We start from the raw sequence: 72,089 nt of genomic DNA, 5'->3' as shown, positions 1-72,089 counted from the left end.
GAAGAGACATCAAGGAGCACTATCCTAAATTGCACTACAATCATAAATACTATATACACTTTAATTATATCATTCACTATATTAAAAATACTGTATACTCCCCCTACATCACCTATAATTACTATACACATAATTCTATGTGATATATAGTACATATTACTATGATTTTTGCACCCAAGAATCAGCTCACTGGGCACAACAACCACAATAGATTTCAACCATATAACAAGTGCATAAATAAACCTTCAAATAACACAACTCACCCAGAACCCCCTGGCATTCACATAATGTTTGCGGACAGTAAGAGGTGACTCAGTGGCACCTCCATATCTCTTTTTCACCTATAAAAACTTCTCCATATGACCTTCATTCACCTCCGCAACCCTTCCCATGCCCTCTTTCAGCTATCAAGCAACCCAAAATGTGGTTTCCATACTGTTAATTCTCAGCGCTGTCCACAGACCACCTCGGTGTCCGCTGAATGGCGGCACCCGCACCCACTATTTTTTCACCTGCAAAAACAGCTCCACATCATCTTTATTCCACCTTCCATCTCCCTCCAGCCCCTACTTCGACCACCAAATAACCCCAAATGCAAATGACTTTGAGACTTTTTCCCCACCACTCTATCCGCGGGCACTGGTGGCTGTCCACGATCCAAGATGGTGACCCACGTCACGCTTTTCACCATCCAATCAGAGGGAGAGTCCTATGTCCGCGGACATCACAGCAGACCCTGATTGGTCCAGGGGGTGTCCACGGATCGAATAGGGAAGTGAGTCCATGTACCAGATCCAGATATCACTATTCTTTTGTTTATCTATGTTTTGGATGTTTTAAAAAAAAAAATCTTCTGGACGGATTTACATATAATTTACAAAGGCACACTTTCGGGACCTTGCTGCCACCCATGACGCAAATATGGTGGAAATCCATCCAGCGGTTTGGGCTGTAGGCATGATCAATTCTCTTTTCCATTGTGTCTATAAGGATTTCTACACATTTTGGGATCCCTATAACCCCCCCTCCTTGATGAAACCGCACCAAACTTTGTCCTAGTTGGCAAAGTTATAAGCCACCCAATAAGTGCTCTTTCTATGAGTTGAGCAACTTTACCATAACTACAGGGCAGATACCGCAGAACCTCCAATAGGTGTACGGCCATCCATGCCCAGTGGCTATACATGGGTTGGTTTGAGGGGGCCCTTGGGCATGGCGAAAAGGCGTTCTCCAAAAAAATTGGCCATTAGATACGGCTGCAGGTCATAGCCAGTGGCACATAAACCTGTAATGATGTTGATGGATCATGGGGCCTTTCCATAAGCAAGCCAACTGGCTGCTCTACATAGCTTGGTTGAGACTGGGGCTAGGCCAAGGACTATGCCTAGGGCAAAGTTACCACTGGCCACTTTGGTTGGCTTGTTGAGGAACAAGGCATGGCTGAAAACCATGCTGTGTGGAAGGTGGGCACAGGCCATGTTCCCAGATCATGGCCAGTGAGACTCAGACAATGGTTGTGAAGTGGCCACTAGGCTAGCTCAATTTGTTGGTTTGGTAAGGTATGAGGAATGGCGGAAAGTAATTCACTCCACAAAGGGGCCAGAGACCCACAGACCTGTAATCGGATTCAAGTGACTGCATGGGAAGAAATAGCCCTGGATATTACCCCTAGATTGGCTATGTGTGAGGCCTGGATGAAGGCCATACTGTAGTCAAAGTGGCCTCTGAACATGGCCATTTGCCATGGCTTCAGGTCCTATGACAAGGAAGAGGAACAAGGAGTGATGTGCAGTCTAGTTGTCACAAACCTAGTCAATTGTGCTGGAACTTTAAATCCCCAGATCACCTGCAGCAAGGGGCACGAAGAAGGCGAGAGAAGGAAGGCTGCAGAGTGCACAGAGTGGAAAGCGAGACTGGTGGCAGAGGAAATCCCACAAAGAGCCATGGGGAGATTGGGATACATCTGCCAGAAATAGATTGGTGGCACTCATAACAAGAGAAGAGGAACTCTAGGGGAGAGAAAGCAAATAGTGTGCTTTGGGGCTGTTAGAGGAGACACAGTCCTGCAGATCAGCGCAGGTCTTGGCAGTGAAGGGCACTAGGACCATTGCAGGGACCTAATGAGACTCTGCCCAGAAAGTGACGCTAGCCCCTCATAAGCACATCACAGCAGATGCACAGTGATCCAGTGAGTCAGCCTAGAAGTGCTGGGGGCCCTGGGATGTGCAAACACATTAAAGAGTGTTTGAAAGAATTTTCAAATACTAACCAAATAGACACGAAAAGAGAAGTTGAACATGGTACAATTCTCCTGACATGAGATGTCAGCTGGGGGAAAACTAGAACCAGTGTTGCCTAAGCTAAAAGACATTACCGAAAGTACAACGCTGGCAAATATGGTACCATTGTCCTGACATGAGAGGTCAGTTGGGGGAAACTTGGAACCAGCATTACCATAAACCAAGAGAGATTGAGAGAGAAACAAAGAGGCAAGAGTTGCTCAATTCTCCTGACATGAGTGGTATTTTTGGGGGAAACTTGGAACAAACATTGCCAAGAGCCGAGAGAGATTGAGAGAAAGGTTGACAGACAACGCTTCAACAAAACCTCATGTATGGGATGTCAGTATGGGGGAAATTGGCACAAGTAATAACTGAAGTCAACAAAATTGTGCTTGTGAAGAAGTACAATTGTGTGATACATAAGAGAAATGTGAATGTTGCAGAGAGACCTGATAAGAGTATCAGTTAGTGAACCTTTTTTGTAAAGAGATGCCTAGCAGCCAGGTACACCAGGGGATCTATGCGAGCCAAAAGGGGAATGTTCCTGGCAGAAGAATAAACCAGGATATCAAGAGTTTTCAGTCGACAAGTTTCATGGCAGAAGAGTGTAACGGGAAACTTACTTTGAGCGGATGTATTAAAGAGAGACTTGCTCATATTGCATTGCTGTTTCAATTGAACATTTTGTCAACCAAAAACTTTGAAAAGACTTGCCTTTTGCCATACCTGAATCACTATTGATATGATATGATATGATATGATATGGCATTTGTAACGCGCCTATACACAAGTGTTTCAAGGCGCGACGAGGCAGGGAGGGGGGAACAAGGGGAAGACAGACAACGATCCTACTAGGCCAGGTGTCATTCAGACCGCGCAAGTGCAGGGGTAGGGGGAAGGGAAAAAGTGCAAGGGGAAGGGGAATGGGGGGGGGGAGTGCAATACAAATAAGTAGAATAGAAATAAAATAATAAATAAATAGGGCCAGCTGGTGGCAAGTGCAAGGTAAGTGCAGACAAGTGCTGGGGGGGCTGTAGTGATACAGAGACAGTCCCGCAGTGCAGGGGTTGACAGAGAGGCAGTGCAAGTGAAGAGTGACTGGGCCCAGGACCGAGGTCGGTGAGAGTGGCCCAGTTGCAGAATCAGTGCAGTTTTGGTGAAGAATTTAGCAGGGGAGAGGGAGAGAGAAAGCAGAAGTGAAGAGGAAGGTTTTGAGGTGCTTCCGGAACCGGAGATGGTTCTCCTCAAGTTTCAGGGAGGCAGGAAGGCTGTTCCAGAGGGAGGCCCCTGCCGCGGAGAGATATCTACCCCCAGCTCGTTGCTTCGAGAAGCGGCTGACCCTGAGGGAGTTGGAGACGGATGAGCGTAGGGCTCGGGAAGGAAGATATTTAGGAAGAGAGAGTTGAAGGTATTTAGGCCCCAGAAGGCCTTGTGGACAATGCAGAGGGTTTTGAACTTAATCCTCGCAGCCACTGGGAGCCAGTGTAGAGATTTCAGTCCTGGAGAGATACGGTCCCTGGGCTTGAGGCCAAGGACAAGTCTTGCAGTTCTGTTCTGGATGAGTTGCAGAGAGCGGAGAGTGGAGGCAGGCAGATTAAGATAGAGGCTGTTACAGTAGTCCAGCTTCGAGAGAACCAGGGCTCGGGAGACAGTGAGCTTCTGGGGGAAGGAGAGGAAGGGAAGAATACCTCTGAGGAGGTGCAGCTGGTAATGTGACTTCTTAGAGACGTCAGATATATGAGGAGAGAAGGAGAGTGTGGAGTTGAAGATGACCCCGAGGTTTTTTGCCTTGCAGGTAGGAGAAGGAAGAGGGCCAAGAGAGGCCGGCCAGAGAGCTGCAGGGAAGGAGGGAGTGGGTGTGCCGATGAGTAGGATCTCAGTCTTACTAGCATTAAGGCAGAGGTCATTGGCAGCACACCATTCCTGGATAGCAGACAGACAGTCAGAGATGAGGGAGGGAGAGGAGGAGGCCGAGGGTAGCCTGAAAATGAGCTGGGTATCGTCCGCATAGCACTGAAAGTTGGGGCAGAGGACGGCGATGCGGTGGGCAAGGAGTGCCAGATACTGGTTGAACAGCCAGGGAGAGAGATTGGAGAGAATACATTTGTTTGAACATCCTGAAAAGTAGGACATACTTTCCTTTGCCATATTACAACTAGTCTTGTGGAAAAGAAATGTTTCCTAGCAATTCTGAAAGACTGGGAGAGATTTCCTCTTTGCTATTTTCAACCCAGGGTTGTGGGGGGAACATGTGTTTTGCCATTCTGAGGAAATTATTAGGTAAAAGAGACAGAGACATTTGTGTTTCCTTCAAGAGATTGGTCTTTACACAGAACATTGTGAACAATTTTCCTGAAACAATCCAGCTGAAGGGAACAAACCCCAGGACACAAGAAATATTTTGGATGAAGTTAAATATTTGGGTTGTTGCACATTGTTGTTGAGTTGAAACATTTACCTTGTACTTTTTGCATGTATATGTTAGTGTGAGGGCAAGATTTAGTTTGGACACAAGGTCAGCCTGCTTTAGTTTCAGTTTTATAGGAAGGGACATTTGTGTTATGCTAGGGAAAGTTAGGCCTTTATCAAACACCTTTCTGTTAATAAAATGGCTAATGTTGAGAATATTTTAATTTTGGGCTTTCCTCTCTTTTCTGATCCCTCACAAAAGGCTGACCATGGAAGTTTTCAGAAGGCTGATTATTGAGTGAAAATAAACTTTATTTATTTATTCAATGTGATATAGTTTACAAAGAAACTTTACACATAATAAATCCCAAATCATAAGACAAACAATACATTTCCATAAATACATACTAACACACAGTTATATAAATATCAGATCATATAGTGTCTGGAAAGCAAACTCAAAACAAATAAAATCATACTATCCAACTGACCACAGGCAATCAATCAGATCATCAACCAATTAATCCAACTTAAGCAGAGAATCACTAACATACTTGCGTTTTTTGGTCACTTCATCAGCAATGATAAGGAGCCAACAATTATTAACTGCAGTTTCAATTACTACCTAGTTGCTTAAGCCACATTTGATACCCACATATTTGAGGGCGTCTTATTCCACTAACTACAACTCGTCTGGTAGAACATATACTATAAATAGAAAAGTTGTGTTCTTATCTTATATATCAGAGTTACAGTTCCAGATGGTTATGTACATATGTTCAAATGTTTCTCAATAGCAGACCAGACATTAAATAATGACATAGGAAGACTGAGATTTCTTGTGTTAATGCATTTTAGCCAAAAGGGAAGTTCACTTATTGATTCCAAATGATATACAATTCTACCATAGTAGGTAATATAGACCTTCCTCATGTTGGGGCATTCTGTGAGTACATGTTTGGCAGTCTCATTTATCATTTTATTCCTACATATGCATCAGAAGCGTTCTGTTCTCATCAGCTGCCTTTCACTACCAACAACCACCAAAACAGGAAGATGATCAATTCTAAGTAGCACTAGGAATCTCCTCAGCTTAGGTGAATGGCAAAGGTTCAAATATGGCCGAGGGTGCTTAAATGTATATATTATATGTGATATAAATTGGTATCTTTTGAGACTGTCAAGGTGTACATAGTTTTCATGCCAATCCCATTGGTCAACTGTTCAGCCAATGATAGCTTCATGAGAAACCCAGTCAAATATTTTACCTTCTGAGTGAGGACCAGAAAACTCCTGGTTGCGTGTGACAGCAAACTGTGCTCACTACATGTTTCAACACTTTGGAAGCATGTGCACCCATGTTTCAAGGTCCAAAATAGCACTTAGCTAAGAGCCAACTGTTATACAATTTAAACATCAATGAAACCCTGACCAATACCTAAAGGAAGCTATTAATAACTCTGAGTTTCAAATGCAGCATCATGAGAGAACAAGCCAATCAGGGCACATAAAATGAGACTCACAATAGTTTGACTGATCCTGGTCTCTCTGGGGAAACCACTCATTGGCCCAGCCCTATAAAAGAAAGCTGTACATGCCAGTCAAGGGAAAAGGCAGGAAGGAAGCAGACAGGGTTTAATTTACTTACTGTATTCACAGGAAGCAGACTACCTGGGAAGAAGTAGGATGTTTGCTAGTTGCTATGCAACTGTTCCTCTGGCATAGGTATGCCAGAGGTAAACCCGGCAGCCTGAAGACAAGGTGTTTCCTTAAATAATCTGAGAAAAATAGCCACTGGCAGGAAGGTGGCTATACCAGATATCGGAAAAGTATCATAAATGAGATTGGTGTGAGATACCCTTTTCTTTCTATATTGTTGTTTCAAGCAAAGCCAAGGTCTTAGAGAGACCTCAGAGAATTTGAGAAAATCTACGATTATGGAGGGATTTGAGAGATGTTTGAGAGAATGCAAGGTTGTGAAGAGAACTAACAATATTTTCAGAGATTTCATGGTGGCGGAGACATCTGAGAAAAGACTGATTGTGTGAAAGAGTTTGGAAAGACCTCTGGGAGTTTTAAGTCAATCTAATGTAATGGTGAGGCCTTACTGAAGTCTAAGTGAATCCAATATCCTAGAAAGGCCTGAAAGAAGTTTGAGGGAACCCGAGGTTATGGAGTCACCTAAGAAGGTTAATGTGTTAAAAGACCAAGAGGCTGTGTTTTTTTGGTCCAGTGATCCTGCAGAAGTCAGAACCACGAGTTACTGCAGGGGGCTGCCTCCCTCTGAAAACATTTGACATGTACTTGTTTATAGAATAGGGAGAGTCTTTGGAAGGCTAGGCGATGAACAATTTTGATTGGATAAACTTAGAAAATAATTTTGTTGCAGCGTAGAGTTCTCTTGGAGGCTAAAGGTCCTATGAAGGATAGATTTGAATTTAACGTTGACCGCTACATTTTTTACTTTGGTTGTTCGAATAGGGCATCTCTGGAGGGAGATAGACTTTTATGAATAGTTTTAAGACTCCATGATGTGATTATCCTAAAGGCCAGGGAGCATCTACAAAAGCTCTCCTTAAGTTAGCCCATAGGTGACACCTGTTGGATTCTAATAAAACATTGCTGAAAAAAAGTTGTGTTGTATGTTATGTCAAGCATTTGAATAGCCCACTTATTGCCCCTTACAAGGCCTTAAGCCAAGTTACAAAAAAAAGATGGCATCATAGCAACAATCCAATAATGACACAGTGGGCAGGCAGATATTAACTCCGGTATATCCCAGACCGAATCTTCCTCTTCTGAGATAGGCATGAATTTGTCTAGCGAGTAAACTTGGGCATTGAAATACCCCCACCTGCTGGTTATATCTCTCTTCTACCTGGGAAAACCACATCTCTAGTTTAGCCCAGTGAGAACAAACACTATGGACCTCATTATGAGGATGGAGGTAACCATGCTGTTTTTGCGGCATAGCTACCCCCATAACGGGTACCGGGTCCGGGTTCCCTGAATGGGGAAATACCGGGCCGTCCGACCTTGCAGGGCCCGGTATTTCCCCATTCAAGGAACCCGGACTCAGTACATCCCCATTCTCATTTCAGCCCCCATAGGGCTCAATGAGAATGGGGATGATGCTAACAACGGGCCTATTAATTATGGGCCCGTTGTTAGCTTCCTGGGCTGCTCGTGGGGCCCCCTAAGGACGCCTGGTACACCAGGCGTCCTTAGCGGGTCCCGCGAGCAGACCTCGTAATGGGGCGGTAAGGGGTTAACCGCTTTGGCACCTTTACCGGTGCCGTTAACCCCTTACCGCATTCCTCGTAATGAGGCCCTATGTGTCAATGGTCTAACATGGATGGCAGGAAATAGTTACCGTACATGGCAACACAACAGAATCTGAATATCCAAAACATTGGGCATTAAGAACAATACAACTCCAAGTACAAAAACTCCACTTGGACACCCTCTCTCACATTTCCTTGCAGGGATAATAAAGCATTCAAACCCAGATTTAAAGATTTAATTGAAAAAACATATCTGCTGGAATAATAGGATGTCAAGCTTTTCTGTGAATGTTTGCCAATCGTATTCATTCAATCTACCTTTGAGCTCCACTATATTCCTGGAGAGGAGTGAACGATATGTGAAATGAGCAGTAATACATGATTACAACCTGTCATTAGGACTATGACATGAGAAGGGCTTACATTGTCACTTCATGATTTCAATATGGTGATGCAAAGGGAGCCAGCGGCCTAGGACACCATGATAGATGGTGGGTTAGAGTCATTAGTCAGCAATGAGTTAGAAACATGTGAGATAATTGGATTTGAAGACCTAACAATTGGGGATAAGGGGATACTAGATACTGCCAGAATGTTGCTACATATTCAGTAGAGGCAACCTTTAGCATCCAATGGACGGTTTTATTTAGTGAGGCATCACCAAACTCTGTATGGCTTCTTGCAAGTGTTCGTACCCGAGAGAGGTAATTTTCTGTGTCCCGTCTGTTATTACTTTGAAGAACAGTGGAGAGATCAGGTAAAATTAGCGTGGTGCAGAAGTCAATGTAGCTCAAATTGTCTTTACAGTGAGATACCCAACAGTTACCCTTCATGGGTTTGCGTCAAACTGATGATGAAGTTCTAGATGTAGGGTGACGTGCTGTTTGCAGTGCTCTCAGATTCAAGAATGGACCATGCACCACTTTTGGACTATTAGTGACATGGATGTCAAAGAGGCAGCAGTTAGAGCTTTCGCGATCAAGCAAATTTGCCATGATGTTGTTGTCTTGTTTGGAAGTCGAATATCCACGTATATTTTCATCTCGTCAGTTTGTTTGGGCTTGTATGCTACTAAAAATGGTGAGCCCTATGGGGAGGCTCCACTATCCTTTCAATGATGTCTGCTATTTCCAGTGTGTGGAGCTCTCCTAACTTTCTCAAATGAAATCATATTTTCCTGTGGCATAGGGCTTTCAGCTGCATTGATGGACCAGTGTGTAGTTGGACTCCCTGCCTTTAAGTCACCACATGCCCTGAAATAGGCAGTTAGTGCATCTTTTGTGACCGTGTATTTTCATTTTCTAATTTCTTTTATTGGGGTTTTGTAAGGCGCTTATACATCAATAAATAGTATTTCAAAGCACCCACAGGGCACAGGGAGAAGAAGGTAACAAGGGATCAGCAAGAAAATTGAACACAACAACAATGATGAGAAAAACATTAATAACAGGGGTCATACTAGGCCTTGTGAACATTTGGGTTGTGCACGTGCAGAGAGAGAGAGAGAAGGGAGAGTGGAAGACGGGGTAAGTGCTAGAGGTTCCAAAGGGGGTGAAGTGGCAGAGAGCAAATTGCAATGGCAACAGGTAAATGCCAGAGAGCTAGCTGCAAAGGCCACAGCTAAGTGACCACTAGGTGGTAGTGGGATCACCAGCTCATAAGTAAGTGTAGGCCTGTGGGACAACACAGGCCAAGTGGTACCCGAAGGCAAGTGCAGGGGGAGTGCGGATGCTGTGGGAGATCGTACAGAAGGCCAGGACCCAGAAGGACACATAACGGCCAGGCCACCAATCACAGCGACTGTGGGGATTAATACAGAAGCGAGAAAGGGAAAGAGGAGGAGAAGAGGAACGTCTTCAGGAGCTTGGGGAACTTGAGATCTGGCTCAAGACGGAGAAAAAGGGGGAGGCTGTTCCAAAGGAGGGAGCCAGCCGAGGCAAGGGAACGGCCATCCGCTCTCTGCTTAGAGAAGGGCTTGACAAGCTGAGAGATGGAGCCGAGGTCTCGGACAGATCTGGAGGGAGACTATTGTTGAGAGCAAGTTGTAGATAACATGGTCCCCAGCTCCAGACTGCCTTATGTATGAAGCACAGGGATACAAATTCGATCATGGCTGCAACTGGGAGCTAGTGGAGGGATTTTAGGGCTGGAGAGATAAGGCCCCTGGGCTTAAGGCCAAGGATAATTCTCGCAGCCCTATTCTGGATTAGCTGGAGGGGGCACAAAGAAGAAGGTAGGTTAAGGAAGAGGCTGTTATGATAGTCCAACCTGGAGAGAACCTAGAGGTTTGTAGACATTGAACTTCTGGGAAAAGTGAGAAAGGGAAGATGCCTCTGAGGAGGTAGATTTGGAAAGGGGCCTTCTTGGCAAGTTCCAGGATGTGAGGAATGAAAGAAAGAGAGTTTGAGTCGAAGGAGAGGGCAGAGAGCCCATCAAGGGTCACCAGAGTGAAGGGAGAAAAGAGGGACTGATAGGAAGAATCTCAGCCTTGCTGGCATTGAGACAGTTGGAGGACAGCAAGACTCGATAGCAGGCAGGCAATCAGGAATGACAGAGGAAGTCAGAAGCGATGCAGAGGGAATTCTGAAGAAAAATTGGTTGCCATCTACATAACACTGAAAGTGTCGGGCAAAAGTGGAGATAATGTGAGCAAGAGGAGCAAGATAGATGTTAAAGAACCAAGGCGAAAGGATAGAGCAGAGTGGGCTGAGGAGAAAGAATCCAGGATAACCTGGGATGGACGGTCAGTGAGGCAGGAGGTCAATTAGTCCAGTGCCCGCTCAAAGACACCAAGTGTATCATGGAGCAGTTTTATGAGGTTGGAGTGGTTAACCGTGTCAAAAGCAGAAGAGAGATTAAGCAAAATGAGAATAGCAGGTGAGTTGGATTCAAGAGATGTGAGCAAGTCTTCACAGGTGTTCAAGAGAGCAGTTTCCGTGCCTCTTGCGAGAACACTGAGGTATTCTCCCAAGTAGACCTCGAAAATCCCTTATTCAGGTGACCAGGGAAGGGCTGACACTCTCAGATTGCAACCCTGGGGGCGGACTAGCGAGGGAGAATAACTTAGGTCGGGGGCCCAGGGTTGTGCTTGGGGGAAAACCCCAGGTAAGAGGCAGTATTCTATCAGGGAAGAGGACAAAGTGGATGAAGTCCTTGAGGCCTTATAGGGTGTTCCAACTCAAACCTCCTTTCCACCCAAATAGTCTGCCTTACCCGAATCCAGAAACCCCTCTGCATCTGGTGAATCCAATAGGAACTCAAAGCCTTCTGCACTAGGAAACTACATCTCCCAGAATCCCTGTCTTCCTGTTGTTTATCCGAATATTCCCAGTCATTCTTCTACAAGTTCCTCTGATTATTATTTCCTGAATTTCCAGTCTGTTTTGACAAAACACTACCGTTCCCACAATGCCCACTATTCATTTCACAAACCTTAGAAATCTCACCTTTCCGAGTTGACCAACTACCCATCCTTTTCCTACCCAAATACTTTCTCACACCATGACAGACAACAGACTAAGACCAACGCCGTTCACATGACATGTGCCAACACAAGGGTCAGGCATAGTCAGGCAATTGACAGGAACCACACACACCTGATGGCCCTTTAACTTCCACAAAGGGATAAAAGGCAGAGCATGAGAGCACATTATGAACAAGGCCATCTGCACGAGGAGGCAGCTATTCCAGTATGGGAGTTCAAATGGAGAAGGAAGACGGTGAGACCCGAAAGGATGACAAGAAGGGATGTGCCTCTGCCCTTTTCAACCCAGACCCACAAACCTCTGTGAAAGGAATTATAAGACAGGGAATGACAGCTGGTGTGTGATATAAGATGTCAATGGTGCACAAGTCTCTCCCGCACTGATAACCAAGGCAGGGAGACATGCCTGCTACCGTGGTATCATCCTTGACTCCAGAGACAAGAAACACCAATGAGTTCAACACTGCTGGTGTGTCAGAGGGAGCTGATAGTAAGCCGGACTGTATTGAGCTGAAGGTTGCAATTGGCAACATTTTATGAACGCAAGGAACTTGTGAACAAAGAACTTGTGTGTGTTTGAACTTTTGGGAACGCCCATTGAAGGGCCAGCGGCAGAGTGGTCAGGTGCCGCGCTAGTGCTCATTTGAAAGACTCTGGCTGGTCCCCTTTGTTGAGGCTACCAGTACCAGAATGCCTCAGAGGAGGCCAGCGTGCGGTGTTAAGGTGGTCATACAAGGGTCAAGCAAAACCCCTTGTACACTCGAAAGTCTTTGACACATAGAAAAAAGTGAAGTGAATTGTATTAAGGGCTTTAAGGGAAGCATGGCTGGGAACTCAACGGAAGACCTGACTGTGCCCTGAGATCCAGACTTAGGTAAAGGGAAGAACCTAAGGGGTCTAAAGGAACTGTCTTGTGAACTGTGGCAAATGTGAACCTGATGGAGGGATGCCAGGAGAAAGCTAGGGGAAGGGAACCGCACTTTCTGATGAGATTGTGAACATTGTGTTAGAATGGCTATATCAACCCGATGGAGGGGTGCCTGTGAATTGGGGTGAAGTATAATACACCCGAGAACATTGCATTGGCAAGAGTGAACCCGACCCAGGGATGTCCACAGTGAATGGTTGTTTAAAAAGACATTGAGACTCTTGAATGTTACCTTGTGAATGAAGGATCGAAGCCCGGCAGAGGGGGATCTTAAAATGAAGGGTAGTTGCCCAACAAAGAAGATTGTTTGATGAAACTTTTTGTTTGTTGTTTTGTCATTTCAGTTCCTCTGACGCAAGACACTTTATGTGAAAGAGACTTGGCCACATAAGGCCCAGATATTTTGGAAATGAACTATAAACTTGTGCTGGAGAAGCCCAGGAGTGTTCTGTGCTCAGGAGTCCCACCTTTCCCCATGCTAAAAATGTTGGAAAGGGAGACCACAGCTATACCATACTGATTTATCATTTTGTGAACACTTCTTTCTTTCCGGTGAACATTACTCCGCACTCTTTTGTAACTTAGCAGTAAGGATTTGAAATATTTCTTTTTTTTAGTATCTGCCCTTTTTATTTGACAAGACGCCACTAGGACTGCCTTATTATTATTTGATGGTTGCAGCTTGCTCCCATCTTAGATTTAGGTTTAGATTAGGCGTTTTTCTAACCCATTTATACAGTTTAATAAACACCCTTGAACTGTGATCACTTTTGTCTGTCTTTACTATTGCCACCATAGGTTCCTTACACGCTGGATGCCCGGAATCCAGATTGATGGTCGTACAGGCAACCAGCAAGCTCAGTATGTTGGGTAAGTTGGGGAAGACGAACTTCTCCAGACGTTTCCCAAGGAAGGGAGTGAGAGATGGCGCTGTAATTAGCTGGCATGAGGGGTCGGCGGAAGGCTTTATCAGGAGGGGCTGCAAAAAGGAGTGCTTGTGGTAAGCAGGGAAGGTCCCAGTGGCAAGAAAGTGTTTACAGAAGTCACAAGTCTAGTGGCCAGGGAGCGATATTGTCCTAATAGTTCTGGAAGAAAATGGGAGAGCTGTTTGGAAAAGATCTTCATAGAGTGGACACTCTAGTGACTTTGTCCAAAGTGGCAAGAAAGAAGGAGGAAAGCGTGGATGGGAGAGCAGGAGGGGCCAAGGATGGCAGGGGTTGGGGCTAGGGGCGAGGAAGGAAGAGAGTAAACTCAGGATGTTCGGAGTTTTAGCAGTGAAGTGGGAGGCCAGTGCAGTGCAGAGGGTATGCGGAGGAAAAGGTGAGGCAGAGACTGCAGGTAGGTTGGCAAGTTCCTTGCAAATTTTGAAGAGTTCAGCTATGTTGTTGGAAGCTCCAGAGCAACGGGCCTGGGTGTGTGTCCTCTTTTTGGAGGTAATGGAGGGACAATATTGCCTTTGGAGAAGGCAACAGGCCTGTTTATCAGAGGATGAGCTTGAGGTCTGCGACTTCCATTCAGCAGCACTGCACTTGCTTTTCAGGGCTACTAGATCAGAGTTGTACTAAGTGTTACATTTGGTTACAGGTTTCATATGTATCCTAATGACAGGGGAAAAAATAATGAGAGTGTTAGTGATAGCAAGATCTAGATTGGTGAGAGCAAAGCCAATAGCTGAGTCAGTAGTTGGAGAAGGGGGGGGGTGAAGGTGAAAGAAAATCCAGCAACTGTATGCAAACGAGGCCATCAGAGCTGGGGGAGGTTCGGTCAGAGGGCTGAGAGGTCCCGAGTCGGAGGAAAGGAGGGTGCGGTCAGACCAGGAGAGTGGGGTGGAGAGCGTGGTAGAGACCAAGAGATCAGTATGGATGAAGGTATTGAGGGTGTTCCCAGTGGAGTGGGTAGGTCCAGATGGCAGAATAGCGAGGGTGATAGAGGTGCAGAGGTCACAGAAGAGATTGGAGGCTGTGATTGAAGAATCTAGGTGGATGTTGAAGTCACCCAGAAGGAGCATTTTAGAGGTGGAAGTCCGGACAGAGGAGGAGAAATTGGCCCATTCTGAAATGTCATCCCTTGGTTAGTGTGTCTTAAATATCTGGTGAACCATTCCTCCAGCAAAAAAGAGTAGCATGGGCCACTTGGCCTCATCGTTATTGTTGCGGGCAGCGACAAAAAATGTTTCAGGGCATTCCAACCATATGTCCCAGCAGGGGCCCAGGGTTACTGGGGCACCCATAACATAAAATTCTGGGACAGGGTCGCCAGTGAATACTCTTGGGATGTGTCCACTTGGGGTTGCCGCTGGGCCAACTGATGGACGATGTCCATTGTGTGGGCGTTTCTGGATGATGAGGATACTGCAAGATCTTCCTCAAACATGTGTGGTAACAGTGTGTGGTCTTCTCTACTGCCCTTTGAATATGGTAGGGACTTCAGGCCGTACAAACACCCATCCGGGGGCTACAAGAAATCACTCCCCAAGATGCAATGTATCTATATCTGGTGTGAAAGTGCTCTTGCGGTTAGTGTGCCATTATTTATGTAATGAAAAATGTCCTTATATTCTTTCACCATTGGGAGGTAGGGGAATGTATTTATAATTTGGTTATTTATGTATTTGTTTGTTTATCAATTGAACTCCTTGCTGGGACGGCAAGGAGGACATGAAGCTCCCGTCCTGCCTCGTGACCTGTAGCTATAATGAGCGCTTCAGGTGGGGGCTGTATCAAGGAGCCCAAACGCACCTAAATTCAGTGAGGCTGGATCGATCCTGTTGTCGTGCCACCTCTGCGATGTACCAAGCTTGGGAAGGTGAGAATGTCCTCCACCTGCACCCATTGGCAGTTTGCTGCACACAGGGCAAGCAGGAGGCTGTATGACCGTCAGCAGAGAAGGTGCTGAGCACGAGAAGGCCTGAAGACCCTCCATCCAATCCACGTGGCTAGTTGTTGTGTGGCTCCAAGCGTGTAAGGAGCACCTCAGACCGGCTAGGAATAGGAGTCCCACAAGGGTACATCGGTACAGAAATACGTCCCAAGGGTGCAACGTTCCCATTTGCTCAACCCTGGTCATAGGGTGCCACCCATCAGAGGGGTGTCCTACAACATAACACTTTCCATTTCGTTATGTTTAAAAGAAAAAGACAACAAGCTGTGGGTGAGAATGTCTGAGACTCAAGCTGCACTCTTTGTCTCACTCCACCTCTCACCACCTGCTTGACAGTAGCCTCAGTGTTCAGCATCCACAAACTATGAACAAGCAGAAGATAAAGGAAGAGAAAATCATGACAAGGAATAATCTCCCTTTGATGTTTGCTGAGTGGCACAACTGAAGATACAGTAAGGTCACTTAAGAGTTCCAGCCAAAGTCATAAGAGAAAATATATAAAACAGATCTTGATAAAATTAATTCGATTTCTCTTTTTCATTGCGATCTTCACTCTTTTAACTCTACTACTTATGTTTTTTCTCTCGTCTACACTTCCCTCCAAACTCAGTTTTCCTCTCTCTCAGCAGATTGCCTCTACTCACCTTGACTGAGCTTTACACTCTACACTTGATTACCTTCACCCCACACATCCGTTTTGCCTTCTAAAACACTCTCTCAACCTTGGCTTTCTCCCGCTCTTTCTTCCCTTTGCTCTGCCTTGCATAAGCCTAAATGCCGTTGGAAGACGTCTTGTGCTCCTGAGCACTTACTGAACATCATTTCCAACTGTTAAGCTGTATTCTTTCTTCTCACCCACCCAATCCTTCTCATTTTTATCCTCTTTTGGCAACTGACTTTGCTGATTTCTTCACTTCTAAAGTCATTACCGTTGGTTCATCCTTTTCTTCTTTGTGTTCTTCTCCTTTCATGTCCTCTATTTTTGATACTTCTCCTACACTCTCTTCCTTTTCTCTTCTTTATGACTCTGATACTTCTCAATTCTTGACTCAGCCACATCCTACGGCATCCCCACTGCATCCTATTCCTTCTGCTTTGATTCCTTCTATCTATCCTCTTTTGATTCCTTATCTTACTTCTTTAATGAATTGCTCACTTGAATCTGATTCTTTCCCATCTTTATTTAAGCATGCAGTTATTATTCTTATTCATAAGAATCTCTTGTTGGCAGCTTCTCGTCCATTTAACTTCTGACCTATTTCTTTGCTTTCTTTTGTAGCCAAACATCTTGTGCAAGTTGTATATACTCAAGTCTATTCTTTTCTACATCGTCATTCTCTTCTTCTTCCCTTGCAATCTGGATTTCATCTTACTCACTCTACTGTATCTGCTTCACTGCACGTTGCTGACACCTTACTTTCTGCAGTTACAATGAAAAATGATCCATTCTTATTCTTCTTGATCTATCAGCTGCTTTCGACACTGTTGATCATACTATTATACTTTCCTCTCTTTCTACTTTTGGCTTATCTAGGTCTGTGCTCAGAAGGTTTAATTCTTATCTTTCTGACCACTCGATTTCTGTTTCTTGGTCAGGCCAGCTTTCCTCATGTTATACACTTCTTTGTGGTATACCACAATGTTCTATTCTAAGTCCTCTTCTGTTTCTTAATATACTATTCTTTTGTTTGCTCTCATTATTTCATGTAATCTTTCCTGTCATTTCTATGCTGACGATTCACACACTTTCTTTTCTATTTCTATATTCTTTTATTCTCTTCACAACACTGTTTCCTCTTGTTTGTTTGCTGTCAAATCCTGGATGGCCTCCGGGTTCTTCAAATGAATCCTTCTAAAATGGAGTTCCTTATATTTCCTTCTTCTCCCTCCCCCATGCTTTTGCCTCCCAGTCTTGGTTTTCCTCCATCCTTCCGTTCCTTTTCGCCCTCTCCTCATCATCTTGGAGTCGTCTTTCACCTCTCTCTTTCCTTTGCTCTACATATTTCTAACACTGCCTGCCCTGCTCATTTTCATCTTTATAATATTTGTTGTGCTTGTCCTTTCCTTTCATTTCAGGCTACTAAGCGTCTGATCTACTCACTCCCTTGATTCTTCTCAACTCAACTACTGTTTGGTTCTCTTGCAAGGTCTTTCTAATTGTCATATTACCTCTTTCTGCTTTTAATTCTGCCATTCTCCTTTTCTTTCAGTTGCCCTTCTTTTCTTCCATTATTCCTTCACTGCGTTCTGCTTCTTTGTTTTCTTTTGATCTTTATCTTCTTTCATTGTCTTTACTTTGTCTTTAAAGCCCTTCATGGTCTTGCTTCTTCTTATCTTTGTTCTCCCGTGTCTTTTTACACTCCTTCGTATTCTCTTTAGTCTCAATCTCTTTTTCTTCTTTCCAGTTTTAAGCCACCTTGCTTGCACTTCTTCTCGATTCCGTTCATTTTCGCTCCTTATACCTAAGCATTGGAATGTTCTTCCTCTAGCGATCCATGCTTCTTCTACTTATATTTTTCGTTCCCAATAAAAAACACATCTTCTTCTTTCTTTCATCCACTTGACTTCTGTTTTTGATGTTATCCTCATTGTCCTTTTTATTGTACTGCTGTAAACCATTATGTTACAGCGTTTTGGTGAAAGTGCTCAGTAAATAAAATAAATACAAATACAAAATAAAAATGTGAACAATAATTAGGTGAGAGAAGGTAAAATCCATTCAATGAGATGATAAGCCTGTCCCATGCTCTAGTACTCCAGTTTGTCTTAAGAAAAGAGGGAGCACTAGGCAGATTCATCTATTGAGGGCCACACCAACCTCAGAACATAAGGCATGCAGCTGGCCTCCCCAACTTCATGCTCCCCAGAGACTACTGCACACTCTTCACTCTTTACCCCTCTTTGCTCCTCTTCACAGAGGCAGCATATGATGACTGTCCTGGCAGCATCAGTGTGTCAGCGTATGCTGCAGGGGGATGGTTGTGGGATCGAAGGGATCTAAGTGCCTGGTCCTCAATGCAACTGCCACAGACTGTTCCCTTTTTGACCCTTTTCACTCTGCTTCTTGGAGGGGACAGTAGATGATGGATTTCGTGATGGCTTTAGTGTGCCAAAGTTCTCCCGCATGGAGGTGGTTACAGAGTTCAAATTTCAGTGGCCTCCATACAACTGCTGCAGACTGCTCCCTTTTTTGGCCCTCTTTGATCCGCATAATTGCTGCATCATTGTTTATTTGTAACTTCTAAAACAAATGAAGAAGCAGGTATCACCTGTTGAAGTAAGTGTGCAGTTCAAAACGTAATCACTTTGTCATAACTGGTGGGCCCCAACCCTGCAAACATTTTGATCTTAACTGTCCTTTTACCTGTTTTGTGTATCTGATGGCAGCGCTCAAGTGGTGTTGTTAACTCGTAAGGTCAAACTATATCAGAGTTCAACAGTACACTCCAGCTTGTTATGCAAAAGCAGCTTTGATTATCTCTGTTTGATTTGGAGCCCGAGCGCGAGCAAGATAAGCTTCACAGTAACTGAGCTTTGCTTTCTAATTTCAATCCAGGAAACTTTCTGCAAAGTAATTTCACGCGATGCTAATGGGCAATATCTAAACAAAAATATGTACTTTGAACGGCAGAGCAAAATGTATCATGTGCACTAATAATGATATTAACAACTGTAATAACAACAATATTAATAAAAAATAATAACACTAATGCAATTATTTTAGTAACACACTTTTTCGGTTACATAACAATATACATCCCCACAGCTTTTATTAACTAAGTTAATTATATGACCATTTGTTGAACATTTTGTTTTTCATTCTAGAATGTTATGTTATCTTATGTTATGTTACAAATACTTGTAAAGCACACGGTCACCTGGAGGTATCATGGCGCTAGAGAGGGAGACAAACCGACAGCATGCCCATCTAAAACTAATAGGTCTTCTAAAACAGATATGTCTTCAAAGCCTTTCTGAACGCCAAATGGTTTGACAGATTTTTCAATGCCAAAGGGAGGTCAATCCATAATTGGGCCGCAGCCACTGAAAAGGCCCGTCCTCCAATACGAGAGCAGCAAAAAGACGGTACGCACAACAGACCATCCGAGGCCGATCGTAATGTCTGATTAGGAAAATAACGGCCCATAAATATTCCGCCCATAGATTGTGCAAAGCACAGTGGACCAGACAGAGCGCCTTAAACCTAATGCGCTGAGGCACAGGCAGCCAATGTAGGGCGCGCAAAACTGCTAAGATATGAGCCCCATAAGGGGATCCCGTTGCCGCACGAGCACCCACATTTTGCAGACATTGCAGCTGCTGGACGATGCCCTTAGGCTGGGCCACATATGAGTTACAATAGTCCAAGCGACTCAAGACCATGGCAGCTACCACCGGCGGCCTAAGATTCAGGGGTAGGAAAGGAATCACTTTCTCAGTATCTTGAGATGAATTGGCCGGCTTGACAAACTGCCAATACTTGTACATCCATACAAAGTGTAGCAGATATGACCACTCTTAGATTCTTCACTTTTACAACCGGAACAGGAAGAGGACCTAAAGAGGCTGACCAGAAGTAGGACACCAAAGTGTAGGATCAGGGGGAGAGCCAACCACCAACACCTCTATCTTGTCTCCATTTAGCCTCACCCAATTGTGGTTCATCCATTCTCCCACAGCAGACAGGCACTGATGGAGGCACAATGACATCTCAGCCTGACATCTCAGCCTCAGAATAGGAACACCAACAGCAGAGCTAAAAGACCAAGATAAAACTGTCCCTTGATGAGGTTGAAAAAAGCAAAGCAGACCTGATATACAGAATTACCAATGGATAGCTATCAACTACACCCATGGGTCAAGTCCTTGAAAAAGAAGTGGGGGGACTCATTAGTATAGCCAACCGGAAGGGTCGTCACCGGAAGTGACCTCAGCGGAAGTGACAAAAGAAAGATTTTCTGCAGCAACAGTCTTAAATCATTCTTTTCCAACGAAAATAACTTTTCTGTAGCTCAATCAGCAATGTGACAAGTGTGATTCTTCTTACCAATCTGCCTGGTCTACTTCCATGCCAGACCTGCACTAGCATATCCCAGGCCATGGTCTACACAACCTTATCTTTTTGTGTCAAATATGCAGATATCATCATAGAAATAGCATACCATTTTAAAAAATAGGGTTTGTTTTGTGATTAACCTTTTACCTTGTGGTTCACACACCTATTGGCTCTGAAGTTTTCCCACATCTACAAAGAATTCCCACGTTTAAATGTCTTCCCTGCTTACCTGCACAACAAAGGACGCACATTGTGGATTTAAAGTTTTTCTTTTAACGATAATACCCAGATGATATGATTATCAGCAAGAGTCGCAAAATGTGACTCTCCGGATGCTTTAGACTACACCTCCCATGATCCTTCACCATTGACTATACTGGCAAAGGCTGATGAGAGTTTTAGTAACAAACATCTGGAGAGAAATGTTGTATAATCACATTTTTTTCTGTAACTGCAAAATCTTCAAAGCTATATCCAGGCTGCCTGAGTGAGCTTCGCTCAGAAGTGCCTGTGTTCTTTTTTTGTAATGTTGAAAAAGCAGATCGGGTGTGTATAAAAAAATATAGCCACAGCCTATAAGCTTCCAAGAACTGTGCTCTAAACCAGTAATAGGACATTATTTACAGAGAAAGACATCTAGTTTCCTGTTTATCCACATTAGTGTCCTAGTCTGGTCTCGCCGATACATTTTCACAGGTTGTGTGTGGACCATAGCCCCCCTATTGCACTTTATGAATAAGGAGGTGGGGAGGGGGCAGCACTTTAGGGTTGGCACTATAGTTATGATGCAATACATTTTGACCTTTTTTTCGAACTCAAAAGAAACACCTGCCCTTTGGTCTCGCGCACATACTGGGCAAAGCACAGGCACTCGAGTGTTGATGGCTAAGAATTTCCCAGCATGCCCATTTCTCACGGAAATCCAGGTTCTCTTTGCCGTTGTGTACACGGCCGACCAAGTGGTCAGTAACACTAGAAACGAAAACACCTCACAAGAATAGGCGATAATGAAGCAAAGAAGCTCAGCTGCTGCTTGCTGAATAAGAGGACGCCAGAGATGTTGGGAGCGACTGGATGGCGGAAAAATTCACCGGTGAAGTTCGAAGCTATACCTTATTTTTAAAATCTCAAATTTTGCCATGTTAAGCGTGCCATACTGCCATGTTCATATAGTTACGATCTATTTAGCTCATTTCAGTGAGCATGCTGGTACATGTGGTCCTGAATTTAAAACAAGTGAAGTGAAAGACTACAAAGGAAACAATTGGTCCACGAAATAAAAAAAAATACAATCTGTCTCTTTATGTTATTGCAATTTATGCGCCCTGCAGACTGTTTGTCTGTTGGTAATTCTGCAAAATCCCCATGGAGTCATATGGCCTCCAGAAATGAGGACTTAAAACACCCTCCTTACTATTGTAAATCCACGGGACCAAGTGGTGCTAAAGGTAATCAAGTTTGGTGGTAATTTACCACTGATTTGCGGAAATAGTTTGGGTAATTCACCTGGTCTACTTGATTTCTGTTAGTCTGCGTTGTATCATCACAAAACAGTATCATGTGTACCCTTGGGTTAGTAACTAAAAATGTAAAGGGAAATAATTCTCCAGTAGGTACAATCCCTCGCCCGCCCAAATCATCTCCATCTGGATATATTATGAGAAGCAAATGCAGCTTAAAAGCAGTAATTGAAAACAATATTCCCATTGCAGTAATCTTGAACCAATCAAACCTTTCAGCACAAGGACGCGGGCAAAATGGGTTAAAAAACATATTATCTAATGTGAGAAAACACTTGATTAGTCAGTGTGCTCGGTAATTCTTAAATGATAATCCTGAACCAGATGGCTTCTTTTCTCACTTTTACAACCTTTGGATCTCCAAATGGTTTGGTCTATAATTTCCATCAGCCCTGCCCAGCATAATCAATTGTGAGGGATCAGGGGAGTTGCTCCTCAAAACATCTGGACAGCTGCATATTGCAGACCACTGCCTTTGTGAACAAGGCTAAAATGTATACATGTGGAGAGGCATGCGGACTAACGATAGTCAGTAGCTTCGATGAGACATATCGTTGTTTTAATTTGGACTGATCCAACGGGTACAATTAGTTTGTTTTTTCAAGAAAGCAAATAAGTAAGTAATCTTGACATCAGGGGCGTTGCTAGGAGGGCTAAGGGGGCTATAGCCCCTGATCTTTTGGTTGTAGCCCCGGATAGAATCTCAGGAGCTAAAGCCAAAAGACTAGCTAGCCCCCAGTCCCAACAGTTCTGACATCAGCGTAGCCCCAGGTCTTTTTCAGACCTAGCAACTCCCCTACTTGACAGAATAATACTTTTAATAAACCGATCACCTATTTTGTTTACAAGCTCCTAGGAAAACAAAGAGTATGCATTTGTGTGTTTCCAATTCAACAGAGGCAAATTATCCTTTTAAAAAGAAGACAAGATGACGTACACACAGTGTGAATGAAAGTGAGCAATGCCAATCATAGAAAGTAAGCGTGTCAGTCATTAGAAACATTGCTTCATTTCCAAAAACCTTTGTGAGCAGGCAGTCAGTTCAATTGTTTCTGGAACAAAGGGCAGGAAATGCAAATTACCGTATTGTATGCCTCATTAGAAGATTGGTGGTCCTGCCACAGGAATTACTGCCCAACACATTTACTGTTACTGCCACTTGGTCCAGTAAATTTACTGCAGGATTATAAGGGGGGTAAAGGCAGTGTCAGTGGCAATTTCTGGTCTCTGTGAAACTCTGTGGTGATTTGTCGGATGTACAATAAGCATAATTCTGTGACAGTAAATGCAATGATTGTTGGCCTTGAAATGTATCACCAGCCTCGTGCTAGAAGTATATCTTCCACTTCAAGACCAAACCTATATTTCAACTGTGTGGTAAAAGTGTCAGTGATGCTTTCCCGTCTCCCAAATGCTGAAATGTGCTATTTTCTCTCTTGAGGTTCACAAAGTCCACAGACATTAAAAGTGGACAGAGCTGAACTGAACACACTAGATTCAGACTCAGTTACATTTTTACTTCTGAATACAAAATAGGTCCATTTCACTCACTCTAATGGAAGCTAAATAATAATGCTGTGATAGTAAAATAAAAGCCTTACAGACTTGTAATACAAATATGGCTTTAAAAGATGAGAGGGGATCATGGATCACAGGAGAACAAGATCAAATGATGATCTTATCCCAATATTGTTCTTTTGTTTTTGCAAAAGAATCTAAATAAGCAATCTAAACGTGCTATGCAACTGCACAATCTTACTCAACCTCAGACACAACGAAAAAGCTAAAGTTATCAAACGAAATCCCCAGATGGATTGACTGTGCTGTTTTTCAAGAAATTGCCATACATTTTCATTCTGCACATGAAGAGGCAATTTAATCCTCATTTATGGGTGACTCACTACTAGCACCTGTTCTCAAAGCCACTAAATACCCTCCCTATTGCACCCCCCACTGACCCAGCTATGTTTTGAACTACAATACACACATTTACTCTAAAATTCTGGCCAACAGCCGGAAACATTTGCTCCTTATGCTCATACATTCAGACGTGTCTGATTTCGTCATGGGTAGATAGATATAACTGCAGTAACATCACCCAAGATCTCCATGCTGTACTTTGTGATGAAACTATCTCCACTCTCTTCAGCGGTGAACAAGACCTTGGGCATGGTCTAGTCTGGAAACAGTGTTGTCCTTCTCCCTAGAAACATATTCAAATGTTGACGCTATTATACCATGTTGTTGTATAACTGAAAATGCGATCGAAATACACCATTACTAACATCACGCTAATTGTACATTGCAAATGTTTTGGTGTCTGCTTCTTCCTCCCATTTGTGTTTCTACAAATAACGAATGCTGGAAATAGGTTTTTTATGTTGTTTTACCATGTTGTTTGATATAATAATTAAAATATGCTAAACACATTTCTTTGTCTATGGTGGGAGATATAATCCTATGAAATTCCTACTGTGAGGTAAATTTCTGACAAGTAGCCACCTTTCGGTGTGTTAGAGGTGGGTAGCTAGTAGTATATGTACGTTTTTTTCTGCTGTATCTCTCCTCACATACCACAGCCCCCTTAAAAAATTGAGGAAACCCTTGTGCTCACAACACTTGCTTATCCCACTCCCAAATCCCCACTGGGCTTCTGCAGTATTCTTCACTGGAAGGGAGTGTTGGGTTCTAATGGTGGACACTTACCTTCCCTAACAAAGACTTTCTGTGGAGGGAAATCTTTGGTAAGTGGGCCAAACACAGTCTCTAATCAAGTATGGGTCCCTTTTTGAGGAGTAAAATTGAAACAAGCTTTTGTGCTATTTTGGCATGGTTACGTTCGTTTAGTGCAGGCTTGTCCAACCTTTTTGAATGTGGGGCTGAAGCATTAACTTTTTGTTACCCGGTGGGCCGGTGAGCCAAAAGTCAACACCCTTACCCAAAGCACTATATTCAAAATCGATGGTGTGTGACCTTTGACACAATAGCATCACAGATAGTGATAGCCATGCAGTCCCAAAGATAGCTTTTGGTGTCAGGGACAGTGATCAAAGGTTAGTTTCTTGTGATTTCTTCCACTAGTGTGTATGTGTTGATATTTTTCTGAAACAGTGGGGGGACCGAGCGTAGCCAGGGAGCTATAACGATCTAGGGAGGGTTTGGGGGGGTCCCCACAAGATCTTTTTTACAAATATGGGGCTGAAATGGTGCATTTTACAGTAGGAAAACTGGCCATAAATCCATATGTTTACAAGCAGCTCTAAAGGGGAACATGTACATTCCATGTCACCAACAGCAGACAAGAACATTGTAGAACACAACACGTTTTAATGATCAATGTGTCCACAGTGTTGTAAGACAGCACTGTCACTGATGTAACACATTGGCATGCTGGTTGTGCCCAAAATATGCCTCTGTAGCAACATGTCTATGCTGGTTGTTCCCAATTTAGGCCAGCATTGTCCTGTACAAAGCATGATTGATGCTGCCTGAGCATACCATAGCACTAGTGATTAGGTACTTCACTATGCAGATGATAGTTTTGACCAGTGTTGCCAAGTAAATCTTCTGTATCTATGTTGACCAGGTCCCCTACTCTTGCCTTTGGCCCCCTCTGTGACCCTCCTAAATTTGATTCCTGATGACACCACTAGATTGACCAACTATGGGGGTTCATGAGGAGCAGGGGGCACAATGAGTGAGCTGCAACTAGATCCATTGCAGCCTGCATGTCCGCTACCATAGGTCCAGGGGGCACCAGAGGCAGCAACAGTCCTCCACCACGGCCCAGAAATAAAATCCCTCTGGTCCATGACCCGACAAACATTGAACACATTTCATACAAGAATGGATCACCACATGTATCATTAATATCTGTGTGTATAGATCCATATTGTCAAATGACTGTGAATGCAAACAGACGTCCAAGGCCAAATGATAATATGTTATTGTATAGCACTTACACTAAAGCTCTTTTTTATAGAACAAATATGCATACAATATCACACAACCTGTGTTGGTACTCCTTTATCAACCTAAGACGGATGAAAGGCTGAAATGGCCTTGCAGGGATTCGAACATGCAGATCACACACACATCGCAGCAGTGAGCGCTCAACCCACTGAGCTATCATATTGGCTATAGTAAAATGAGCAATTATTCTGTAGTGTAGTGGATATCATTAAACTGTTAATCTGCAGGTCTGGTGCAAAGTTGGCAAAGTCTAAAAATGCACCGGGCCTGTAACTGCCTCAGGCACCAGAGGCAGTTACAGTCCCCCGCCATGGCCCAGAATTCGGGTCTACGGACCTGACATTCATTTTAAAAAAAATGCACCAGGCCTGTAACTGCCTTACTGTGGAGGGAGTGTCCACGTGTCTGTTCAGCCTTGCGGGCCACATGAAATGGCTCAGAGGGCCGCATTGTGGCCCGCGGGCTGTATGTTGGACAACCTTGATTTAGTGAGTACTTAACCAGTGTGTCCATTACGCAGACGGTTAATGTCTAGTGCTAGTCCAAACATAATAAATACTAGGCAGTTAAGCAGATCCATGCAATGGGTACCCATGCCTTCAGACACACTTAAACTGCAGTGCACGGTGTGCTGAAAACTATTCGTTATTTTTGTTTTTCTTGCATGTTCCCTTCTTGTGTTTGCACAGATTGCTCAGATGGTTAGAGGTTGGGGAAATCCTTAGGATACAGTTCAGAGGCTTGACAAGCATGTTCAGGGATTGCGGAGAATCTTCATAGAGAATCTTCAGGTAAGATGTTCACATGCAAGGACTCAAAACACCAAGAATGAGTGTTTGAAGGGTGGGATTTATATAGGCTCTTTTCCTAGATTGCTGCTGAGAGTAGGAGAATCCATGTACATGTTTGGTTTCAATCTTGGGCTGAGGCCTCAATGAAAAAGATTTATTTTTTTCTGACTTCCAGTATGGTACAAGGGTTAACCACCTGTGTGTATTTTAGGGGCCTGGGTAGTTATTCACTCTACCTTAGAAATATATCTTGGCAAGGTTCATATGTTAGATTTGTGGAGCAAAACCCAAAAAGATAGAAATCTTGATGGTGTCCTAACACATGGTGTAAACCCCTCAAGGTGCTTTTTCTCCCCCAAGTTTGTGTAGTTTTTGGTGGGGGAATTGCTTAATTAGTTTTGGGGCTGTTATTCTGGTTCTGATTCCTTGTGATCACTCCCTTTCCAATCTATTAAGTAAAAAAGATATCCCTAAAGGCTTTTGAATGCATGTTGTTTTGACCTCATACTTGCTACCCATTTACTTTGATGGTTTTAGGTAGACATCAAGAGACTATACATTAACCTGGTTTCTGTGTGTGCTGGTTTGTGTTGTGAGACCCTGGGTACAGTTGAACCCTGTTATTGTCAGGCAATGTCAATCGAGCTGCTGATTGATTCACCAGGCCAGTGATGAACAAAGAACAAATGATTTTTGGTAGGAATATTCATGTTCCTTTCATGTGTTGTATGTTGAAATATTTGCTGGTGTGTCACTCTGTTCATGGGGTGTCAATCAAAGGTATGTGGGATGTTTTTACCCATGCATCCAAGCCCTACCTCAAAAACTGTGCAGTACTGGCATTGAAAACATCATGATGGCCAGAGCTTCCCAGAAAATGCCCAGGGAAGTGCATGAAGAATAGGCTGCCACCCATTTTGCCGATGTTATGGGCACAGAAGGGCACTGCCTAAAACCACCATTGGACTACCCACACAGTAGTCTGAAACCATTGGGAATGGCAATGCTGATTGCCAAAAGCAACCTAGAATTGTGGGGAATTCATTTTCTTAAATCCCAAAAATGGGTGCATTACCAGTACTCACCACTATCAGAAAGCCGGCGTTTTAAAACAACACCAGATTTTTTTTTGTGTAAAACTGAATAAATGAACCCAAAGCAGGCCAAAGAAAGACTTACTGAGAGGTGGATCCAATGTAAAGTTATATTCTGAAGTGACTTGAAGGTTTATAACAAGACTGGCTGAGCTGTGGATTTCAGCAGTTTAAGTAAATTTGGACTGAAGGACACTAAAAATCTAAATGTTTAAAAGAAATGAGTGACCTACTTTTGAGTGTCACATAGGTTGCAATTGTTTAAATGTCATAGTTTTAAACTTAGAATCAGCATTCTAGCTGCATATGTAAAAATGGTTAGTTTTATTTGAATGCAGAAAACTGGGTAACTAAAAGTGACATTAGCTGGGGCCTGGCTTAAGGAACTGAATTCTGCCCACCAGCTACCCCCGACAGGAGATGAGACTTGCACAACAGCTGTGTTCCCAGGCCTAGCTGCCTTTTGCTGTTCCCACCAAAAGGGATATGACACTTCTCTGATTGAATTACCAAGGGACTGCTAGAGACTAAACATAGGACCCAGGCAGAGGGTTTATTGAAGTGGCCATAAATGGCTTCCTCTTGAACAATGGGCCTTCCAGGGCCCAGGCAAATGTTTTATTATGGGGGCCGTAAAAGTGGCTTCCTCCTGGAAGGAAAGGGGAGGAGCACTGCCTGTGAGAGCAAGCTGGCTTGGCAGAACTGGAAAAACCAGAAATTCAACCTTGTGCTGGGGGGAAACCACACCCCTTTGGAGCCAGAATATGGTTTTAGAAAAAGATGAATAACTCATAGTACGGACTTGTCATAATTATTTAAATGATACCATAATTCTTGTGATTTTTCTGCCCACATTTTAAGAGGTTTTTAGAACCGGTGGCATGATCTGGGGGCAAACTAGCAGTTAAGAGGGTATTACTTAAAATGTATGCATGTTAAAAATCTGACACTTCATCACTTAATGTCCATACTCCTTGCGCACATGTGTGTAAATTTGGGTTAATGTCCGATATTGCGAAACCAGTTAAAAAGTGAAATATGTTGCCATTTCTCAATGCAAGCTCTCAGGAAGAGCAGATTTGAACAGGGTATACCTCCTGTGATATGTGATGGGTGCATGTAATTTTAAACAAATGTGTACCTGTGCAAATATGTCTTTTGGGTCAAAATATAGATTGTGTGTAATTTGACAGGGGTGGGTTCTCTGTAACATAAACAGACCTCATCATGATGACACTTCATTTCATTCCCCCAATCAAGGGGAGGAGGATGAAGTGGCCAATGACAAGTGGAGAGGGGTAGGGCCTAGGAAGCTAGCCTCTCCACCCATTTTCAAAACACATAAAAGCAGACAGTCAGGACAGATAGGGACATTCAATTCCATCTGCTGCGGGACGCTCTGCCGGGAAAATCCATACTTTACCTCCATCAACCTCCAGAGAGCCAACATAGAGACTTCAATCTATCCACCTTCAGAGACCAAGACTTTACTTCAGAATTTGTAGCAGAGAGGTCAACTACAAGCTAAATCCCTCTTTAGCAGGCCTCAAATCATTGCCACTATTCACAGCCAGGCGAGCTGTTTGAATTCTTTGCAAGAACTCTTGCCATTTGCCAGAGAGCAGTGTTGTATCCAGAGAGAGACCAGCTGAACCGGAGACCGCTGTATCCGGACCCACAGACCTGATCAGAACCAGAGACCCAGACCAGACCAGCAGAGTAGAGCTGACCCAGACGCTGTGCGCAGAGACCGTCCGTGGCGAGTGAAGAAAACCTGACCAGATCCGTGGCGAGGCCCATTCTATTTCTAAATATATTGTGAGTACCTAGCAGAACTGTGCAGAACCAATCTCTTAGTTAAAATAATATAATTCAATCTATTTAATCTAACCAGAACTGTCTTCTAACTATCACCTGTCATTTTCTAGTTGCAAGCTGTAACCTGTCGCTTTGAACTTTAAAATTTCAAATCTGAAAAACGACCTTTACCATATCGCTCATATCTCCGTGACCGTTTGTCTTAGAGACTTGCAGTAACTTTCCTCTGAAAGCTGGGAATCTTGGCTTTTCACTTTTGCTGCAATCGTGAAAAACGCACTCGCGAAGTTTACCGCGATTTGCAAATTTCTCCACGTGTGAAAACAGCAGCTTCCTTGCTTTCCTTGCTAAAAATTCGTTTGCCTCTTAAGAACCATCCCTGAATCATTGCTAGAGTGAGCCTGGACTAATATTAACTTGACACCACTCACCCTGAACCTCTAGAGGGAATTAAAAGAATTTTAGCATATTTTTCACTTCATTGCCAGCACATATAAAAGCATTTTGGGCCTGTGTTTCAAACTTCTGTAGTCTAAGCTTGCTGGGGTGAACTGAATTACATTTGATTGCATTTCTGAGAACTGTGTGCTTTCCTTCCATTTCCTTGCATTGCATAAAGGGGGGAGGGGATTGCCAGAGAAAAGTGATTACATTGTTTTGTTGAAATCATATTGAGTATTTTCTGTATTGCATTTTTCATTCAACATTACATCCATCTGAACTTATATAAAGTATTCTCTACCACCTTATTCTTCCGTTCCTATTCAAAAGTGTGCAGGTGCCAGACTATCCATTATTGATTACTGCTCACATTAAGTGTGATATTCAATTATTAATTTATTATAAAGTGTGATATATATATATATTGTTTAAATTCTCAAATAAACCTTTTAACTTGCAAAACAGAACTACTTCTTGGCTCAGTGGGGTCAGGGGGATTCCAAGAGAGGGGTGTTATATAGGGGTAGTCATCCAGAACGCATGAACTGGACATAAAGATATATTAATAAGGGTTTCCATTCAGTATCCCAGACTAGGCATTGACTTAGCTGTAGTGTTGAATTGAATCCTCTTACAAATTGGGGGCTCGAGCGGGACGTTTGGGTTAGATCTACCATTTGTGCAGATTAATACAGCGTGCCAGCTGACCAGATACACATATCCGGTCGGATCACCACGCTGTGTTACGCTGTAAAGCACTCCTCAAAGGAACGCTCAAAGGAAAAGGTCTGTTTTGCAAAAATAAAATACAAAGTTCTGTAAGTCAGGAAGGAACTCAAATTCCAGAATGACGACCTTGGTAGATATGAAAATAGCCAGAGAGCACTTCTTACATAAGCTATTTGTGAGAGGTGAGTGGACTCATCAGGACCAGACAGTCTGGTTGCAAGCAATCGCACCCCAGATCACGGAAACAGGGTCAGATTCATGGAGAGACCAGGGTCCCTTACATGTGGCCCTGAGTGAACTATATATGTCCTCTAAGGCCAAGGATGAGCACAACAAGATTGCCAGGGTAGCGGCATATTTATATTTACATATGGGAGCCATGCAGGACAAATGTGCTGAAGGCCAAGATCTGGCGAGTAGGCAACTGCTGGCATTACAGAAGGCCCAATCTGATCTGGACTCTTCTGAGCAGAGGCTGCAGAGGAGCCAAGAGTCAGAAAATGATAGTAGGCAGTATATCATTAAAATAAAGGAGGACATGGATATACTGCAACAGGAAAAGGCTGACCAGGATACTAGATTTCTGGCCCTGCAGAAGGAGCACCAAGACAGTTCGGACTCCTTACTGCAGAGCCAGAAAAAGCTGGAGCAACAATTAGACTTTAACAGGGCATGCACGGAGCAGGTAGCCACCCTGCAAAGTCATCTAGATAGAATGAAGGCAGAGAGCAACAAGCTGATTTTGAAAGACCTGGATACCCAGGCAGAGTTTGATGAAGAACGCCAGAAAGCTGGTGCCTTTCAAAGGCAGAGGGACGACCTGGCGGCACAAATGCAGGCTCTTAGCCAGGAAAGAGACGCCTTAGGCCAGGAAGTCTGCCATTTAAAAAGAAAAACAGAAGAAAATCACTTGGCCCTCCAAGGGCTGGGTGACCTCCGAAAAGAACACCATAACTAGTTAGAGCACACCAGGAAGGTGGAGGATGCTCTGGCAAGAAAGGAGCAGGCCAATAGGGACACAGCTCAGGAGGTAACCCTCCTGCAGCAAAGACTGGCCCGGTGCTCCAGGACCAATCAGGAAACGCAGAGAGAGAATGAGGCTCTCTGCCAGCACAATGATAGGCTCCAACAACAGGTAGCGATGCACGAGAGACTGATAGAGTCTAGTAAGGCCTTAACTGAGGAACTGAAGGCGCAGGCTCTTGCATTGCAACAGGGAGCAGGGGCGGATAGAGACCAGGTTCGCTGGGAAAGAGAAACTCCTGAGCATAACCCCAGGAGCCCTAGTACCAGAGGCCTTTATTTCTCTCAGTCCCTGGACTCTGCCACCCCCATGTCCCCTGGCGCACATGGGCACAGGGCCACAGGGATGGCAGATTACTATCCAGCCAGAAGCATGGGGCTCATAGGCCAGTACCACCCAGGAATGGAGGGGCGGGCATCCGGGTATGGGCACCCAAGCACAGTGCAATTTGATGGGGAACCCCAGGAGAGTAGGCCCATTAAGGGCATCCTGAAAACCTCTGCCCAGTTAGGTCAGTGGGGGGGGTACCCATCAAATCCTGGCAGCAAGGAGGGATCTGAAGACTCCTCTGAGCGGTACAGGACACAGGAGACCAGGTCCCCGCATTCTGCCAGCCATTCCCAGGCTCGCAGAATCCGGGAAAACCTGGAAGAACAGACGGGAACCTCTGGGAGCAGTGCCTCTGAGTCAGAAGATGAATGGACCAGGGTTACCCGGACCAAAAGGGCCAATAAGACAAAAAGGGCCTTGCTTAAGGACCCCTTAAAGCAGATTAAGGCAATCAGGAGCGTCATCACGCCTTATCATAAGAACGCCAAGTATTCTGTTTGGGAGCACTTAGAGTTGTTTGAGCAAATGATGGAGACTTTCCATTTGAAGGACAGCCAAAGCTGTATTCAATATGTAAAGTGGACCTTCTCCCCGGAATACTCCAGTTTCTTTGCGGGGCTGGAGGACCAAAATCATTTAAGATGGTCCACCTATAAGGCGGCCATCTTGAAACATTTTTCTACTCATAGAAATCCTCAAGAGGCTCGCAAGGCAGCCTACAATTTACAATGTGGGGAGGATCAGGCCCCACAAGAATTTGTGCAGGAGTTAAAGCGTGCTTTTGCACAGACCGCAAGAAGGGTGCGCACGGATAGCAGAGAATTTATTAATACGTTTTTCCATGCCTTGCCCAAATACATAATGACCCAGCTCGTGAGGGATTTTCACGAGAAAAGATCTTTAGACTGGGTCATTGAACAGGCGACCCGGATCTATGAGGTGCAGAAGCCAATAGAAAATAAAAATAATGCGCCCAAAAACCGCAAAGCCAACAACACCCCTGCTGCTGCCAAGGTGGCAGAGGTAAAGGTCACCCCCTTTTTGGATTTGGAGATGGGGGGGCCTAAAAACCTACCTGCACCTAATAATGCTAGGCCCAGAAGATCCTCGGGCCAGTCACAGACAGGGAGCCAAGGAGGCAGCCCCACAAATGGGGTCCCTCGCTCTCCTGATTATGTAAGTCCCCGTTACAAGGGAAATCGACCCATCCTGGGTTATGTGTGGACTCCTCCAGCCCAAGGGGGGAGATCCAGCCAAGAACCTAACCCAGGGAACTTTCCTCCTAACTTCCCACCGGAGGGCAGAAATTCTCCGAATCCTGGGCAGAACTTTTTCCCCAGGTATCCACCCAACTTCCAGCCCCAAAATCCTCCACCCTTCTTTAACCAATTCCCTGAGCCCAGACAACCGAATCCGGGAGAGGGGAGGCCAAGGGTGGAGGGGTATCCAAATCTTCCCAACCAGGGGTACTACCAAAGAAGGGATAGCTACCCTTCCCGGGATCAGCCCAGGGGAGAAAACAGGGCCCCGTATCAGCCTGAGCGGGTTTCCCAGTTAGAGCGCCAGGTTCAAAACATGGCGCGGGATCTGGGTCACATACTGAGGGCTCAGCAGAACCCTCAGATCGGCATGCCGGCGCAGAACGCACCCAACTCTGGACCTGGTGCTCCAGAACAATGACGGGGGCAGCACCCCGATAACTCACCGTTTCCCAGGGGGGAGGCACAAAGGGAAGGGGGGTGTAAAGCCTTGGAGGAAGCTTCCTTCCTCACTTGTAAACAGCCCCTGGAAACCCAGGAACCGGAAACAAAATCTCTTGCCCCTGAAAGTCTGCCTCCTAAGGAGCAGAGGGGGGGTAGGAGAAACAAAAGACCCAAACAGACTCAGTTTGAGGAGGAGGTACAGATCTTCCAATTTGAGGGAGAGGGATCCTCAGAAGATCCTGGGAAAAGGATCTTCTCCTTCAGAGATGGGGGAACTCCTCCCAAGGAAAAATGGGCCCCAAGGGATTCCAATCTAGACTGGGGAGATATGGAGACTGAGCTACCGCCGCCCATCATCTCATCCCAGAACCCACAATACCAAAATCCCCTGGTTCAAACCCATCCTGATGACTGCCTCCAAAAAGGGGGGGGCGGCCCAGAACCGGAGCCAGGGGAACCCACAATGGCTCGGATCTCCAGTTGCCAACTTTTTCTTTCAGATTCCCAAGGCTCTCCACAGAATTCTGCCCAAATCTCTTCGCTAGCGATGTCCAAAACCAGAAAGTTAGCCCACCAGTTGTCCAAAAATGTGCATTATCTGTGCCCCCTTGAGGAGAAGGAGGGAAGATACTATGCCCCGGTACAAGTACAGGGGCAGGGTACAATTTTGGCGCTGGTGGACACGGGATCTCAAGCTACCCTTCTGTCCAGAAAGGCCTTTGACGAACTGAATGCAGGAAGGGGAGAGAATTACCAAATTCCTCTCACCTCTCTTCCTGGACAACTGCAGAACTTTGACGGGAAGGAAATTCCCGTTGAGGGGACTGCAGACTTGGACATTAAGATCGGGCGACACAAGTTGAAACACCCGGTCATAGTTGTGACTCCAGAGGGCACCCCTTGTTTACTGGGGAATGACCTCCTGAGGAGGTTGTCACCCTTAATAGATTGCGTAAACAAGGTCCTCTGGACCCAGACTAGCCGACCAAGAAAAAGAGTGTCAACCATGTTAGTTTAAATGGCACCTGCCACATGGTTGAACAAAAATCTGACCAAGTAGAATTTCACTTCCAGAACAACCAAATTCCAGACGTGACAGTAATAGCAGTAGGACAACAGACTGGTGATGGAGGGTCCTCTCTATTTCTGAAAATCAACCTTCCTTCCAGTCTAAAGTGGTACTCCACGCTGGAAGGAAACACTCTGAGATTCTATACTAATCCACAATCAGAAACTCCCACTCCTATAGTCCAGAAAGATGTGAAATCAGCTCAGAGCCTGGCTGATATTCAGCAAATTGGAGAGCAGTTGTTCATCCCTGTCCAATTAAATGATGGGAAGGACTCTGTTCTCGCTCGAGTGTGTGTGAACAACGGTAAGAGCATCATCAGCGAAGCCATGTTCCGCCAACTCCCAAAAGATCCAGCCATTCCCACATTCAAACTGATAGACAAATGGGAAATGGACCTGGAAGCACCTAATTCCAAACAGCTCCTCCTGCCAAGCAGGTGTATGCTCAAAATCTCCATTGGCAACAAGAGCATAGTCCATAATTGTTGGGTCGTGCGAGACGTCACTGCCGCCTTTTACTTAGGCAGTGACATTCTCAATCGCTTTGCCATTAGTTTGGACCTAATAAACTTCAAAGCTTGATCCCGATTAGCGGATAATCCCATGGGCTTTGATGATCCGGAAAAAGCATTTAGGTCAGCTCAATTGCTACCTTATGCAGTTGAAATTCAGATTAAAGAGGAAGTCACCATCCCAGAAAGGACCCGACAATTCTCCCTGGAAGTGAAAGTTAAAAGAGGACAACATTTGAAAAACCCTGATGCTTACATACATCTAAACGCTTCTCTCCAACAGCAAGGGTTGGGGGTAAACCCAACTCCATTAGTCAACATAGAACATGACACCATTCCAATAGAGGTGGATAACAGCGACTTAAAGAGTATTACTCTAGCCGCAGGCACCATTATTGGAATGGCGGTTGATGACCGACATTTTTCCATAGATTTAGGTAATGAACTGTTAGGGCCAATCCCCAAGGCCTGCTTTGACAGTGACAGTGATGACAATACAACACCAGACAGGATTTTTACCCGGCATGGGGGGAACTTCCTGGTGTACACTTCTTGCCCTTATGGTAAGGAAGATGTGACTTGTGACTTCAGGAGGGATGAGGTGATTTTCCAGGTCCATGAGGGCTGCCTTTCCCACCTGAAGCCTCCAGTCCAAATCAGCACTCTGACCAGGGACTTCTCCACCCAGCTGGAGGAGGCCGCTGAAATAGCCAAACCAGAAGTCTTTCCAGGCTTCAGGCAGATGGTGGAAGAGAGAGTCAACCTAGCTGATGCCTGTGTGACTCTGGAACAAAAGCAAAAGTTGAAACAAGTTTTCTTGGATTTCCAAGATCTCTTTGCGGTAGACTCATATGACTGCGGTCGCACTGACATCCACACAACAACAATCCCCACGGACCCTGGCATGACTCCTGTGTTTGTGAAGCAATATCGCTTGCCTCTCGCATCAATGGAGTCCCTTACTGAAATAATTAAGAACCTTGAGTCCCGGGGAATAATCCGTCCAGTCCACAGCACCTTCAATAATCCGGTGCTGGGAATATTGAAGCCAAACGGCCAGTGGAGACTCTGCGCCGACCTCAGGGAGCTCAACAAACGGGTCCATACTTCCCGATGGCCTCTGCCCTACATTGACCAAGGGCTGGCCCAGATCCAGGGGTCACAGGTATTCACGGCAATAGACCTGACCAATGGATACTGGATCGTGCCGGTCAGTAGGGAGGACCAATACAAGCTGGCTTTTACCTTTGGGGGCCAGCAGTATACATGGACCCGGACTCCCTTCGGATACCTTAACTCCAGTAATGAGTTTAACATTTTCCTACATAAGGCCATGCCCGACCTGGGTGCGAGGGGTAACCTGGCTTATGTAGATGATGTCCTCATCAAAAGTTCATCTGTGGAGGAACACATAGCGGAGATCCGTTATGTTCTGACCCAGTTGAGGGCCGCCGGAGCAAAACTTTCCTTTCAGAAAGCACAGTGGTGTAGAACCCGTGTTAATTTCTTGGGGCATGAGATTACTCCTCAGGGTCTCTGTCCCCAGGAAAAGAAAGTGGAAGCACTTCAGAAACTGAAAGACCCCACAACTCTGCAGGAACTAAGGAGCCTCCTTGGACTGACTAATTACAGCAGAAAGTTCATTGAGGGCTACGCAGAGATCACCAGAGCCCTGATTCATCTCCTGAAGGGGGGGGTCAAGTGGGAATGGGGTCTGGAACAAGCCGAGGCGGTAAAACAACTCAAAAGAAGCCTCTCACAAGCGCCTTGCCTAGCTTACCCTGTCAGAAACAAGGAGTTCTTCCTGGAGACGGGGTTCTCTAATACGTGCTTGACGGCAGTATTATACCAAAAGCATGACAAGGTCAATAAGGTAATCTCCTATGCGAGCAAAACTTTATCCTCTGTGGAGGAAAAATTCAACGATTGTGAGAAGGCACTCCTGGCGACGGTTTGGGCATTGAAGAATTACCGCCCGTTTATCCATGGGGAACACATCATAGTGGAGACTCCACACCAGCCTCTGCAATATCTCCAAAGTGATAGAATCCGGGCCGGAAATGTGAGTAATTCCCGAATTACTTCCTGGATTCTGTCAATGCAAGGCTTTCCTGTGGAGGTCAGATATGGCCAAAACAAGAAGAGTCCCCTCGCGCAAGGTCTGGCTGACTTGCATGATTGTGCCAGAGAAAACTGTCTCGAGGACGAAAGTCTAAAAATCAAGGACAACACGGAGGCATACCTTAATTTACCACACAAAGTCTTTGAAGAAGACAAGTGTGAGGGAATGCCCACTGTCTATGTGGATGGATGCTCTTACCATGTTGACAACAACGGGGAGAAAGAACTGGTGGCTGGCGTAGGGAATGCATGGGTGAATGAGTCCCCAGAACCCTCCGCTGGATACAAAATTGGTCCCCGAAGTAGTCAAGTGACAGAATTGATGGCTGTGCATCAGGCCATCCTCACTGCTGCCCAGCATCAACTCCACGAACTGGTCATAATCACAGATTCGGATTATGTACGGAACGGGTTCGTGGAGCACCTGGTTAATTGGAAAACTAGAGGCATGTTATGTGCTAATAACAAACCCTTGAAACATGGGAAGTTGATCCAAAACATTGACGATCTGGTCACCTCGAATGCGATGAACATCCATTGGAAAAAGATCAAGTATCATTCCAAAGTAGAGGGACCAGACAAAACTGGAAATGACTTAGCTGATCAGCTGGCCAAAACCGGGGCCATCCAAGGGGATCTAATTGAGATTGAGTCCCTGTTGGGGGAAATCCAGGTCACTGCTATCACTAGGTCCCAGACAAATGCTCACAATGATCTTTCAATTGCACAATGGAGCAAGGAGACCCCTGATGCTGATTTGATTACAGCTCAGAAGGGGCATCCAATTATTGGTAAGTTTTACCAGCACATTGAGGACCCTGAGAACTTTCCCCTGACGGATACCGATTACATTGGGAAAGAGGACTTAAGAGTGTTGATGAAATGTCCAAAAATGTTCTGAATCCAAGACGGTTTGCTGGTAAGGAAATCCAAAGCTGGCCACGACCAGTGGGTGGTTCCTACCTCATTCCGAAGCCTGATGTTAAGTCACGCCCATGATGCGGCCACCGCCGGTCATAGGGGGTTTCACACAACGCTGGAAATCTTAAGAGAGGTTGCATACTGGCCACACATGGGCCAGGACCTCAGCCAATACTTGAAGGGGTGTCTTGTGTGTGCGCAATTTCAGCCGACGTCCCTCACACACCGCGCGCCTCTCCAAAAGCGGGGGATGACACTGCCATGGTCAGATTTACAAATCGACTTTGTAGGCCCCGTGATTCGCTCTGCTAGGGGGAATAAGTACATGTTGACTGTGACATGCTTGTTTACCAAGTGGGTGGAATGTCTCCCAGCCCCAAATTGCAAGGCAGAAACTGCAGCTGCCCTGATGATTAACCACATCTTTTCCTGTTTCGGTCTACCTCAAAGGATTGAGTCAGACAGGGGTAGCCACTTCACCAGTGAAGTAATGACAAAGATGTGGGAGATACTGGGAGTCAAAAGGAAGTTGTATATTGCTTACCGGCCAGCTTCTTCTGGGGCAGTAGAGAGATATAACCGAACCATCGTGAGCATATTAAAGAAGTTTGTGGCAGATTCTGGGCCAAGTTGGGATATCCGATTACCTCTGGTCCTAATGGCCATCAGATCTATCCCTTCATCTGCAACCAAATTGTCACCATTTGAGTTGATGACTCGGGGCAAGATGGTGCTTCCTCAGCATTTGCTTTACAGGACCCAAGAGCAGACACTGATAAATGCCTCCACAACTCATGAGTATGTGGAGAATTTAAGGAAACACCTTCAACATGCTTTTGCTTATGCTCAGCGGAATCTAGAAAGATCAGCTGATAGCATGAAGACCCACTATGACCTGAAGACTTCCAGGAAGGAATATCAGGTGGGGGACCGGGTCTATCTATACAATTTCCAAAGGAACCAGGCCAAACAGCGAAACTTTTTGCCTACATGGAAGGGACCCTTTGAGGTTATAGACAAAATCTCCCCTGTGGCCTACAAGATCCGCATCCCCAAAGGCGGTTTGGCAGAGGGGGAAGACAAGTGGGTCCACATTAACCAGTTGAAGTGTTGCCATCCCAGGCACACTCTGCAACAACTGGAGGAATCCTCTGGAATCCTAGAGGGTACTGTCTCAGATTAATTCAGTTCTAACTTAAAATATCCTACATATCGCCTATCAAATTCTGAGTTTCTCAATGTGGGTGTTTTTGTTTTTGAATGCAAAAAGAAATGTGCATGTTCATATGTTTTGACTATAAATTTATATGCCACCCCACTATATCAATGGTGGGGGAGAAATGTCCATGAATAGGTATTGCCGCTCTTCCTTTGTCGTCCTAGGAGAAAGAAAACCTGGAGACGGGCCAAGGAGGACGATCCGGAGACCGGGAGCAGAGACGCAAGGGGCCCAGTGTACCACCCAATACTCCCATCAGGACCGGCGAGGAGAACCGATCGATCCGACCGGATGGAGGAAAAGATGCTGAACTGTGCCATCTATTGGAAGAAGATGAGGAAACATCCCAGGTCTTGCGAGTCCCATCAGTGAAACAGAATGGCCATCGCAAGAGGGGGGCTTGTGGGATGTTTTTACCCATGCATCCGAGCCCTACCTCAAAAACTGTGCAGTACTGGCATTGAAAACATCATGATGGCCAGAGCTTCCCAGAAAATGCCCAGGGAAGTGCATGAAGAATAGGCCGCCACCCATTTTGCCGATGTTATGGGCACAGAAGGGCGCTGCCTAAAACCACCATTTGACTACCCACACAGTAGTCTGAAACCATTGGGAATGGCAATGCTGATTGCCAAAAGCAACCTAGAATTGTGGGGAATTCATTTTCTTAAATCCCAAAAATGGGTGCATTACCAGTACTCACCACTATCAGAAAGCCGGCGTTTTAAAACAACACCAGATTTTTTTTTTGTTTAAAACTGATAAATGAACCCAAAGCAGGCCAAAGAAAGACTTACTGAGAGGTGGATCCAATGTAAAGTTATATTCTGAAGTGACTTGAAGGTTTATAACAAGACTGGCTGAGCTGTGGATTTCAGCAGTTTAAGTAAATTTGGACTGAAGGACACTAAAAATCTAAATGTTTAAAAGAAATGAGTGACCTACTTTTGAGTGTCACATAGGTTGCAATTGTTTAAATGTCATAGTTTTAAACTTAGAATCAGCATTCTAGCTGCATATGTAAAAATGGTTAGTTTTATTTGAATGCAGAAAACTGTGTAACTAAAAGTGACATTAGCTGGGGCCTGGCTTAAGGAACTGAATTCTGCCCACCAGCTACCCCCGACAGGAGATGAGACTTGCACAACAGCTGTGTTCCCAGGCTTAGCTGCCTTTTGCTGTTCCCACCAAAAGGGATATGACACTTCTCTGATTGAATTACCAAGGGACTGCCAGAGACTAAACATAGGACCCAGGCAGAGGGTTTATTGAAGTGGCCATAAATGGCTTCCTCTTGAACAATGGGCCTTCCAGGGCCCAGGCAAATGTTTTATTATGGGGGCCGTAAAAGTGGCTGCCTCCTGGAAGGAAAGGGGAGGAGCACTGCCTGTGAGAGCAAGCTGGCTTGGCAGAACTGGAAAAACCAGAAATTCAACCTTGTGCTGGGGGGAAACCACACCCCTTTGGAGCCAGAATATGGTTTTAGAAAAAGATGAATAACTCATAGTACGGACTTGTCATAATTATTTAAATGATACCATAATTCTTGTGATTTTTCTGCCCACATTTTAAGAGGTTTTTAGAACCGGTGGCATGATCTGGGGGCAAACTAGCAGTTAAGAGGGTATTACTTAAAATGTATGCATGTTAAAAATCTGACACTTCATCACTTAATGTCCATACTCCTTGCGCACATGTGTGTAAATTTGGGTTAATGTCCGATATTGCGAAACCAGTTAAAAAGTGAAATATGTTGCCATTTCTCAATGCAAGCTCTCAGGAAGAGCAGATTTGAACAGGGTATACCTCCTGTGATATGTGATGGGTGCATGTAATTGTAAACAAATGTGTACCTGTGCAAATATGTCTTTTGGGTCAAAATATAGATTGTGTGTAATTTGACAGGGGTGGGTTCTCTGTAACATAAACAGACCTCATCATGATGACACTTCATTTCATTCCCCCAATCAAGGGGAGGAGGATGAAGTGGCCAATGACAAGTGGAGAGGGGTAGGGCCTAGGAAGCTAGCCTCTCCACCCATTTTCAAAACACATAAAAGCAGACAGTCAGGACAGATAGGGACATTCAATTCCATCTGCTGCGGGACGCTCTGCCGGGAAAATCCATACTTTACCTCCATCAACCTCCAGAGAGCCAACATAGAGACTTCAATCTATCCACCTTCAGAGACCAAGACTTTACTTCAGAATTTGTAGCAGAGAGGTCAACTACAAGCTAAATCCCTCTTTAGCAGGCCTCAAATCATTGCCACTATTCACAGCCAGGCGAGCTGTTTGAATTCTTTGCAAGAACTCTTGCCATTTGCCAGAGAGCAGTGTTGTATCCAGAGAGAGACCAGCTGAACCGGAGACCGCTGTATCCGGACCCACAGACCTGATCAGAACCAGAGACCCAGACCAGCAGAGTAGAGCTGACCCAGACGCTGTGCGCAGAGACCGTCCGTGGCGAGTGAAGAAAACCTGACCAGATCTGTGGCGAGGCCCATTCTATTTCTAAATATATTGTGAGTACCTAGCAGAACTGTGCAGAACCAATCTCTTAGTTAAAATAATATAATTCGATCTATTTTAATCTAACCAGAACTGTCTCCTAACTGTCACCTGTCATTTTCTAGTGGCAAGCTGTAACCTGTCGCTTTGAACTTTAAAATTTCAAATCTGAAAAACGACCTTTACCATATCGCTCATATCTCCGTGACCGTTTGTCTTAGAGACTTGCAGTAACTTTCCTCTGAAAGCTGGGAATCGTGGCTTTTCAACGAACCTAGAACCGCATTCCTATTCCATAGACTTTTGCCGCAATCGCGAAAAACGTACTCGCGAAGTTTACCGCGATTTGCAAATTTCTCCACGTGTGAAAACAGCAGCTTCCTTGCTTTCCTTGCTAAAAATTCGTTTGCCTCTTAAGAACCATCCCTGAATCATTGCTAGAGTGTGCCTGGACTAATATTAACTTGACACCACTCACCCTGAACCTCTAGAGGGAATTAAAAGAATTTTAGCATATTTTTCACTTCATTGCCAGCACATATAAAAGCATTTTGGGCCTGTGTTTCAAACTTCTGTAGTCTAAGCTTGCTGGGGTGAACTGAATTACATTTGATTGCATTTCTGAGAACTGTGTGCTTTCCTTCCATTTCCTTGCATTGCATAAAGGGGGGAGGGGATTGCCAGAGAAAAGTGATTACATTGTTTTGTTGAAATCATATTGAGTATTTTCTGTATTGCATTTTTCATTCAACATTACATCCATCTGAACTTATATAAAGTATTCTCTACCACCTTATTCTTCCGTTCCTATTCACAAGTGTGCAGGTGCCAGACTATCCATTATTGATTACTGCTCACATTAAGTGTGATATTCAATTATTAATTTATTATAAAGTGTGATATATATATATTGTTTAAATTCTCAAATAAACCTTTTAACTTGCAAAACAGAACTACTTCTTGGCTCAGTGGGGTCAGGGGGATTCCAAGAGAGGGGTGTTATATAGGGGTAGTCATCCAGAACGCATGAACTGGACATAAAGATATATTAATAAGGGTTTCCATTCAGTATCCCAGACTAGGCATTGACTTAGCTGTAGTGTTGAATTGAATCCTCTTACAAATACATACTCCGACCCCACCATTCTGGGACAAGAAACAAGCTGTATTCCTTGTTTAAACTCAAATGTATTTAAAGACATAAAAATCAAGGTTGGCCCGCTTTCTTTATGCAGGAGAAGTCACCACAGTAAGATGCATCAACTTTAATAGTTTGTCTACACAATTAGAAATGGCCTGCCTGTGGCAATCTTGTAATGTTGTGGCACACACACAAAATTACGTCTTGTATCAGCTATATATATTTCTAAACGTCTATTCTTAAATACAATGATTTTATGTAATTACATTGCATGCCACTTGCCAGCCATTAAAGTCAAATACTGCACACATTTTGGCATCCCATTAATTTCCTTGTAATCAAACATGTATTTTAGAACACTTTATTTTCTCCAGTATCAATAACAAGTTTTAGTACCAGAGAAAGTTTGCATTAATAACAAAACCATGATTATGTATTAGAAATCATTTCCCCTTCCCATGTAAACATTTTGCTGAGAGTTGCTATTATGTGCATCTAATCTGAATGAAGGCTATAATGAATTGCATCTATTTCTGCAAGTTTGGGTTTGAGAAGCATTGCTATCAATTTAGAATGCAGAGGATATTGGTTCACCCACCAAAGTAGAACGGTTTTATTATATTCTAATGCAGGAAGGACTACTCCTCCCATTACACATTGCAGATCAGATCCTACAGGTGCAAAACCCTTCCCCTACTGTGCAATGTCAAGAGAGAGTAGAGAATATAATTGCCGTTGGTTTCATTTTCCCTGGGGATGGAAATGACACAGCTAAATTCCCTTCAACTCCCAATGTCTGTTTTTAATTATTTAAGACTTTCACAGATTACAGGTTATCAAGCAATTCTCTAGTAGGCTATGGATTGTGACCATTCAAATGACCATTTAAGTGGTTGACAACACCTGTGAGTTCACTCTGAGTACAATTTGATATGATTTAATTTACAAAGATGTTGCCTTGGCTGCATATAAATGCTCTCAGTTCTACATTGCAAACATAGAAATTAGAAATGTTTTTGTTCATATTGTAAAGACATTGTATTTGTATTTATTGTATTGTATTGTTTAAAGCGTAGACCTAGCTCCAGGGGAGTCATTTCACCAAAATTCCAGGGGTAGCGGAAATCAAATCACGTGACCCTTGATCTCTTATGACATAACAGGAAGTGATGCCATTTGACCCACCCTGAAGTGATATCATGGGAAGTGATTGAACACAACCTTTCACCCCCTTGACAAAACAGGAAGTGGTATCACATAGCATTGTTGGTAAGTACACTACAAAAAATATGGTTACAATAACTGTAATGGGATATACATTTCAAACAAAAATGGATCACCATTTGTATCGATAATATCTGTGTGTGTATAGGCCCATATTACCAAAATACTGTGAATGCAAGCAGACGTACAGGGCCAAATGATAATGTGTTATTATATAGCACTTAGGCTTAAGCACTGTATATAAAACAAACATACATACAATATCACCCAACCTGTGTTCATCGACCTAGGAAGGATGAAAGGCTGAGTTGGCCTTGACAGGATACGAAACCTGCAACCTGCAGATGGTACACACATCACAGCAGCAAGCACTCAACCCACTGAGCTATCTTACTGGCTATAGCCAAAGACGTATTCATGGGAGGGCAAAAGGGGCACTTGCCCCGGACCCTCACCTTGGAGGGCGCCGCAACAAGGGGCCTTATTTTTTAAAAAGTCAGTTTCCCTAAATCAACAAAATTAAGTATCACACACCAGGATTTTCTATGGTGTGCTGCTAAGGCTAAACCTGTTTTCTGTCTGTTGTTGACAAGTACATTTTGTTCTGATCTCTCCATCCTGTAATGCTATGTTCACTGTGGTATACATAGTTTGCATGGCACAGCACCTGCAGCATTCTCACCTTTCTGTGGTGATTATATTGATCATGTGCAATAGCGAAAGTTGAAATACATATTGATACATTTGAGTGTCCCGATGGTTCATAGGATAGCTCAGTGTGTTAAGCACTCATTGCAGAGATATGCGTTCACATGAAAAATTAAAATACCAAATTCCAGGTAGGCTGACTCAGCGTTTCCAATGTATGAAGTTGTTAAGCCTGCATGTATATGCACTTTGTTCTATAGCACTCCAGGTGTTATCATCACCAATGTACCTGCACTAGATAGCAGTTGCTATAGAAATTAACATACCGTCACTAAAAGAGAAACCTATCTGAAATCTTTTAAGATCACATCCATAAGTTTCTCCCTCTCTAGTGCCATGATGCCTTCGGGCGGCCGTGCGCTGTATAAATGCATATAGCATAACATAACATATGCTGGTATTTATATATTTTCCTTGATGATGGAGACAATGAAGCTAGAATCATTCCCATTTTGAATAATATGTTTCTATAACGTTTTGTTTTTTAAAATGTTTATATTGGGTTATGTGATTTTCATATTTTCCAAGTCAGTTCTGTAAAATGGCATTATTTTAGTTCAAGGTAAAAACTAGAAAATAAATTGGTAAAGAGCAGAAATTGTGGGTACAAATCCCAGCTTCACCTCTTAATCAATGTGTGATGCTTCTTCTCATTTACTCTTGTATTTCTTCACCCGTCAAAATTGCAAGTCCCTAAACCTTTCAAAATTGTCAGCCCTTCAGAGTGATTTTGTTTTCAGGGTATGATCTTTAAAAAAGACTCATTCATGGTTTCACTGGCTATATATAGTGGTGCTTCCACTATAATGATAGAGAGCATTGATGTATCACACACCACATCCACCTGTTTCTTTGCTCTCGAATGGCAACACTGCTTGAAAACCATATCTCAATTCTAATCTCAGTCAGTCTGGATACAGACACCTTCCTGGTATCCTCAAATCGTCATCCACTCTCTATGCTTTGGTATTTGTAGTTTTATCCTTGCTTCCCATTGGTCGTCTGTATCCATGCCTGAGCACTTTTGCTGTCTCTGAGGCAGCTAATCTCAGACTATTGTGGATAATGTGTATCGTTGTCATAAAATCTGTGTCCTGCAATTATACTATGTCCAGTATACCTTCAACGTGGCTGCTATTGATGAAATGTTTGCTGTACCTATGTTTGAACACAAGTACCCTCGCAAAGACTGTTAACGTTGCCCTTGAAATGCTACTTGTTTATCACTCTGATTACAACATGAATGAAGAGTGTAAGGTATCTGAAAGGAAGTTTACCCTGCTTATTTTGATCTCTGTGAGGCAGCATATCAAGCTATGGGTTGTTATCGTGACTCTGGGTGCGGCGCACTAGATATTCTATATCCCTTAATTCCTTTGATCTGTTGGAGGAGGGACCCAGAGGTGTCGTGAGCTGGGCCCCCAAAATGTTTAAAATGGCTCTGGCTATAGATAGCTTACTGGCTATTGTAAAATGAGCAATTACATGTCTGAATCTTCTCAAAGTCAGAAAGCAAATTATACTCTGTAGTGGATACCATTTAACTGCTAACTAAGATTTAAGAGCAGGCCAGTTCATCTGCAGGTCTGGTGCAAAGGTAGCTCCAGGTCAGGCCTTGCGTGGATCTACTTTTGAGGCTTCAGAGGTTGGCAAAATATATACCATTGGGAGGGTTCATAACTGTGTGTTGAAGAATTTAGAGTAATGCAGGGAAATCAGTGCACTCATACAGCAATCCTGTACTATGTTTTTTTGAGGGTTCCAAGGGAGACCCCAGGGGTAGCATGGGAGACCCCTGGCGACCCCCAAATGACATCCCTGCATAGCTCGAGAGCAGTGAAGTGTTGTACAGAGTGGAGGTAGTCGGAATTTGGGCTGGCATTTTTTAACATTAGTGCAGTACATTGAGGTCTATGCGTCGGTATGTGCGTCCATTGGAATTAGTCCTTGGTCAGGTGTTGTTGAAAGAGCCATGTTTTGAGAGATTTGCAAAATTGGTGAATTGTGGGGGCATTCCGAGCCGACACTGGGATTCAGTTCAAGTGGGTAGGTTCATGACAAGAGAAGGATTGTTTGTGGGTCCTCTCTTTGCGGACAAGTTGTGATTCAAGCTGGTTAGTTGATTTGATGCGCGAAGAGCGTGTGCCACCAGATATGTGGATCTTAGCACCCAGGTACACTGGTGTGCTACTCATCACTGCTTTGTACATGATACATGCAGTCTTGAACAGTATCCTGGCTTGGAGTGGAAGCTAATGTAGTTCGAGTAGGATGGGGTAATTCAATCAGGTTTCCGTGATCCCATAATAAGACATGCTGCAGCATGGTGGATTGCTTTTAGGGGAGCCAAGTGAGCAGCTGGGAGCCCTGTCAGGAGAGCATTTCCCCCATCAGTGTGCAAGACCAGAAGGGAGTGCAATACGGTCCAGAAGTCCTGCAGCGGGATGAAATGAAATCATATTTTATTTATATTGCGCTCGTACACAAGTGTTTCAGAGCGTGACCAGGCAAAAAAGGAGGGGAACAAGGGAGAAAAAAACAGAAAAACAGCGATCTTACTAGGCCCAGTGACATTTAAGAAAGTGCAAGTGCATGGAAAAAGAAAATGGGGGAAAAGTGCAAGGAAAGGGGGGAGTGGAAAGTGCAAAGCAGAGGAGAGAGAACAAATAAATATTAAATAGAATAAATAATATATAAGGGCTTTAAACCATGGTAGTACAGCCAGCAAGTAGCAGGTGAAAGTTATAAAAAGGTATATCCGATAAGAGCAGAAGAAATGTGGGAGGGGGACAGTATGGGTACAGATACAGAACCCTAGTGCAGATGGTGGCCTGGAGGCAGTGCAGGAGAGTGGCAAGGTGAGCAGGCACCAGGTGTACAATGCCATGAGAAGAAACAGATCAACAGGGAAGAAGGGGAGCAAAGTCAGAGGCAAAGAGGAAGGTCTTGAGAAGTTTCTGGAACCAAAGATGTTTTTCCTCAAGTTTCAAGGTGGCCTGGAGGCTGTTCCAAAGGGAGGCACCAGCCAAAGACAGGGATCTACCCCAGCTCATTTTTTTGTAAAACGACTGACCCTGAGGGAGTTAGAAGTAGAGAAGAGAAGGGCTAGAGAGGGGAGTTATTTATGGAGGGATAATTGAAGGTATTTTGGATCCAGGCCCCAGAAAGCCTGGATGAAGGGTTTGATCTTTCTAAGCGTAGAGAAACTGAGCCAGGCTATTTGGACATTTTTGTCTTTGTGTTTCTGGAAGGACAGATATGTGTCAATGGTGAAGCCTAAGGATTTTGCTGAGTCTGAGAGTTGTAGATCAAATCCTTCTAGGTGCACATCATTGAGCCATTGCTGGACACGTTTTTTAGCAGGCGGACCGATAGGACAAATTCAGACTTGGATGGGTTTAGGTCATGGTAGGCAGTCGACACTCGTGACTGGATGATGGCTAGGTAATCATGGATACAAATTATGTATTACATGGTATTTACTCTCATGTACAACTGAGAAATCTTGCTTGGCATTGAACACAGTGTGGAAGCAAAGTGCAATTCACAATAGAATATCAACAGATTCTATTTGGAATGAGTTCCAACTAGTGAAAAGCACTTAATTAAGGGAACATACTTAAATGGATTGAGGAGTTGTTTTAATACTTCCTTTTATATAATTATTTAAGGCACTCAGGAGAACATACACCCATGAATTCCCACAGAGATTCTAGTCTGACAGCCCCTTACAGGTCTCACTCTTGTTTCCCTTAGCAAGCAGGTCTGCCTAAGGCTCCCACATGGGAAAGGCCCTCTCATCCTCAGAAATAATCCACATTCAGCAATCATCTATTTGGAATAGGCTTAGGCAGCTTTCAAAATCCTGGCTCTCATTATTCCCCGTGTGTTTCCCTTTTTATCATGTGTGATATTCCCACTCTTTGTCCTGATGGTGTTACACTTTTTGATTGGTGACATTTTTCCATTGACACTTCAAAGGCTAGAATACACTTAAGATTTCAACTTTTGATATAATTTAAAAGCAATAAAGCAGACAAATGTATGGCAAATGCAGCCTGGATGTATGGGGCGAGTAACAGGAACACCCGACTAGAGTGCAAGGCCTGCATCTGGTTAAAGGTGCATGGCAAAGTGGTGGCGGTTGGAACCCAGGGTTCTAATGGTGTTCTTAACCCGTTCCATGGGCCATACTAGGGGTAACATCCTGATGCCCTCATTAACCACCCTCGTTTCACTAGGGATGTTAACTCAGACTGCCAGGCCACCATATTAGTAATTCGATAAGCTGTGCTAGCGAATGTCTCTGGCCAATCAGTAAACAATTTTTTTTTGGTGTGGTTGGATTGTCTTTGTGCTTGAAAGTAGCATTTTCAAAATGTTGCTAATTTTCTAACCCAAAACAGCCATTTAATTAACACATATTGCCACTATTCTGACTCCAGAACCTCCTGAGATGGCAAGGCCCTCTCCATCCAACACTAGGCTTCTCCTTGTCATTTAACAAGGTGCATCAGGTCTTTCACTCCATGCACAATCCAAATGCACGGGAGCACACTATACCCAGAAACATAAGCACTTAGGGCCATTACAAAGCCAGATAACTGATGGACTAGGGGCTAGAACATTTACACTGGCTAAGCATACACCCATGTGTGCTGTTTTGAAGCCTTATTAAAGAGATACACTTTAAAACCTTTAAAAAATCTTTTGTACAATTCTGCCAGTTAAAGAAATAGAAAACTGGGTCCATCACTGACCATAAAGTAGAACGAAGTTGAACTTGTCTTCCATCTTCCAATAATATGTGAAACAGTGGCTAATACAATGTTACATCTAGCAGTCAACACTATAATCTCTTGTCCCTAACTTTATCCTCACTGGTAATTCCACAGCAGTACTCCATTATGATACCACTGTAATCCATGCCTGAGAATGTTCTGTAACATCAATGTCTTTCATCAGAACATATTTGTCATATGAATAAAGAAAAATAAAACACAAGAAAAGTAGAGCACTGGTAGAAATTTGTAGACCAAAATCTCGATGCTGCTCCATAAATTGAGGTGGTGATGCCTATCACTACCTGTGCTAGGTTATGATGCACACACAAGCGTACATGAACATAAAAACAGAGGACAGAAGGTCACTATGCACTAGGCACCAACCTGAGGTTGGCTTTCGTGCCTACCCTTCCGGTTAGTAAATTAGAATGAGACATTAGGTTGGCTAAGAAGTAAATGCATAATATTATGTCCATGAAAAGTAATTGATCAGAATGAAATATTAAACCTTTTTGGTACAGAGAAGAGTGCATGCACTTGTCGAGATGTTTATTCAAGAATCCAAAATGAGAGGGAAGAACAACTATCAAACGTGGTGCTTCTTACCTGGGGTTTCCTTGAGAGCAGCAGCTCTCACCATGTTCATTCTCTATAGCAATTGAGATATGCCTGATAGCAAATCATTTAGACGTATTCATTGCAGTGATGGTGAAACTGGGGCTTCGTTACTACAGGTGTGGTATGCTGTGCAAATAGCACAGTGTGCTATATATTCTGTGAGGGTGCACTGTGGTATTACAGAAGTAGTCAAAAGACCCCCTTCCATAATACTAAATACCTGATAGCTAACTTTGAGAGTGACCCTTATGATGCGGGTGTTCCATCATTTGGTTTGGGCTGTGCCTCTGTAAACGGGGACATCTTTTTTGCTAAGGCCCATGTTGTGCTTTTGCAAAGCATATGCACAGTCAATTAGAAAATAGAAATGGGATCTGCATGTGAGCCATCAGGAAGGCAGTGAATTGGTATTTGTATTTATTTTACTTATAGAGTGTTTACGTCGAAGTGCTGTACAATATAATATTGGTACATGAAAAATGGAGAAACAAAATTGAAGAATATAATTGGTTTACATTAGGCAAAAGAGGAACCATGGTAGGACTTTAGATAAATGGCCTCATTACAAGTTGGGTGGTGTGGCTAAAATTGCCATTAATATGGCAGTAACTGAGTTACCACCCCATGACCGCACCGCCCAACTATGGTTTTGGTGGTGGGGTGGAGGAAAAGCCTCCAGCAAAATGCTGGAGGAAATTTTACCAACTTACAGTTGAAAAACGGCCATTTCAGCAGAATTACCACCAGCAGTAATTCTGCTAAAATCCCCATGGAGTACTATAGACTCCATAAATGGGGACTAACACCACCATACCACCACATGTATTCTGGCAGTAATTTCCCTGGACCAAGTGATGGTAACAGTAAATCCATTTGGTGATAACTAATGGAGTGCAAAGACCAGGCTAACATCTCAATCATCCTGGCTAACTATCAGAGAAAGAGGCAGTTCATACAAATTTAACTCCAAATCACCTGTGCTGGTCACCTCTACTTCTCCCACCTTGCTAGTGCTCCATCTATATTGCTTACAAATTAATAAATATGTTATCTAGTAGAGATAAACTATACTATCTACTATCTTTCCATCTATGTGCTCCTCATTTCTATGGAAAATGTTCTGATGCCCGATTTAATCTGCCGTCTTTGAATATTGTCAAACCACCCTCAGACTGACTTTGGTGGTTTCTTGGGGATATACGTAACCAACTAATAAATAAAAAACAGAGCGGAGAAAACAAATAATCAAGGCATCAATTCATATTTTGGGGCAGATTAAATGAGAGAGTAAGCTGCAGAAAGTGACATGGATAGGTAAAGGAAAATGACAGATGGGATGTGTGGTTGGGTGGTTGACACCCATGTGCATTAGGAATAAAATACCCCCACCTATTGCAGGTCACCAGTGGTCTTGTGTGTCTTTATGGTCAGTGAACGCTTTGGTGACTTACAATATCCTTACCCTTAGACCATACAGTTGGGGTACTTTATTTCTCAAGTATCAACAATTAAATGTTTGCAGATAGCTTTTGGATTCACAACGGACAATTGACATACCTTTGTACCACAAATCAATATATTAGCAAAGACATGCCTCTACCACCTAGCAATCAATTTGGTGAAATATACCCTTCCTGAGCTTCCCACAAAGGACACTTACCTTCATATTGTTGGATCTGTGTATGCTAAATGTATGTACCACGGCATGCCAGGTTTCTTGACCAAGCAACTTCAATGCATGCAGAACACAGCAGCAAGACGCCTTCTTACACTCAACAGGAGGGAACATATTACAGCAGCTCTAAGACCACTTCACTTCTTCCAGCCAAGAAAGCACTCAGCATCACCGCGTGAAATCACTCTGCATCATGCAAAGAACTTTTAAGGCCCACTGAGCCAGGTTAACACAACAAATGATCATACCTTACCAAACAAGGACAACACTCAGATCCATCAACAACGTACTTCTAGAAAGCAACCACCTGCAGCAAAGTGGCATATAGTGGACTGGCTTTATCTTACATTGTGGAAAAACTCTGTAACTCTATTCCAGCATAATCGAGGATCACTTAACTTTCAGAACAAGATATGTACTCCTGGCTTTTTAACTCACTGGTCTACCCCTGGCACCAGACCAGCCATCCCCCAGCTGCAAACTCAACAAATGCTCCTACCTGTCCAAAGGGCTCTTTACCAATTGCCCCACTCATTCCACCTGTTTACTGAGCTTTAATGACTGCATGCATCCTATGTCAGGTACAAAAGTCACCCAAAGACGGCTCCACTCAAACTTCAAAAATCACTACACTTCTACAAACAGCTGACATACCACAGCCCCCAGACAATGCATCCTAGCACCACATGCGTACAAGGTTGCCCTATGGAAACTAAGAGCCATCTGCCCCAGAAAAATAACCCCCAAACTGGCCTACATGCTGAGCTCAGCGTGCTCCTGGACTGCACATATGAACACAACTGCTAAGCGAGCTTGCATTTTCCCCTCCCCTGCCTCTAACCTAATCCCTTATACCTCTCTTGCAGATCCGCGGAAGTGCCTGGAAACCATGTAAAAGGCAGCTGTGTGTGCGTGCAGTATAAATCCCATAACATACAATTAAATTATTATAATTCAAATTGCGGGAACTCACAGTATGCTTTATTAAGGCATAAATTAAGCATCTCACTTCATTTTTCAATGTCAGGTACAGCTGATATAGATGGCTCTGCCTTCACGATCTAGGATATACTGTCACTGCTCGTGAAATATATATTTATCTACCGTGTGAAAAACATGGCACATGATTCTCATGTAAGCACAATTCAGTTGGCTAGGCGGATGTCGGCTCACATAGTATTTACAATTGAGCAACAGCTCTTAACTTTTTACGACATGAAGGAAAACATAAAACTGATAAAAATGAAACATTGGAGAGAATAATGTCAAGAAAATTGTTATTTTGATTGCAAAAAATGTGCTCTAAAGCAAGAGCAGGCTCTTAAGAGTTTGGCTGAATTACTGCCAAACTTGGTTACCGTCACTTGGTTCCACAGATTTACCGCAGGTTTACATGTGGTCGTAACGTGGTGTTAATCCCCATGTTTGGACTCTATAGGACTCTCTGGTGATTTCAGGAGAACTATGGTAATTCTGCCTATTTCACCCATTTTATTGGCAGTAAGATGGTGGATTTAACGCCAGCTTCTTGCTGGTGGTGAATCTTACACCTTACCACCAAACCTGAAATATGGCAGTGCAGAAAAACGTCAGTAATACAGCTGTAATGCAATTACAGCTGTATTACCAGCATTATTTTCCCACACTGCCATACTTGTAATGAGAGAGCTGAATAAATATGTGTAGATTCAACCAATTTGTATGTTAACCTTTCATTGTAACAACAATGATGTTATTCAGTCACGGTAGAAGGACCCGCTTAGCTCCTTCACAGATTTCAAATGTTTAGTTGGAACATATAGGTGGTCATTATGACCCTGGCGGTAGCCGTGACGGTAAATATCGGCTGCCGTCATGAGTCATGAATTTTCCGGCGCACGGGAATGGGCAATTACCGGGGTATTACAGCCGCGGTGGACCGGGTAATTGCCCATTCCCTCACGCCAGAAAATATTACTCCCCATTGCCATTTGAGTCCCATTGGACTCAATGGGAATGGGGATTTGGATGCACCGGCACCATTCATGAATGGTGCCGGTGCATCCGTCGAGTTCTGGGCGCGGGTGCCATTCGGCCCACCAGGTCAGACCTGGTGGGCTGAAAGGCACCCACTTGCAGACGTTGTAGTTTGCCGGTCCGGAAACAACCGCAAAGGTCGGAATAGACCGGTAAGTCCCCATTGAACGAGGGAGGACTCGATACCGGTATTGGAGGTAGTCATGGCGCTAATAGCACCATGACTACCTCCAACCTCGTAATGAGGCCCAGAGTCCAAAAAGGATCTTATTATTGATTGATACATTCAAATCCCAGATGGTGATCAACACCAACATAGAAAACATATCAACATGTGACTGTGCACCAGTGCAGCAGACAGCCTAAATATCGGAACAGGTGGGAGAGAGGAAACATGCTTCTTTTGAAACTCTGCCAAACTCTACAGACAAAGAAGTGTTAGATTCATTGACAAAGGCAATGCTGGTCTTCCATGTGACAAGGATATTGTGAAATGCGTGCAAACCGTGTGGACACATTTATTGGCTTGAATTTCTGGCAGATATATCAGCAAAGTACAAAGATGAAAAATGTTGATGCAGAAAAATTAGGGCCCCAATCTCGAAAATGAAGTTAAGATAAGTGGACAATAAGCTGCAGATGGGGAAGAGGAGAAACAATTTTACAAATCGAACTTTCATTCCTCAGATTAGATCTCCATAAAATCTATATGGAAAAGGAAGCATTTGCATTGATGTGCCTAAAACAGATATCAGAAAGGAGAAGAAAAGAATGGCAAATTCCTAGCACACAAATTAAAAATAGCAAAGTCCAGCAAACACATTTTTCTGTCAGGGAGGATAAGGGCAAAATCATAAATGACATGAACATGATCAATGCAGCTTTTTCTAGAATACCACTCTAATTTGCTAAACGCCCAGGAAAAAAAATAAAAACATGACTAGAACATAAAGAACATGCTGACTCTATCTACCACAACTATCAGAACCACAAAAAGCTTTTGTAGATGCCAAAAGTGCCAAAGAAGACGAAAGTAAGTGCATTGTGGTACTAAAGTAAGGCATTTCACCTGGACTTGATGGCCTGAAAGTACACTTTAACAAAACATATGCAGATGCGCTCTCTACATATGTATATAAACATACAATGATGTAGCTGAATCAGGAGAATGCATCCAAACAAGGAAACTGTAATTCTGATTCCATGGCCAGGCTAGACCCATAACAATGCTGTAATTATAGACCTGTCTTGCTAATAAATGTGGACTACAAATCATTGTCAATATAAGGGCAACACATATTAGTACTCAGCGAGGACACGATCAGAATGAAAGAGCCATTCTGATTGGCCCTCGCCGAGGCATTACCCGGCCGAGAATACTTTGATTCTCGGATGGGATTCCAGCCGCCTGTCCTCACCGGGGGTCGTGGCAGCCTCTCAGCCAATGAGGAGGCTCAAAGCTCCAAGCCTCCCCACGGCTGAGAGGCTGCCTCCCCCCCCACCGGGGACTCAGGTAAGACTTTTTTTGTTTTTCCCCCCTTTCCTCCCTCCTCCCGCCTCCCAGCCTTCCCCACCCCACTTACCTTCTATCCCTTGGCCCCCAGTGGTGGACGATGGCAGCCTCCAGGCGTGGGAGACTCGGAGCGGGGCCATCCTCGCTCCGAGCCTCCACATGGCTGGAGGCTTCCATCGTCCCCCGCTGGAGGCTGGAGTACATTTTTTTTCTTCTTTTTTTTCCCTTCCCCTCCCTTCCGCCCTTCCAACCCCACTTACCTTCTTTTTTTTGGGAGCGGACGCGTTGGGAACACTTTTGTTTCCAGCGCTTCCACTCCCGATGGCCGCCGTGGAAAGGGAAAACAGACTCTGCTTTCCCTTTCCCGGTGGCCATTTTGTTTTTTTTTCATAGTTCTTGTGGGCCGGGGTACTAATAGCTATATGCCCCTCGCGGGGGGGGGGGGCATTACCGACTCAGGTAATGCCCTGGGGCCTTCGTTATCTATGGGCCTGGGGCATTACTGAGTCGGTAATGCCCCTGTTGCTCGGGGCATTTTGCTTTATTAAAACACTGTGTAAGACTTTAAGAGACCAGGACCAAACAGACATCATAGAGGGTCAGCAACAACATAAGGCAGTTTCGCAATCTAATGGAATTGTCACACCATAGTAAAATTGAAAATAATTTCATCAGCATATCCTACAAAAAGTCATTTGACACGGTCTTGTGGAATTTCATACTTGAGGTGCTAACACATGTGGACTTTGGGGAACATTTTTTTACAAGGCGTTGGTGCACTTTATTCATGTAGCTACTCTGTAATAAGCTTTAATGGTCTCCTGGTGGGCAGTCCAACATGGCACCACAGGCCCTGGCAATATCAAAAAGGTATACCTTAAACATTGCCAGAATTGTCATAAGATCAGGAACAAAAAATGCATCTATTCACCCACTATATACTTCTGACAAGAGAAAAAGCACAATCCTTACTTAATACCATGCCTATCATAACTAGTCGATGATCCTGGCACGCTTTCAGGGTACAAAATAACTGTGGCTAGGGCTGTGCCAAGGTGGCTATTAGTGTGGATGCTGGGGTCAAGAGCTCCTGGACCGTGTTTTCTCATGCTCCAATTCCTCTGGCTTTTTGGGACTGCATGATGAGAACATTAGCTGCTTCAGATACAGTGCCCAGTAATAGGCTGCATTTGAGGCCCCTGACTCTCAAAGCAGAAAGTAGTTAATCAATACAGAAATCTGAATAGCATACTTTTCTGTATCCAAAGTGGTGAACCTCGACTGAAATCAGACCCAGGAAATAGTGAGTGGTGCAGTGAAGGAACAAAACAGGGTGCTTAAACTAATGGAACGACCATTCCGGAGAAAGGCCCGGGGAGAACAGGAGGTATTCCAGAGACCATCTTAGCTTGGCCATTGCACTCTCAATACCACAGGCAACGGGTGGAGGCACTCCCCATGGAATAGGAAGAAGAACAAGGTAGTTGCATTGGCTTTGATGTAGAAGACCTGCTTCCTAACTAACCCAATACCTGGAAACTGACAGCTGGTATTTTGTGGCTACCCGGGAAACTGGGAGAAAGACATTGGGCCTCATTATAAGTTTGTTGGTACAGTAACAACAGTACCAGTCAGCTTGCCAGTACCGTTGTTACCGTACCGGAAAACTACGAGTTCGGTGGACCGGCACACGCGATCAGTGCATGTCGGATGCACTGGCACAATTCTGAATGTTGCTGGTGCATCCGGACTCCCCATTCCCATTGAGCCCTATGGGGTTCAAATGGGAAGGGGGAGCATTTCTTTCCGGCACTCGGGAATGGGGAATTACCGGATCTGGCAGGGCCGTAATGACCCGGTAATTGCCCACTCCTGGGTGCCAGAAAAAAAATTATGCCTGCGGCAGCCGTGCCTGTTTTGCCGGCACGGCTACCGCCGGTATCGTAATGAGGCCCATTGTGCTAAGGAAGGATCACTTCTCATGGATCACCAGTGGTCTATCTCTTTGGGAAGGAGCCAGAATGCTACTGTAGGGTAGTTCTCTTTCTTCGGCACTACCTGGGTAAGTATATATAGATGCCCAATTAGATATTTCCCAGCCTAACTTCTACATAAATTCTTCAAACTAGAGATGACAACGCTTACAAAAGGCAAAATCACTGAGATGTTAAAGTGGAATCTGAAGGGGTGTGAAGGGTTGAGGTACAGGCTGCAGCATGTCCAAAATACATATGGGGTCATTTTACACTATTTTCTATTTGCATGCTGGGGACAACCAATGCCTGTCCTAACGTGCTCAGTGCATGTAATTTTCAACACTCACAAAGCAGCATGTAATCATGAATAGTAAATGAAGGAAAATTGCCTTTACTCTTCAATTTCACTCTCCACTTTGTGAGAAATAAAATGTTGCATGCAAACTAGGCTTTGCAGGCAGCATTTTATAATGGATTCCTATGGAATCCACCTTCTGTATACCAGGTGTAAATGAAAGGCGTATTCCATTGGATTTCTTGGGTTTTACGCCTACTTGAAAATCTCAAGCAGGCGTAAACCAGGTGTGCTTCCAAGTCAGAGGAGGAAAGCAAAGCAAAGATGAAACCTCAACTTTGTTGCCCTCCTACACATCGGAAAGACAGCACTTACATTCGAATGTTGTTCTACACTCAGTAAATAATGACCTACATAGAGGAATGACAATCCATCAAATACTTCCGAAACAATACCAAACAGCAGTCTGCGGTGAACATCAATGTCACAATAATGACAATGGCAGTGAGGAATCAACAGGCTGCGATCTCCAAATAATCTGCAAAGGTCATGAAAGCGACCCCAAGTAAGACAATGCATTCCTTTACAGGGATTTCATTTGACCAAAATGCCTGGGGTAGCAAAAGTGACATCACACAACCCTTTTACTCTGATGACATCCCAGGAAGTGATGTCATTTGACCCCCCTCCCCCGCCAAGTGATATCAAGGGAAGTGGTGGCACATGACCTTTCACCCCTTAACAACACATGAAGTGGCATCACATAGCATAGTTCCCAAGTACACTAAGAAAAATATGATTACGATATCACTGTAATATGATATACATTTCATACAAGAATGGATAACCATATGTGGCATTATTATCGGTGTGTATAGGCAATATAACCAAATTACTGTGAATTCAAGCAGACGTTAAACACAACAAACTGGACTATTGTACATCACTCGGGCTAAACTGTAAACAGACATGTCATCTCAAAGAGGCCTAAACCCCAAAGTGCAGACATCTATTGCCTGCCAAGTGTCTGGCCACAGACTGGAAACAGCAACTGACCATCAAAAGCCCAACCATAAGACAATCAGAGGCTGTACCACTTCATGCTTTTAACACTTGGACAATGCATGCAGAGAATTTCTTGTCAGTAGTGCACTATGAACCATTGCACATCAACCCGTTCCCGCCAGTAACCCGGTGCGTGAATATCTCCCAACCATTTTCACCACAGGCACCCCACCATCAACTGAAAGTCACTAAGGGCCCTTCATCAACAGCTTTAAATATCTGGCTCCCACTCCTGCTCTCCAACACCTTAAACCGACAATGCCTTGCTCCAACACCTTCATGGTTACACAGTGCCATCCTCCAGCAACGTAGTTCTCCAGCATTTTCCAAAACCATCAACCTCAAGCAAACTAGCAACTTAAGTCTCCAGTACCCTCCTTCAACACCCCAAATGTGTGAGTCTCAATTACCCTCCTCAATCATCTTATGCATGCAGTCAATGAATTTCAACTCTCCTACAACACATTACGCCTTAAACACTCTCTCCCAACATCTGTAAGTCACTAGTACAAAATCCTAAGTCTCCAGTACCAGCCTCCATAGCATTGAACCTCAAACCCACACCTTAAACCCCTCTTAAATCTTAACACCCCGACACTGCGAGTCTCTGTTACCCTCTGTTAACATCTCTTACACCCTCTTCAACATTTAGAGCCTGAAACATCTTAAGTCTCTAGCAGTCTCCCACAACACATTGGGCCTCATTACGAATGTGGTGGCCACAGAATGAACGGTGCCGTTAAGGGACCGGCACCGTTCATTCCGGGCCACCACATTATGAGTTCTGCTGCAGGTCCCGCTCTGTACGCCTGGCCAGACCAGACATGCAGAGCGGGACCCGCTAGTAGTCCAGGATGCTAACAATGGGTGCGTTGTTAGCATCCTCCCCATTCCCATTGAGCCCTACGGGGGTACAAATGGGAATGGGGACGTACCGGGTCCGGGTCCCGCGAAAGGGAATTACCGGGCCCTCCAAGGTCGGAATAGCCCAGTAAGTCCCCTTTTACCGGACCCGGACCCGGATCCGAGTTTGGGGGTAGTCATGCCGCTAAAAACAGCATGGCTACCTACAAACTCGTAATGAGGCCCATTGAGTGTTAAGGCCTTTACCCAATATCTGTCTCAACTACCCTCCTTCAACAGCTTCAGCCCAAAGCACATCCATCAAACTTTGTTAATGCTGCAGCACCCCCAACAAGTACTCTCTCCAAAGTCTTAGGTTTCCAGTACCCTCCCCCAAAATCTCACATCCCCAGCTGCACTGAAATGTCGCACATCTCAGGCACACTTGTTAAATGTCTGAAGTCCCCTCCACCTTTCTACTATACCTTAAGTCTGTGGTAACATCCGCCAACATCTTCAACTTTACTGACCAGTGCCCCTCCAACCTCTTAAGTCTGGTGCACTCTCCAAGCAATACATCTCAAGCACACTCCACCAACATCCCAAGTGTCACATTTATATTTGTTACAGGGGAGCTAAGGGGGCAGGATGTGTTGCAGGTCACAGTAATTGCAGTTTAAAAAAAAATGTTATGTGTAAACAGTAGCAGCAACTCCATGACAACACCCCTAGAAAAGGACAATTTTATTATTTTCTTTAGTCCTTTATATCTTGCTTAATGCCAGTCTCCTCCAGCTTCTAAGCACTGGAACAGGACCTGAACCCATGCTGCACTCCATCATCGTGTTCCCAAAGCAAGTGTGTTGCAACTGATCTATCCTTCCAAGAATGTATTTTATTTGCTTGAGGAAGCAACAGATGGTTTTCTTCAAAGGCGGAAAGGGCAACTTCATGTACATTAATTACTTCACCTTGCATCTATCTACAGTGTGCCAGTGATGCAGGTCTGGCAGATCTGGGCCAGGTCACACAGTGGCCAGGCAGGATTGGTGGCAGAAGTCACTGGGGCACACCCCACTCATCACAAGCCCAGCGGCTCACTGGATGTGCAAAAGCAGATACGTGAAACACTGATGAGAATTGTGTTAATGCAGTGCTGTCACTGAGTACTGTAGGCTGCTATTACTCATTCCCAGCTAGCTAGACCTAGCTCCTATACCCTCCCTGTTGTACAGTGCTGGGTATGAGCTGTACAGACAGCACCGCCTCTGAACCCAACAATTCAGGCAACCTTTACTAATGGACTGCCAACCTGTTAGTGATGGCGGCTTCATGGTCTTTTCTGCATCCCTGTTATTTCTCCAGCCAACAAAATCTAGATTCCAGGTGTAAAAAGCTGTGGCACATGTAGCTGCATTTACAACCTCCTTTTTCAGGTGCAACACAGATATCTGCTCTTGGCACTTCCTCTTTGTCCAGTGGGCCAGGGGTCTCAAGGACAGGTCTAGGGGTAGCAGAGGGGGAGTCAGCGGTAGCCGCTGCTAACTCTGGTAACCCCCAAATTATACCCCTGTTCCTTCGGCAATCACATAACAGCATCCACAAAATGTGAGATTTTAGCTCTGCATACAGATGTATCTACAGTGATTGCTACATTATTAAATTAAAGGTGCGAGTTGACCACAACAAGATAGCAATCAGTTTGATGGAGAATAAATTCTAAAGGACAGCGCAAGAGCTGAATTACTTGAGAGATTCCAAATTAGGCCTGCAAATTAAATGTGAGGATCCAGAGAACAGGGCTTGATTTGAAAATGTGTGTTATTACATTTGATGGAATGTTATGAGGTATATCATTTGCATGGGTACACACTACACATGTTCCACAAAATCCTCAAAAACACATCAATTCAGGACATAGAGGGAGCACATCAGATGGGGTATGTTCGTTCAAATAAGCATGGTCCTGCATAGGATTTAGTCAGGCAATGTCAAGATTTAATGACTAAAGAAGCCACAATTGTTGAAGCCAAAAGGATAGGTCAAATAGAGTATATACTAGCTCAGTCAGGGTTTTTCAGGATCTGGCACAAGCAACACTGGGGAGGCCGAAAATTATGAAGACCCTGATAGACAAAAACAAATGTGGTATAAATGGATCTACCGATTGAGGTTCCAATTAGGTTTAATTCTATGGTATATTACGAAATAGGATCACTCAATACTGCCAATAAGCAACCTCTATTATAAGGGAAGTTATGCATTTTTGAACCTTCAGTTAGTGGCATTGCAGGAAACACATTTTCTCTTGGTAAACTCAGACACAGAGATTTCCCACCTAATTTCACTCACCCTACGAGAAAATGAAAGTGGGAGTAGCACTGTTATTCCATCACATCGGATTCTCCCTTTCCAAACAGAGCACCTGGAAAACATAACTAGGTGAGGTTTATAATGGTAACAGCAATGTGTGAGCTAGACTGGTGATCCTAGCATTCTTCTAGGCACCAAACTTAACTCAGGATAGGTTTATGTTCAGATTCCTGATCAAGTGTGGGATCTAATGGCAGAGAATGTGATTCTAATAGTTGACATGAATGTGGTGAAGTATTGCAATATAGAAATACTGTATATAAAATGCGAGGGGTGAATATGTGACGCGTCTAATACATTGAAATAGGCACTGCATGATATGGAATTGGTAGATAGCTGCCAACATACACTCCCTCTAAGCTGCAATGGCTCCCATTATTCACATATACACCACTCATATACAAGGTTAGACAACATCTTCATGTCAACAGGACTGGTAAGCAAAATGTGTGCAGTTGAGATTATCCTGATGGCATTATCAATGATCATATGATTAAGACAGGCTAACAGAATACCACACGTCAAAAGAAGCATAAGATGGAAAATACATCAATGGGTACTAGGTGACCTGGTATGCAGGGAAGAATTACATATGTTTATTAGAAACTACCTTGGATTGAACATTTCAGGGGACAAAATCTTCAGTGTGCATTGGGGTATGCTGAAGGTGGTGGCAAGGTACATTTTACACTCCCGTACTACTTTTTAAAAAACATTAGAAAGTCCAAACGAGGGCCTAATACCAGACCTTACAAGGGCTGAAGCTTCTCATAAGCTAAAACTATCAAGAGCCGATCCTTACTTTACTTTATTTTAATTTATTTATTTCTGGCGCAACCAAAAAGGCCAGGAGGTATACTGGCGCCAAGGACAAAGCCCTAACACAGATGACATTCACTTCCGAAACAACATTATACAATGTGTGCCCAATTAAAAACACTATGGATTCATGGAGAGGAGGGAATGTTATTCAGAACTAAACAGAGGTTCTATGATTAAGGTGACAATGCTCAGAGAATATTAGCAGATAGGCTAATGGCACAGGAAAGTAAAATGTACATATGAGCCATTACAGAAATTCAAGGGGTGGAGGGAAGGGACAAGCCTAAAAAAAAACAGGCCTTAAAATATTTGTACACAGAATTATGCTCTGCTATGAATGTGGATGAAGACAGACAGAAAAAGATTTCAGACAACACATTGTACCCAAAGGAGGTATTGGAAGTAAGGCAAGTGCTAAACGTGAATATAAACTAGGCCCTGACAGTCCAACAGACTCTTTATAAAACGATTGCCAATTCCGAGCTTCTCCCTCACCAAACATCCTTAATTCCATTTGGGAGGTATGCCGTGCCGGAGGGCCGGTAACATTGATTCCAAGGAAAAGTATCTGTTACTATGGGCATCATATGGACCAATCACCTTAATAAACCTAGATGCTAAACAATTTGAAGGAAGGATGCCCAATCATATTAATCTGCTTAGACCTGTTCTATAATGCTGATAGTGTTCCATAGGTTGATCCACCTCATTGATGATGCTAAAACAACGTCCCATCTATGTTTTTGGCTCTAAATGCTCAAAAAGCATTCAGCATGGTAAGCTAACATTTTTAAGTGGCACTCTTCAGAAACTTAATTTAAGGCCAGCAATGACTACTTTTGGCAAACTATAGAAAGCCAGGCCCAAGAACTAGGGTCAATGGGACGCTTACAGAATAAGTACAATTGTACATTATTACCCGGCGAGAGTCAACCAGAATGAAACAAATATTCTGATTGGCCCTCGCCAGGTCCATACCTCGCTGGGAATCCCTCGTCTGCCATTCTCCCCCGCCGGGGATTCAGGTACGTTTTTCCCTCCCGATGCTTCCACCGCAACCTATACCCTCCCTGCCCTCCCAACCCCACTTACCTTCTAATCAGTCCTTTTTCGGGAGCGAACACACAGGAACAGTTCTGTTCCCAGCGCATCCGCTCCCTATGGCCACCATGGAAAGGGAAAACGGACTCCGGCCATTTTGTTTGTCATTTTGTTTTGGGTTTTTTCTGTTTCGAAATGCTGCAGCATTTTGCGTCAGAAAAATATTGCTTTTAGTTCCCCGGTCCTGCCGGCCAGGGCACTAACAGCAATATGCACCTCGCTGCAGGGCCATTACAGAGTCAGTTAATGCCCCGGGGCCTTCGTTAAGGCCCTCGCGGCGCTCGGGCCTGTAACTATGGGCCGCGGGTCTTTACCTGACTCGGTAATGGCCCCGCGGCTCGGGGCATATTGCTTAATTATCTCTCGCAAAGGATGTCCACTGTCTCCTATTTTGTTTGCCTTAATTGGGGAGCTTTTAGCAGTTAAAATAAGATCGAACTCTTAATACCAAAAGACATTTGATTTGGACATGATGAGCTGAGTGAAAGGATTATACTGGGAGGTGATGGGGAGAGAGGCAGGAGGAGGAGTAGTGTGATGTTGGATTTTGTGAGACAGACGGGGAGGTGGGAGGAGTTGTGAGCTTAAATGAAGCCAAATAATAATTAGTGGGTGCGGTGCACATCATCCTATAGGATGGGGAAGCGCCTGCGTGGGTACGCCCACGCTTCCGATAATTAAGAAGAAGAAGAAGAAGAAGAAGAAGAAGATTTGGACACACTCCCATTAATTTATCTAGTTATCCCCTTTACTCCGCATTTGGAATCCTTATTCAGAGATAAATATCTGAATCCATCAAAAGGCATCTAAATAGGTGGAATAATGTGCCTTTGTCATGGGTGGGGTGGTTTTCAGTAATTAAAATAAATGTTTTCCCATGGCTACTTTACCTCTTTTAAGCTACTCCCATTCACAGCTCAAAAGTGAAGATCAAAGCCTGGGAATCCATAATTAAGAAATCTATCTGGGCTGGGAATAAGCCCCTGGTTAATGTAGCAATCACCCCTGCTCAGGAGGGCGTACAGGGCCATTAACGAACTGCAAGCCTGATCCTAGTTAGGCACTCCCAAGCGGGGATGGTTGCTATTCACACACCGGGCTTCGTCTGGGGTATAAATAGTTTTATTATTTTATTTTGTTTCAGGAAATGGGCTCCGCGTGCATTGCACGAGCCCAATCTTCCATTGAAAAAATTATACAAGATGGCAGCCGCCATAGTAAATAGAAAAGGGATTTAATCCCTTTTCTATATCTATGGTGTGGGCTGTGATAAGCCATGATAAACTCCTGCGCAGCTGGAAAGTTGTAAGGTAGTGGGGGGGAATGTCTTGACGGGGTGGGGGGACAGGTGGAGTGTGCAGAGGCTACAGGGATAGGCCCCCTGTTACCTCCCCACCATCAAGGTGGTGCCACCCGGTAAAGGGCCTCAGGTGGCTGGGAAATACGGGCAGTACACTGTGTGTTCTCATCCGTCTTTCCAGCTACCTGATTGGCTGAGCGTCCTTCCCCTCATGGGGACAGATAATATGTGTCCCTAAAAGCAAAGGTGATTTAGCATGCCCTAACCTATGCAAATATTACCTAAAACTCAAACCAATGCTGGTTCAAATTGGGTCCAAGGGACTTCAGAAAAACACTGAGTTTTCATTGAACCATCTATAGTGGGGTGGGACCTTTGGAAGGTTTTTTCCCATAAATGAAAACTTTACCCCGGGTTTGAACATTGGTGAGTTCAAGCTGTCACTTTAGAAGGGATATTCCAAGGTGCGAGAATTATTACACGAAGGAGTAATACAAACCTTTCAAATATGTAAAAAAAAGGATTTCGGATTCAGGCAAATTGAGCATTTCTGTTACTGCCAAGTAAGGTATTGGGAAATACAGACCTCGATTGAAGTGGTGGCATCAAAAGATCTAAGACTATGGGAAGTGATATTTTAAACTCAGGCTCTAATAAACGGTCTGCTATTTAATTTGTATGCAATACTGAATGAGGAACCAGCTGATGCCATAGTTCTACCAGAATAAATGGACTGCTGAGTCGACTATACCTATGGATGAAAATAGATGGGAGAAAATTCACGAGAGAATGACACAAACATTGTTGTGTGCACAAACATCAGTAATGAAATGGATGAAAACCGTTTACAGATGGTACTGTAAAAGCAGAAAAAATCATATATGATCGCTCCTTTTAGATTTGACCATTACAGGTGAAATTGCAGGTTAAAGGGCACGTTATTACATGTACTGTGGAACTGCCTGAAATTGGGAGGTTTTTGGTTGGAAGTGTTTTAAACATTTACTGAAATGGAAGTAACACTACATCTCCTTTTTTTGTGGAGTGGAAAACACAAATCAAAATACCCATTGATGTCAAATAAGGGAATTTAATCATGCATGTGCTAATGGCTGTGAAAATGGTCATAGTATGGGCCTCATTACCACCCTGGCGGTAGAGGGTTAACGGCATCGGTAGAGCTGCCGGCCCCATTAACCCTCTACCACCTCATTACGAGGTCTGCTCGTGGGACCCGCTAAGGATGCCTGGTTTTACCAGACATCCTTTGCCGGTCCCGTGAGCAGGCCAGGATGCTAAGAATGGGCCCTTCATTAACGGGCACATTGTTAACATCCTCCCCATTCCCATTGAGCCCTATTGGGGCTCAAATAGGAATGGGGATCTACCGGGTCCGCGTTCCTTGAATGGGGAAATACCGGGATCTCCAAGGTCGGAATGGCCCGGTATTTCCCCATTCAAGGAACTCGGACCAGGTACCTGGTATGGGGGATAACTATGCTGCTAAAAGCGGCATGGCTACCTCCATACTCGTAATGAGGCCCATTGTAATTTAGAGGGATGTTCACTGATTACTATGTGGTTTAATAGGTTATGGCATATTTTAGACAGGCAGCAGGTTCAGTGCTAATATCAGAGATGCAGGGAGAATCTGTGAAGTTTTTTGGAGCCAATTCTATTTTTTATAAAAAGTTAATACAATAGACTGAATAGCCCAATTCGTGTAGGAGCTCTCATCTTTTTGATCTGGAGTATATGGTAGATGTGATAAATATCCCACATTGTTGCAATATTTTCCTTTTGTTAAAGATCTACATAAATCATGCACACCCTTTAGGAGGATTTGGAGGGATGGGTGGGTTAGGAAGGAGGTAATAAATGAGTGCTCAAAAAGGTTTTTGGTCTGTGGGTCTTGGCTATTTACTATTTTCCAAGTAAAGTTCAATTTTGTGTTGTCACCGAAGCAGAAAAAACGATTTGGTGATTGAGTGCAAACTCTTAACTGGTGTCTGGGCCTCAGGACATTTCTGCCAGTTCCACTGGGCACAGAGTTCACACGAAACACAATCTCAAAATCGTTGTACAATTACCCAAGGTCGAGAGATGCGCCAATGTGCTCCCCGCCATGTCCGCATAGCATCCAGACTCACAGATATTTGTTACACCACTGAGCAGTGAAGATCAATGATGTGGAAGACTCCCTTTTCCAGACTTCCCCTACTATGAGTGGCTAATGATGGCTGGAACGATAATGAAGTGAATTACTGGGAAAGTGATTTCTTAGGCAACATTATAGCTAAGAAATAATGGGTAGAGCTGGAACAGAAAAATACCATTGTTACCACAGTTAAGACCTATGTAATCAATGGCTGGCTCAACTTGAAGAGACTTGAAGATGCCATGAAACATTTTATGCACATCAATGATGTGCTCAGAGTTCAGTTGAACATACAGTGGGAAGAAGAGTCCTGTTTTCTGCAAGATGGACTAAGGACCAAGATCATAGGGAATGCCCACTTTGGGCACCCTTGAATTTCTGGCACCAAACTAATGGTAAGGGAACAATACTCGTTGCTAGGTATGGGCAGGGATATTGACTGATTCATAAAAGACTGCATGTCCTTCACACCTAAGCGGCCCAATACAAACTGATTGAGAAACCGTCTGGTCCGTGTATAACGAAAATGGCACTCAACATAATCGGGCCATTCTGCACACTTCCCAGACAGATGAGGTTTTGTATCATGCTCAATGAATACTTCTCCGATTGGCCAGCAATTAACATCAGATAATCAATACCCACAGCATTAACAGTTTCTTCAGGAAGTATTTCCTAAGGAAAGGGGTTCCAAACAGACTCCCATCTGATAATGGGACACATAATGTCTTCCATGAAATGGAGACATTCCTCAGTGACCAGGGGCTCATCCACTCAACCGATACCCGTACCAAGCCAGTCCAATGGCATGGTGGAGAGTTTTAACCAAACAGTGAAGAACACCTTACAACGCCTCATTAGGGATGAATACCCCATCAGCAATGTCATGGATGGGATGTTACAACCATATAGGGAATATAAACACTCCACCATTGCCTTCAGAGTTAAGTGATGCACCTACTGCCAGGATGTTAGGTTCCCTCATGGTTTCTTGAAAGGTGAAAGCAGTATGTCAAATTGCAAGAGCATCAATAAATAACATTAGTGCCCGGCGTGGTTGTGTCCACGGAATACACGTAACATGATTGGCTCACATACGTGCCTGCGTTTGTTCCCGGCTGGGGGCGTAGCAGCCTTAGCCAATGAAGAGGCTCAAAGGTAATCCCCGCTCCGAGCCTCCCCAAGGCTGTAGGCTGCCTTCGTCCCCCACCGGGGATTTGGGTACGTTTTTTTTCCTCCACCCTCTCCCCTTCAAACTATTCCCTCACCACCCTCCCAACCCCACCTACTTCTTTTTTCTTCTTTTCTAGAGAGCGAACGCGCTGGGAACACCTCTGTTCCCAGCGCCTCCGCTCCCGATGACCACCATGGAAAGGGAAAATGGACTATGTTTTCCCTTTCCTGGTGGCCATTTTATTTGACTTTTTTTTCTGTTCCGAAACGCAGCAGCTTTTCGGAACAGAAAAAAATGCTATTAGTACCCCGGTCTAACGGGCCGGGGTACTAAGGGCTATAAGCCCCTCGCGGCAGGCCAATACCACCAATGGTAATGCTCCTGGGGCTTCGTTAAGGTGCTTGCTACGCTCAGAACTGTAACTACGGCTCTGGGGGCATTACCTGGGGCGGTATTGGCCCACTGTCTCATGGCTTATTGCCACAATATTAAGAGGACACAGCTCAGAGGCAAATCTCTTTATGAGAACAGGCCTCCATTGAAGGAATGACTCTTTGAGGTGGGTCACGCTGTCCTCATATGTTTACCTCAACTGGTCGCCAAGGAATTTTCTCATTTCAGTTTGTTGCAATTTTCTTCTTGTCAAATGTGCTTTCTTGGCTTTGAAGCCTGCCAATCTGTATAGATACATTTGTATTTGGTAGTTCTTTTTGTCCAGTGGCCTGTAGTATTTCATGTTTTTTCTAGTTCATGGGATATATCCTGACCACTACTTTTTTCAGTGTGGGTTTGAAAGTTTTTAAATGTGCTGATTGGTCTAATCCATCTGTTATCCAGGTGTGAAGGTTGTTTTCAACAGTGTCTATTATTGTTTCATGTAGTTGGAAAGAATCAGGTTATGTGGGTTCTAGTAGATGGGTTAGAGTTTCCAGATCAAGAGTTTTTCAGTTTCTTTGATTTGTCATTGGTTGCTTTATGTTTGTGGGTATTGTACTGGTTGGTGTTCTAACAGTGACTAGGATCATATGATGGTCACTCCAAATGATTGGCACCAGTGGGACAGTAGTGGGGAGTTCATCCCTGCAGAATACTGCATCAATGGTGTGTAAAGCTATGTGGGTGGGGCCATTCACCATTTGTTTGTGATGGAGAGTTTCCAGGAGTGTGCTGATGGAATTAGTTTTGCGTTTGTTTTTCAAACCAAATGTAGAAATCTCCCTGAATGATGATGTTGTCATGATTTACAGCTTGGCTGGCTATAGCACCAGTGAATTTTGACGCAAAGTTAGGGTTGTAGGGGCGTAGTCTCTATATAAGAAGTAAGGGTAGATTGGATTGTTTGCCAACTTTGAGGATGACGCAGACTGATTTGCAGTTTTCTATGTCTGTTGAAGGTAAATATGTCGAGCTGATTTGGTTTTTGTGGCCATGGCAAAGCCTCCTCCTCATCTGCCTTCTTTGTTAGATTGTATTAGTTTATAGTTGCCGTGCATGGCTTCATGAGTGAATACTTTATAGTTGTCTGATAGTCATGTTTCTGTGAGGAAGAGGGCGTCAATGCTTCCTTTGCCTACAAGGTTGTACATTTCCATTTGGTGTTTTTCCATAGATCTTACGTGGAGCTTGCTGCAGTGTAGCATGTGTGCTTTGGATAATACATTGTTGGATGCTTTTCCTGGCAGTCCAGTTGGGGTGGGATGTGTAGGTTGTTTGTCTACCAGTTTGGTGGGGTTGGTTGCTTCTTGGTGTTTGCTGTCAAACATGAAATAAAAAATCATGACAGAGTGAAATATGCCATTGTCATGACTTTTACCTCCACCTGTGAGGGGGACGACCCCTTAAGGTGCAGGGGCTTGACCCTCATTTCAGGTCATTTAAATGCACTGAAAGTCAATCATATTTGCGCAAATGCGCAGAGGGGGGAAAGGGCATCCAAATGAGTGCATCTAGGTTGCGCTAATTCAGATCACCCTTGTGAGATGGGCTTCTCTTTTTTTGGCTCAAAAATGAGGGGATGCGCCAGCATATTTCACTTGAGCCAAACAAGGGTTCAGAATCTGACCCATTTAATTTTCTAATGGGACACCCTTGGAGTTGCACCACCAATAAGCCACAACTATTGCATTAGAGTACAGCTAGGGAGATATGGCATATGAGGAGGCACGCAAAGGTTGCACTTGTTGTTTGGTTATTTTCCCATCCATTGACTGCTCATGGCCACAATAGTCACTATTGCCATGTCCACCGAGTTCCTGCCCCTCCCCACCTGAAACACCTCCTCATTGGAATTCTTTGAGGTTGCTTTAATCAAGCCTTACCATCAACACTTTGCACCTAAAGCGCCTGCCAATGTTTTTTCAAAGCAGTGTAAGCAGAGTTAATTACGTAATTGGAGCAGAAAACATGCAAACTGGTATAATGAAAATGTCTTGACCAAGTCTGCCTTCAGCCACTTGATTTATAAGTACTATGCATGTCCTTCATTGCAGTCCTATGAAAAACAAGCATTTTCAAAGCCAACAATTTTGGCTTCTGCATAAGTATTTGGCATTTGTCAAGCACTGATATTAGAGGCCCAGGTATTCACACTGTTTTGCACCTGCTACCATCAATGGCCAGTTAATACGACTCCAGCAGTGCCTGGCAAGTGCCTTTCCCATGCCTACACAAATGCCCAAACTATTGTCATTGGGCCTCATTACGACCCTGGCGGAGAACCATGGTGCAATTTGCACCATGGTCCATGGCGCAAAGCTGCCAACTCCGCCATGGTGGTTGGCGGACTTACCGCCCCATTCCGACCTTGGCGGGGCGGTAAGTCCCCAATCCCCATTTACCCTTCCCCATTCCCATTTTTGCCCCATAGGGTATAATGGGAGTGGGGAAGGCGTTAATTACGCCACCGTAAATTACGGTGGCGTAATTAACAACAAGTCCCGTAGCGCCATGGATTTTTCCGCCTGCAAAAAGCAGGCGTAAAAATCACCATGGCGCTACGGGAACTCGTAGTCAGGCGGAAAGGGGCGCCATGGTTTACGCCGGCGTAAACCCCTTTCCGCCAGGGTCGTAATGAGGGCCATTGTCAATGCATGTTTTCTAATGAGATCTTTGGAAATAAACATTCCAGAACTGCAAGGGCAGCAATGCCCATCACTGCGTATACACCCCATGCAGCACTGTGCATACGCACCACCCCACTGCAC

This window comes from Ambystoma mexicanum, chromosome 7p, assembly GCF_040938575.1.
Source record: "Ambystoma mexicanum isolate Mex_15411 chromosome 7p, UKY_AmexF1_1, whole genome shotgun sequence".
Classification (NCBI taxonomy): Eukaryota; Metazoa; Chordata; class Amphibia; order Caudata; family Ambystomatidae; genus Ambystoma; species Ambystoma mexicanum.
Note: the sequence above shows the minus strand (reverse complement) of the source record.